Consider the following 72,089-nt stretch of genomic DNA (forward strand, 5'->3'; position numbering starts at 1 on the left):
TTGGGGGTGATTTGTGAAGCGGTGCCGAGAAAAAAGGGGGGTCCCAAAACGTGTTTTCCCCATGCAATTTTTAGCCACAGTTACAGCTCAAACGGCTGAACGGAATTACACCAAATTTGGCAGAGAGGTAGTCCTCATTTCCGACTTGTGCCTTTTGCATATCTGGTGTCAATCTGTTCAGTAGTTTCTTTGAAAATTATGGTTAAAGTCATTTATATATCTATATATCTATGGGCGCAGAGGATCCACGGATTGTGCTAGAATTGGCCTAGTAGGATAAGCGCACCATCCCGATCACGCGCTCAATTCTAATTGGCTGTCAAGCGGTTGTAAACATTCGAAATCTGGAACTGTTGGCAGCCATTTTGTGCCTCGGTAGAAGCGAGGCTGAGGAAGTCATTGAAATATGTGTGCAACATGTGAAAAGGGGGCAGGGTAGATACACCCTGACTCCCTAGGCCTGCTCAGGGGGTCACATAAGGACCCGTAGGGACAAAAAAGTAAGATAGTATTTTTCTTTTTAAAAAAAAATTGCAGGATGCGCGTAGGATCAGCGCATTTCGCCGCCGAAAAAAAAGAATCTTGTATTTTTTAGATATACATCAAGCTTATGTGTATAGATGTTGGGTGGCTCTGAAAAGAGCGCTTGTGCTTATTGAAAGATTTTAGTACTTACAAGTAAGTACCGATGCAGAGTCTAAAGTTCATGAGAATGACTCTGTTCCCTCTGTAAAATGTACAGCATCTCTCCTATAGATACCTTGCATAATGAAACGCAGATGTTTGTGGTATATCGACACCATTCTATAGTCTCGGAGAAAAGTAGAAAGAGGTTTATTCACATTTTTTCCTAGTTTTCTCAATCTGTAGACAAAATAGATTGGAGTAGTTCCATTTCTGCCATTGGCATATGTTAGAATAGACAAAGGGAGTTTGGGGAAAAAGTTAAATGAAAACAGAAAAGAAATGATTGGTTGTTTGACAACATTCTACACAGAAAACTAGGGTGCATGTTTCTGTTTTTTAAAAGCATGACTCCTATTGGTTATCAGAACGTGATTGAAAATAACATTACATAGGATAAGGTAGTATATTGAGAAGTCGAGCACACTTGCTGTTTTTTTTAACAACATCGTGGGATGAACTTTTGCGTTCTTCGGGAGCCAGTATTGCTTTTTTGCATGGGTAGATGATAATTTGTATATGGAAATGCAATCTGCTTTGGATTTTGAAAGTGAGTATAGATTTCACTGCTCTGTCTTTCAAAATGCAAACTATGTTTGCTATGGGAGGGCGGGAGTCGTGAGCGTTCCGCTCTGTCAAAGCAAACAGCCGTATACCGGGGGTAGGCACCCCGGGACACTGCAGGAGCCGGTCATAGTAGTTTCAAGGGCCCTCAAGGGCACCAGGCGGAGGGCCACGCAGTCTGCCTCCCGTAATACATAAATTCCCAGGGGGTGGTGATTCCCGGAGCTTGAGGGGGGTCGTTGAGGCCCACATACTTGTAATTTTGTAGGAGGGGGGGGTTGGATGTAAAGGTGCCAGGGGATTGTAAATCTGGTACACAGTGTTTTGTTTTAATTTGCTTTCCTTTCTGTCACGTAGAGGATCCAGGGTAAATATAACAGTTTCTGTACAGCCAGTAACATTTAACCCTACCCCCAAATGGCTTTCTGCCTGTTACTATAGTAACAGTTCATGGAACACTTACGTGAGCACAGAGTTTATAAGTTCACCACACTATGTTGCTAATGGTGTTGTACTTTTTATTCTTTTGAATTGGAACCGTAAGTTGTAGCTATACACTCTGGTAAAGATCTGGTGATGAGCTAGCCTCAGTTTAATACTTCAAATTATAAATATCATTTCTATTGTGGACTGTTACCCCCACAAAAAAAAGACGTATGTATATTTTTTATTAACTTTTATTAAAACAATAAATAACTGGAAATATAACTAAAAGAATAACAATACAATAAATAACTAGAACCATAACTAACAAAACAATATAACAAACAATATATAATTTGGAGTCCAATAGAAGTACTGTAGTTAATCTGCAAAACAAAAATGAAAATTAGTGCTTAAAATTAGATCGATGTGAGTAAATGAGGTCACACATTACAAGTCAAAGTAACACTTGACGATATTTTCTATTTTTTTAATGTGTGCAGTGTACCTGATAGATTTCACTTATCTAATAGGCTTGCATTCAAACGGTGTCTGCATAGAAGTGCCTACTGCGTCATATTTATATTACAGATGAACAGGTCTTTAAAATGATTCACAGATGAGATACAATTAGGTGAGAGATGAAGTCATTATGCAGGACAATATTTTTTAGGGCTTATTTACAAAACACTTGTGCCACTTTCTGTGTTACTTTTCTCATGTTCAAAGTGACGCAAAAGTGGCGCAAGGGGTTTGTAAATAAGTTCTTTTATTTCTAATGCATTTGTTTGGAGGTGTTGTATATCTAGGCCGCTCTGCTTACCTTGTGTAAACACTGTGGCCAACAGAGTTCACAACTTGAACTCCACTCTGGTTGGTTTCTTGCCGGATATGCAAAACTGCTTTCAAGAGGAAACCCCGATAAATAGTACTGGTGTGGAACTGCAAGTATGCAGAAGGACTTGCAGACTAAGAATCCGGTCAACTTTGGAAGGGAAGAGTTAAGGATATTGAGAGAGGCTCCTTCTGTTTCATGAGAAGGCTCAAGCACCAGTAGAGCAACACTGTCAACATCTACTGCCCAGCCTAATATTCATCCCCAATTTGGAACCCGTTAAGAGAAAAAGTAAGAAGGTTGGGAGCTTTGTATGCCATCCTAAAACCTAATCATCCATTAGATATATAGAGATCCACCCTGTATCAGACTCATTCGTAGAAGTGTGAATTGGACATTATCTGACACCAAAAACCCCTCAAGTACTTATATCTGTTACTTTTTAACCTCGTCGACTACTCATATTGAGAGTATTTACCTTAACGTTGTCCGTTAAAAATTTGTGAATCTCCATGGCTTCAGACAACTAGTAAATGCCATATTTGAGACATCGGTGTAATCAGCTGGAACAGGAGCATATACTTTTCTTCAACCTCGGCAATTTGCTGCTGATTTATGTAACATTCCGCAAAGTGAACAAAGAGTTAAAAATGTATATGTTGTACATATGTCCAAGATTAATTTAAATGTACATAAAAACATTTGTTCTCAATAGGATTGGGGATGAAAAGCAATCATCAGAGGTTATATTTGGCAAGCAAAATAGGAAATAGCATTGCATTATACAAATGTTAGGCCAAGATTGGTCACTCACTTCATTTACAAACTTCTGGCCTTGATTTGATAGAACCCTTTTTGGTCTTCCATGATCTAGAAATTGAGAAATAAACATCGAGAAAAATTGAAAGACACGTCTTCAAATAAAAAAATTCAAAACAACATTTTCACTTTGTATCTCAAGTCCAGGCTGAAAACATGTAACGAGCATTTAAATGAGAAACATATGGGTTTCAGAAACAAATGTGTATAAGACTATCACAATGGAGATTTACATTTTCTAAAAAATATTTATAGCAGCAAGATAAATTATAACACACATTGTTCAATTTCAAATCACATATTTGGCAAATAAAATCGCGAGGACATGTTTTTATTGGTTTTCTTGCTACCAGAATGCCCACTAATTCTACCAAAACATGAGAACAGCACAGTTATCTGTCTGCAAACACATGAAAAACACAAATGCTTATCTCAGAATGCTTTTCAATCATGAAATGTTAAAGTAAAACCTGATAACTCCATTAGGTCCATTGCAATTTTCGGCTGATAGCATATGGAGAGCAGTCAGTGGATCTAGTAAGTCGAGTGCTTGACTACCATCTGGTATAGTGCATGGGCAGGAATAAACACCTTGTGGCGACCACTACGTCCTACGGTTGAGATATCTGTATAATGAGATAGAACAGAGGACAAAAAAAAGTTTAAGGTTATTAAAAAACTTGGAGAGCGTGCTAAAATACAACATTGGCTAATTGATTACATGTGCAGTGCATGGGGAGGAAGTAGCACGTGGCGCACTACTTAAAAAAATTAAAGGCGGCAGGATTAAGTGATTTGTCCAGAAACATTGCCTACCAAGGTAAAATATTGGAGCTATAAGAGCTGGAAACCATGCTAAAATACACCATAGCCGAAAACATTACTTTTGCAATGCATGGGGCATGTGACGCACTACTTACACGAGAAAACCTACATCGCATTAGGTTGAACAGCACGTAGCACACTGTTGCGGGAACGGCCACGTGGCGCTTGGCAAATTAAAGAAACATGGCAGGATTGAGTGATTTGCACAGAACTAAGGATAGCATAAAAAAATTGAATATGGATACTCTGCTGTCTGCTGAGAAGTCATCAGTGATGTCACTGACCATGTCATGAATGATGTAATATGTGACATCATCAGCAGTGTATTGCGGGCGTGTGAGTTATAGTTAGTACAACTAACTATAACGAGGGAATTTCATTGGATTTGTAAGAGTGAAATGTCCAATTAACTATAACACCCCTGAAACCTGTGACTTTTTCAGTGAATATATATTTATATATATGTATATATGTATATATAAGTATGTATATATATATATATATATATATATATATATCCACACGAAAAAGTTGCACCTTTTGAGAGAAGCCGCACAGCCAGAGGTAAGGGTTCAGCGCTTTTATTTTGGTGAAAAACAGCAGCTTACAAGTCAGGGCACTGTCTTCCTTCTTAGAATGCCCAACGCGTTTCGTGCTCGTTCAGCACTTGATCACGGGCCACCTTCTCATAAGCATTCACAGAGTCAATAGTCAGCACCTGTTGTGCGCAGATACGCTCGCCTCAGTGGGCGTGGCAGCCCCAGCTGCCTGATGGTCTATGTAGTGCTGGGCCGGTATTCCTCAAGTGAGTGGCTCGTAGAATGCCCAATCTCAGAAAAATTAAAACCCCAGTGGGATGAAGCACAATGTCCTGCACCTTGCTGGCTGCATCTTAATGTTCCCACTCGTGCTCCTCTAGCCCTTTAATGCTGTCGTCAGTTTGGCGGCAGCAAAGATCCGCAAAGCGGCGGGGCCTCTCTCGCGACCAGGCTAGCCGCTAACAAATCCACACGAAAAAGTTGCACCTTTTGAGAGAAGCCGCACAGCCAGAGGTAAGGGTTCAGCGCTTTTATTTTGGTGAAAAACAGCAGCTTACAAGTCAGGGCACTGTCTTCCTTCTTAGAATGCCCAACGCGTTTCGTGCTCGTTCAGCACTTGATCACGGGCCACCTTCTCATAAGCATTCACAGAGTCAATAGTCAGCACCTGTTGTGCGCAGATACGCTCGCCTCAGTGGGCGTGGCAGCCCCAGCTGCCTGATGGTCTATGTAGTGCTGGGCCGGTATTCCTCAAGTGAGTGGCTCGTAGAATGCCCAATCTCAGAAAAATTAAAACCCCAGTGGGATGAAGCACAATGTCCTGCACCTTGCTGGCTGCATCTTAATGTTCCCACTCGCGCTCCTCTAGCCCTTTAATGCTGTCGTCAGTTTGGCGGCAGCAAAGATCCGCAAAGCGGCGGGGCCTCTCTCGCGACCAGGCTAGCCGCTAACAAATCCACACGAAAAAGTTGCACCTTTTGAGAGAAGCCGCACAGCCAGAGGTAAGGGTTCAGCGCTTTTATTTTGGTGAAAAACAGCAGCTTACAAGTCAGGGCACTGTCTTCCTTCTTAGAATGCCCAACGCGTTTCGTGCTCGTTCAGCACTTGATCACGGGCCACCTTCTCATAAGCATTCACAGAGTCAATAGTCAGCACCTGTTGTGCGCAGATACGCTCGCCTCAGTGGGCGTGGCAGCCCCAGCTGCCTGATGGTCTATGTAGTGCTGGGCCGGTATTCCTCAAGTGAGTGGCTCGTAGAATGCCCAATCTCAGAAAAATTAAAACCCCAGTGGGATGAAGCACAATGTCCTGCACCTTGCTGGCTGCATCTTAATGTTCCCACTCGCGCTCCTCTAGCCCTTTAATGCTGTCGTCAGTTTGGCGGCAGCAAAGATCCGCAAAGCGGCGGGGCCTCTCTCGCGACCAGGCTAGCCGCTAACAAATCCACACGAAAAAGTTGCACCTTTTGAGAGAAGCCGCACAGCCAGAGGTAAGGGTTCAGCGCTTTTATTTTGGTGAAAAACAGCAGCTTACAAGTCAGGGCACTGTCTTCCTTCTTAGAATGCCCAACGCGTTTCGTGCTCGTTCAGCACTTGATCACGGGCCACCTTCTCATAAGCATTCACAGAGTCAATAGTCAGCACCTGTTGTGCGCAGATACGCTCGCCTCAGTGGGCGTGGCAGCCCCAGCTGCCTGATGGTCTATGTAGTGCTGGGCCGGTATTCCTCAAGTGAGTGGCTCGTAGAATGCCCAATCTCAGAAAAATTAAAACCCCAGTGGGATGAAGCACAATGTCCTGCACCTTGCTGGCTGCATCTTAATGTTCCCACTCGCGCTCCTCTAGCCCTTTAATGCTGTCGTCAGTTTGGCGGCAGCAAAGATCCGCAAAGCGGCGGGGCCTCTCTCGCGACCAGGCTAGCCGCTAACAAATCCACACGAAAAAGTTGCACCTTTTGAGAGAAGCCGCACAGCCAGAGGTAAGGGTTCAGCGCTTTTATTTTGGTGAAAAACAGCAGCTTACAAGTCAGGGCACTGTCTTCCTTCTTAGAATGCCCAACGCGTTTCGTGCTCGTTCAGCACTTGATCACGGGCCACCTTCTCATAAGCATTCACAGAGTCAATAGTCAGCACCTGTTGTGCGCAGATACGCTCGCCTCAGTGGGCGTGGCAGCCCCAGCTGCCTGATGGTCTATGTAGTGCTGGGCCGGTATTCCTCAAGTGAGTGGCTCGTAGAATGCCCAATCTCAGAAAAATTAAAACCCCAGTGGGATGAAGCACAATGTCCTGCACCTTGCTGGCTGCATCTTAATGTTCCCACTCGCGCTCCTCTAGCCCTTTAATGCTGTCGTCAGTTTGGCGGCAGCAAAGATCCGCAAAGCGGCGGGGCCTCTCTCGCGACCAGGCTAGCCGCTAACAAATCCACACGAAAAAGTTGCACCTTTTGAGAGAAGCCGCACAGCCAGAGGTAAGGGTTCAGCGCTTTTATTTTGGTGAAAAACAGCAGCTTACAAGTCAGGGCACTGTCTTCCTTCTTAGAATGCCCAACGCGTTTCGTGCTCGTTCAGCACTTGATCACGGGCCACCTTCTCATAAGCATTCACAGAGTCAATAGTCAGCACCTGTTGTGCGCAGATACGCTCGCCTCAGTGGGCGTGGCAGCCCCAGCTGCCTGATGGTCTATGTAGTGCTGGGCCGGTATTCCTCAAGTGAGTGGCTCGTAGAATGCCCAATCTCAGAAAAATTAAAACCCCAGTGGGATGAAGCACAATGTCCTGCACCTTGCTGGCTGCATCTTAATGTTCCCACTCGCGCTCCTCTAGCCCTTTAATGCTGTCGTCAGTTTGGCGGCAGCAAAGATCCGCAAAGCGGCGGGGCCTCTCTCGCGACCAGGCTAGCCGCTAACAAATCCACACGAAAAAGTTGCACCTTTTGAGAGAAGCCGCACAGCCAGAGGTAAGGGTTCAGCGCTTTTATTTTGGTGAAAAACAGCAGCTTACAAGTCAGGGCACTGTCTTCCTTCTTAGAATGCCCAACGCGTTTCGTGCTCGTTCAGCACTTGATCACGGGCCACCTTCTCATAAGCATTCACAGAGTCAATAGTCAGCACCTGTTGTGCGCAGATACGCTCGCCTCAGTGGTCGCCAGTAGGTAGTTATAGTTAGGACCTAGTTTCCATAGGAAATCCGCAACATTCTATTGGGAATAACTTTGGCCCTGGTGGACGAATGTTTGCGAATTTCTCAAAGAAGATGGCTAGGTCCGCTGCGCTCATTCTGTGAAAGTTTTGGGGGGATTGGTGAAGTGGGGGCTGAGATAAAAGGGGGGTCCCAAAACGTGTTTTTCCCATGTTATTTTCCATAGGACGTTTAGACACGGCTACAGCTCGAACGGCTGAATGGATTTATAAGAAATTTGGTAGAAAGGTAGAGTGTGGGTCGCAGATCACGCTTTTGTGTAAATGGTGTAAATCCGTTCAGTAGTTGCTGAGAAAATTAAAGTTGAAATCAGTTATATATCTGTAAGCGAGCACGGGTGCGTGCACCTATGCGGGTGTGCGCGAGCGGCATTGTGATTTGCTGTTTAACGTCTGTCAACATTCGATTCGGAGGAAATCAGGAAGTGTTGTCCGCCATTTTGTTAGTGCGAGTGAATATATAATATAGAACAAAGGGTTAGTGCATGGAAAGGGGAGAAGGTAGAGATTGTCTGGCTGGGTAGGTTTTCTAAGGGGGTACAGTATGGACCCTGAACGCGAAAAGACCATTTTTTTTGGGAGAAAACATTTGCGGGGTGCATGCATTCGGTCGCGCACCCCTATTTACAAGACTGTGAAAAACTATAGTGGTGAGAATGGAAAGGGAGCAGGGTGGAGAGTGTTCGATTTCGTAGGTTTCTTGAGGGGTTTATTAAGGATGACGAAAGTCTAAAAGTAGCTTTTTTTCGCAAATAAGTTACGAGGTGCGCGCACTCGGTCGCGCACGGCGATCAAAAAACATAAAGAAAGATGGAGATAAATTACAAGTCTGAGTGTTTAGATCTAAGGTGGCTCTTAAAAGAGCCCTTGTGTTAATTGAGTTTTTGCTGAACTTATAAGTAAGTTCCGATGCAGAGTCTCATGTTACAGAGGAAAATTCTATTTCCCTCATCCGTGAAATGAACACCATCTCTCCGATAGATGCCTTCCATGTTGAAACGTAGGTTGTTGTTGTATATAGAACCCATGTTATATTCTCTGAGGAAAGCAGAAACAAATTTATTTACATGTTTCCTTGCTTTCTCAATCTGTGGACAACGTTCATTGGACCAATTCCATTTTTGTCTTTGGCATATATTTGAATACACCAAGACAGTTCGAGGAAAAAGTGTCATCAATTGATGAAAGGTGTCTTTTAGAAGCAATTCTAGACCTACACCTGTTAATGTGCCTAGATCATTCCCACCACAGTGCACAATTATCAGGTTAGGTTCAGGGAGATGCGTAAAAGTTTTCACCAATGGTATCAATTGGTGACATCTTAATCCTCTTTGGCCAATCCACGTAATCTGCACATTTGGTAAATCAAGGTTAGAAATTTGTCTGTTTGCAGCAAATTTTTCACTCCAGTGAATATAACTGTGTCCTACAAGCCAAACCTTCATTTTCAAGGTAGATGCAGTAGTACTCCGATGGGTTCTGGAAGTGGAATGGAGAGTAGATGGTGAAAGTCACGATAAAAAAAGTGTGTGAGGATTGGTGTTAATGAAAAACTGAACATGATTGGTTAATTGATATACTTCAAGATTGAAGACTACGCTGTATGTTATAGTTTTATTACAAACAAATCTTCTATTGGTCGTGGAAAAAAAAGAAATGTAAAACAAGAGTGGATAGGCAGGTGTGTTTGGAGGGAAATTATCCTTTTTGCTTGGATTTAGAACGTTGAGATATGAACTTTTGACCTGTGCCTTCAGCCAGGTGCAGATTGAGCTGTTACCATGGTAACAGCCAGAGAAGGCAGAGGGTGAAGGGTGACCGTTATGTGACTTTGAAAATATTGAAAGGATAACCAACTGAAATGTTAATTTGAATATGAAATTGTGCGGGAACAAATATGATTGGTTGAAGAGACATATATGAGTTTGTATTGACAGAAAATCTATGCCATTATTCTTTGGTTGCAGTGATAGAAGTATTATTGAGAGCTGCGTCAAACGGCTATCGTTTTACAACTATCATTGTTCTACATCTGATAAAGCATTGGTAAAGGTGAGTGTATAACTGTTTGTTTTATGATGTACCGTTAAATGTGGTTTGATCACTATATTTGATTATGTGAGTTACTGTGTCTAAGGAAGCAGATTTTTGACTTTGATACAGTTTGATATGTTTTCAACTAATGTTCCATTTTATTACATCAATGTTTTGGAACATTGTTTCTTTGTAATTATTAGTTTAAAATTACGATTAATTAATTTGATTAAGGATAGTGGAGTTCAGTTATGTTTTGAAGTTACGAGCTACTGTTAGGTCTATGAATTAAATGTTACTTAGAGACGGGTCTGCAACGAAATTTGGGGGGGGAAGGACGATAAAAAAAGATTTTTTGTAGGGGGACATGAACGTGTAATCAGTAGATAGAGTAAAGGTGGAGGGGTTGTTACAATGGGTAAAACAAGAGCAAGGCCTAATTAATATTGAAATGGATCTTTATAGAGATGTGAAACGTTCAGGTGCGGCTCTGTGTGTATCTGGGATGTGTGTTATCTTGGGCTTCCACAGCAGACGTGAAAGGGGGGGGAGGGGCTGAAGTTCTGTTAAGTTAATGGGGGTTGTGCGCCGTTTCCTCATTTTCTTTCAAGTCTGAATTATAGTTTTGAATGTATTTGTGGAAAACGGAATAAATAGAAAATAAAATGTAATGAAATAGACAGAAATGAATAAACATTTGGGAGCGTTTGCACATAATTTGTAAAGTTGGTTACAGATTAAAAAAAAAGGAATTGGTAGAGTACAGGTAATGCAGGTAGAGAGAAAAATAGTTGATTGGTAATGCTTTAGGTATGTTAAACTTTAAGTTTGAGGAAAAAATTACAGTGTGGTTTGCGGCCGAGGGATGCAGTGGTGGGGGTGGGGTGAGAAGGAGAGGTGTCCCAGTACAATCAAATGAAAAATTGTGACCATGAGGTTGTAGACAGGTTTGTGGAGTATATGCCTTTTATAAATTGATGTAGAGCAAATATATATAGTGGTTTCTGTGTACCACAGAGTGACTCCATTTTCATCTCACTCCTGCTTTCTACATTAGTTGCTTTGTGTTATGTTAGTGTGTGTATGTGTGTGTGTGTGCATTCAGTCTGAGCTGAGGAAGTTTATTCTGCAGGCAGACACAGTTTTTATAGTGGAGATGAAAGGGTGATAAGTACTGAAATAGGATATAGCGTGTGCTCTGTGGAAGCGAGGGAGCAGTGATTAATACTCTGAGTGAAGCACAACTGCGGCGGAGTTTTGTTACAGTAATAAATAATTTTTTTGCCAGAGGTACGATTGAAGCTATAGTTCACAACTCGTAAAGAAAGGGTTGACTGACCGTCGCAGGCCAGCGGGTTGAAGTATGAAAAATTCAGGTTGACATAAGAAAACATGAATTGAGTGCAGCTGAGATTACGTTAGTATAAATTATTTCAGTTGTGAATATGGGTTAAAAGTGGGAACGTATATATTTCAAATTTTTATTCAAAGATGAAGTGTATTGAGAGAAAGTTTTTAATTTAATACAAGTAAACATAATCTAAAGAAAATAGTGGGTATAGTTACTAGTTCATAGAACACAAGTGATGGAAATGTAGTATGAAGAAAAATGAATATCGTTTAAAAAACATTGTACAGCCCCGCAATGAAATATATTTAATTATATTGCATGCAAGAAGGTGTGTTTTGATTTTAAGTTCAGTAATCATATATGAAAATAGTAATGGTTAAACATCACTTCATTAACAGTTAGTTTTCAGCATACGAAGCAGTAACAAGCTTGTTGTATGGTATTGTGAATGGAAATGAAAAACGCGCCAAAAGAGAGAATTTGGCTCGAGGTGCATGTATGTTATCTGCAGGGACGTTCGAAAATCAGTATTCAGAACAACTATTGTATTGATATAATTTTTTGAAAGGTTTCAGTACACAATGTCTCATACAGGTTGATAAGCAAGGGTAATATCAGGGTAATAATAAACTTTTTATTTATGAATCAAAAATCTTTCAATAGGCATAAATTAAAAGCAGCACATATGTGTGAGGCGGAAATAAGGAGTAGAAAGGGAGAATGGTGATAAAGCATAAAAAATCATTGAAACTATACACATTTCTCAGGGCACATTTAACCATATTTTACGCAGCCTTGGTTCGAGAATATTTTAAATCAGAAAAGATAACATAAGGTAGTGATTTGTTGATAATTAGAGCATCATGAAATGTTCTGAAGAAAATCGAGGAGGTGTGGAAAAAAAATTAACTCCACATAACTTAAAAAATTCACACCAGCAGGAAATTACAATGTCCAATGTTAGTAAAGCCAATAGGTCAGTTTATATAAAATATAATAAGAAAATAAAAATAAGAAAAATTAGGAAAGGAAAAAACAGTCAAGATGTCAATGGTTTGCAGAACAGCTATCCTTCCATTGAATAGGCAAAGTAAGTGGCAACTGCTTCTAAAAGAAAGTCATTGTTATCATCCGAAAACAAGTCAGCCATCCAGTTGAAAAGAGGAAATGAACATACATGGTCATTAATCACCGGAGCCTCTAGTAGCATCAGAGGAGAACTCGGTGAATTTTCAATGTAGCTGTGTGCCAAGAAATCTTGCGCCGCTGCAAATATATTCCAATGACCCAGAACTCCATGTATCGCTGCAAAGGCCATAATCCCTCCGTCGGAACAAAGCTGTTCATGATCAAGTAACGGATTCATGAGATGATTGTAATTCACTTCAGGAGGTACTGAGTTGCAGAGACATAAGTCCAGGGCCCACATGAAATCACAGCTCAGGCAATGAAATACAGGCTGCACACAGGTGAAATAGGTAAATCGAAACGATAATCCATATGATGCACTCAAAGTCGCGAGTGGCAGAATGCCATACTGGTCAAGCATCCTGTGGCAAAATAGTTCTAAGTATTCCAGCTCGTTTCCGAAGGCGGGACGGACCTCCATTTTGTAATAACGAAAATAGGAATGGAAAGGTTGCAGCTGCTGGTAATAGATGAGGATGTCCAGAAAGATAGATCAGAGAGTATGGAGTGAGAGTAGCTGAATGCCTCTAAATGATTTGGTGCAAAAAAAGCAGCAAACCATTGCTTAGTAGTTGTAAAAAAAAAAGTGCAGCTGGGAAGTGGAGGAGCGTTAAAGATTATGAGAGTCACCTTAGAAAATTGTAAAGGAAGATCACTATTTAATAAGATATGCAGTTTTCTGCGACTGTTAGCTAAGTGAATGAGATATGTTTGTGAACAGATGCTCGGGTAGCTTGATTTTGGGACAATAAGGCTGTTGTTCAAGTCTTGGGATGGAACTTTGAGTTCAAGGCCGTATTTCGCGGCCAGATGCAAACATGAAGGTTCCCATGCGTGGGTGGATGAAGTTCATTTTTACAGAGAAACATTTGCAGAGTGCCTATTTCAGACTAAAGCTTGTCGTTTATTAAAAAGTCATAGTAATTAACATTGCTTGAAAATAAATAATTACTGCTGAGTGTTATGGTAAAATTAGGCATTATAGGAGATACGGGTGTACCTTTGCAGACACATGCAACATTACAGCGCTTCATGTTAAACAAGTTATGCAATTGGTAGTGCCTGGATGTGAACGATTATGTGCGGCATTGATATTTTTGACACTGTGGGCCTCATTTATGAAAATTTTGCACCATAGATGCGTTACTTTTTCCCATGTTAAAAGTGACACACCGGCGGCGCAAGGGCTTCATAAATAAGGCTCTGTGTACTTATGACTAGTGGAAAAGTGACGCAATGAAATGATGTTAGGTGAGTGTTGTGTAGTTACGGAACGGAAAACCTTTAAAGAGAGTTACATTTAGTATGGAATAGTTTTTATTTTTTTCCCAAACTAACGTATGAGAATATTGTTACAGTGTTAGCGGATCTGTTAGTGAAGTTTGATAAAGATTAGTGAAATAAGTAAATGATGGTGTATTTAATATGTGCAGCTAATAATCTGTGAGAAAAGGTAATAGTCCACAGTCTTGTAAATAGGGGTGCGTGATCCAATGCGCGCACCACGTAACTTTTTACGGAGAAAAAAAAAAGTTTCATTCACGTTCAGGGTCTATACTGGACTTCCTGAGAAAACGTACTGGGTTACATAATCTGACCCTTTTGTCCTTTTCATGATTTAACCGTTTGATCAGTATAATATATTCACTCGCAGTTACAAAATGGCGGCCAACACTTTCTGATTTCCACTGATTCTAATGTTAACAGATGTTTAACAGCAAATGAGAATTCTATAAACTGTATATTTTTGTAATTTTAAACAATAGGCAAAAAAAGTAAACTTAAAGATCAGAAACGATCTTCAAGTGTCGTCTGCATTTGCACCATTACATTTTACTTATAAAGCATGTGAATCACAGTCTTGTAAATAGGGATGCGCGATTGAGTGCGCGCACCCCGTAACTTTTTTCTGGAAAAAAAATGTTGTTCTGGCGTTCTGGGTCTATATGCACTCCCTGAGAAAACGTACTCGCTTAGATAATGTGTACCTTTTTCTCTTTCCATGTTCTCACTGTTTGTTCGGTAGAATATATGCAGTCGTATTAACAAAATGGCGGCAACACTTCCTTATTTCCTCCGAATGGAATGTTGACAGAGGTTGAGCAGCTAATTATAATAAATGCTATACATAACGGCTGCAATGCATGTATATTGTTAAAAAGTCAGCGATATTCATGCAATACCGAGGTAATGCTCTTAGCCATGTTATCTAGGTCCCATTGGATAACATGACTAAAAATTGCTCAGGGCAGATGTTAGCTTTTGGAGATATTCGGTTACATAATCTGTACCTTTTGTCCTTTTCATGTTTTAACCCTTTGATCAGTATAATATATTCACTCGCAGTTACAAAATGGCGGCCAACACTTTCTGATTTCCACTGATTCTAATGTTAACAGATGTTTAACAGCAAATGAGAATTCTATAAACTGTATATTTTTGTAATTTTAAACAATAGGTAAAATAAGTACACTTAAAGATCTGAAACGATCTTCAAGTGTCGTCTGCATTTGCACCATTAAATTTTACTTATAAAGCATGTGAATCACAGTCTTGTAAATAGGGATGCGCGATCGAGTGCGCGCACCCCGTAACTTTTTTCTGGAAAAAAAATGTTGTTCTGGCGTTCAGGGTCTATAGTGCACTCCCTGAGAAAACGTACTCGCTTAGATAATGTGTACCTTTTTCTCTTTCCATGTTCTGACCGTTTGTTCGGTAGAATATATGCAGTCGTATTAACAAAATGGGGGCAACACTTCCTTATTTCCTCTGAATGGAATGTTGACAGAGGTTGAGCAGCTAATTATAATAAATGCTATACATAACGGCTGCAATGCATGTATATTGTTAAAAAGTCAGCGATATTCATGCAATACCTAGGTAATGCTCTTAGCCATGTTATCTAGGTTCCATTGGATAACATGACTAAAAACTGCTCAGGGCAGATGTTAGCTTTTGGAGATATTCACGCTTAGCGCGAATATTTTCAAAATTGGTAATAGGCGATAGTGATGTTAGTGACTGTTTCCAGTTGCTATCATCTTGCCACGCCCACTTTAGGATATCATTAGTGATAATTATTACTGACATGCAAAGTGGTGCAGTAGATGGTTGCTATCTGCCACTAGCTGTCGCTAACTGGTGTTAGCGACAGCTACGTAATAGGGAGATAATTTTATCTTCGATTTGTTGGCTCTTGAAGGCAAAAAAGTGGAGATAAATTCCCTTAATAATATGCCCAATGTGGGGGAATTCAGAAAGTGTTGAGCGCCATTATGTTAAAAAACTCCCTGCATATAATGTATATGTATTTACGTAATAAATATAGAAAGTAAGGTTGTGTAGTAGTGCATATCAAAAATATTGCATGTAGTATCCTGGTAATGTATGGTAGATTATATTGTATATAATGATTGAGTTAAAAAAAAATTAAGGGGGAAAAATGTGATAAATAAATGTGGTTCACAAAGACATCTTGGGCCTCATTTATGAAGGCCTTGCGCCGCCGGTGCGTCACTTTTAACATGGGAAAAAGTGACGCACCGGTGGCGCAAGGATTTCATAAATAAGGCCCCTTAAACTTAGGCTTTACGATATATATTGGATAGAAAATTAGGGAATGTATATGGTAGGCATGATATTTGGTAAAATGGGTGTATGTTGTGTAATACATATGTGTGTATTATGTTAACTAAAATTCAGTTGTGTTTTTTTTTAAAGAGTGTTTGGTGCTGAAAAGCAACAACCTGAGGTTGAACGTGAGAGTATAGAAACAGAAAATCCTTTTTTACAGGTGAGTTGATAAATTTAAAATGATAATTTATTTTTGAGAAGATTATCATAATATGCATGTTTTTAAAAAAAAAATTAACACTGCTTCTCTTATACATGAGGGTTTTAATTTGTACTTTAAACATGTCTGAACATGCTTGTAGTACATATGTATTTTGAAATATGGTTTTATTGTTAATTGTTAGAATCTTTTGATGGGCCGGGTTCATGTGTTATTTTGTATACAGTTTGGGTTCATCTATTCTTTGACTGTAAGAGTTTGCTGTTTACCTTGGTTAATTTTTGCTAAGTCATCATTATCTCTCAACTTTATGCTGTATCATTTGTGTACAGTAATTTTTGAGAAATTATAGAGGTATATTATGACATGGCTGTTGGCGTGATGGACATTTTGGATGCATTTTTGTGACAGTACTATCTATTTGCATTCTATTATATGCATTTGCACAGGTGTATTATGATGAGGTCAGTCGGACGCCATCAAGGGAGTAATGGTAGGGCAGGGAGGGAGGGAGGGGGAGGTGTAGGGTAGAGAGATCTAAAATATGGTATATAGATAAATGTAGGAGGGGGACCAAAAACTTACCGAATTCTGCCGCCACCGCCACGAGAGTCAGAGGGCAGCCAGCACCTTACAGCAGCAGCAGCCAGCCACCGCCAAGAGTCCCAGAACACCGGACTCCGCGCCGCCGCTCCGGGAGACCACAAATCCCGGCAGGCCTCGCGGCGGCGCGTCTGCAGTGACGCGGGTCGCGCTGCGTGGGGGCGCCAGAGCCCTTCAAAGGAAGGAGAGCCTCGGCTGAGCGGGGGGACCAAAAACTTACCGAATTCTGCCGCCACCGCCACGAGAGTCAGAGGGCAGCCAGCACCTTACAGCAGCAGCAGCCAGCCACCGCCAAGAGTCCCAGAACACCGGACTCCGCGCCGCCGCTCCGGGAGACCACAAATCCCGGCAGGCCTCGCGGCGGCGCGTCTGCAGTGACGCGGGTCGCGCTGCGTGGGGGCGCCAGAGCCCTTCAAAGGAAGGAGAGCCCCGCATCGCGGGACGCGAGCGGGACGCCCAGGGCGAAGCCCGGGCAAAGGGCGGGCCCTCTGAGGCCCTCAGAGGTCACCAGTGGTCGGGCGGGCCACCCCACCAACATCGTCAATAAGGTTAGTCTCCAAATAGGTTGTCTACAATGGCTGATTGTACCGCTACAAGTAATAATGTTGATATCCTTACCCAGGACGCAGAGTCCCCTGTAATACTGCTAACGTCGTTTGAGGCATTGATAGACACTGCATTCAACGAGATTGTTGAGACTGAAAGGAGATTTTCAATGGGTCCGACGAGCATTAACCAACTACATGCCACCAGCAGTCTCAATGGTAATGGCAATACCCATATAACTCCTGAAATAATTGTTGTAAAACCCTCACATCCTGTTGTTGAAGTACCAATTGTCTTAGACGATGATGACACTGTCACATACATAGCACCAGAAGTGACTCCTGGCCATGCCCCAGTAATAACATCTACAGAGGCTGCTAACAAGGTATCCGATAAAGTTGCAGCCAAGAGAAAGAGGGGCCCTGCTAAAATAACCTACAACAAACGGAAGCAGCCACCAAGGACTGTTAACCAACCAACCCCACAAAGTATGTGGAATAAGGGGAAGAGACAAAAGTTGGTCCAGCATATAGTACCCACACAGGATCAACCGCATCTGGGTGATATGGTCGTTATAAATAACGAGGGGCCAAATTATATATCTATCTCCACCCAGACTGAGCCCCCCCACGGAATTGACAAATCCAGTCACTATTCCAAGTCAGAGGGGAACCTTATTGAGACTATTGTCGATACAATTTTTAAAAATTTGGAAGGTCAAATGATCAAACAATTTAATAATATTTTTAAAAGACTTGATAAATTGGAGAATATAATTAAAAACGAGGATGCAAAGAGAAAAGGTATAGCGAACTTGGACAAAATGAGAGTAGAACGTCTGCTAAAAGACCTTGAATCCACTACTCGTGTCCTTACTATAGGTGACCATGGCAACACCAGGACAGTGGAACAACAAGCTATTATCAATCCAGTACAGTCTGTTACACCAAAGGTGTTTAAAAGTAAGGGCATAACAGGCAGTAATCCGTCTGCTTGTCAAACAAACATCCCCTTACCCCCATGTAACCCTACACATGGACATGTCACTTCGTCCAAATCCTCTGTTTCCGCTAATGATGCAAGCGGATCATCAATTAATTCTATTAGAAAGAGTAACGCAGCGAAGCAGACCACCTTAGCACAGAAGGGTCCTGTCAATCACAGCCAGCACGATAAAAAGATCATGCATGAGGACAATAGGCCTATCAAACATCAAGGCCCGGCCCTACATCTTCCACCTGAGGCTTGTCCGTATGTTTTAGTTCTGGCTGGAATCCCACCGCTTAAGGAAGGTCAAGGAGAATCATGGGTTCAACTCCACAATAAGTGTATAGACTGGTTAACAAAGCACAAGGGAGTGGGTTATGACATTACAAAAGAAATCATAACCACACGGCGAGTAACCTGGGTCGGTCCCCTTTACAAAAACATCAATGGGGACTGTATCGTAATTAACTTTAGAAACCCGGGCACTGCAAAATATCTGTTGAACTACAATCCTGGTCGTCATGGCCCGTCTACTGTGGTGACCCCACTACCCTTAAAATATTTTTACCGTCCTCCCCACAAGTTGATGCAACCCCCCCCAGTTTTTCCCTTACAGAATAGGTTTGGAATATTCCAGGACCTGGACTCTTTGGATTGACTGCCCACTGAAATCACCAAACCACTTTTCGTATGTCTTGAGGCAGCACAGTTAGAGGAATTATCCTCAGAATCGACCCTGTTAACACTGGAGATCTCTCCACCCAGTCCACTAAGCGTTCAACAAGGCTATGTTATACCTAAATCCGCCCCAAGTACTAACCAGGGTCCCTGTTTGAGGAATAATAAAAACAATAACCTAACAATTTTCAGTTGGAACATTGCGGGCCTGAAGTCCAAGATGGGAATTCCTTCATGGAGGGATTGCGTCAATCGTTATGACATATTGATGTTCCAAGAAACTTGGTGTGTTGAGGACCTATTGTTTGAGGGGTATAGTTGCCATAACAGGACTGCTCTGGTCCCTTTGGCTGGTCGCCCTAGTGGTGGATTGTCCATTTGGATAAAAATTTCTGCTGAAGCTAAAATTGACGAACTACAAACAAATTGTCCTAGTTTCATGGCACTCTCGTATACCCAGAGGATAAAACTGTGTTTAATCAATTTCTATAACAACGATTTCTTGTCCCAACCTAACCCAAATTTTATTCTCTTATTTGATTTTATTAATGTAATCATGGATGGACAGGTATATGGGAAATTTGATGGCATATGTTTAGGGGGAGATTTTAATGCACATGTACATTCAAGAAATCCCCCATGCAAAAGAGGTATAGAACTGTTAGATTTTCTTGCTACTAGTGAACTTGTTAATTGCATGGAGCATGCAGGTATGGAAAACCATGCATCCCCATTCCCCACCTTTATTGGTCACGGGGGTGGTACAACGATTGATTATGTTTTTGTTTCACACGCCGTTGCAAAGGCATTATTAAGGGCAGAAGTAGTGTGTGAAATTTACAGTGATCATTACCCAATTGCCATCCATTTATCAATACCGAAGGGTAAGTGTCCAGGACGTGAAATAGGCGCAAGGGGTCTGGAAGTCTCGACAGATAAGTTGAGGGTAATCTGGAAGGGAGCAGACAATAAGGGAATCCTGGCAGGAGTATGTAAAAAATATCCAACTTTGATTAAAGATTGTCTCACCACAGAGGACCATGGGATCAACGTGGTTAAAGCGTTTTCTGAACTCTGCACCGTAATTAAAGGCGAAATTTCCAGACCAGCCTCTAGTAAGGCTGAGGAAACGCCCAGATGGTTCGATGCCCCATGCTCAAAAGCGAACAGGATGCTAAGAGCTGCCTTAAAAGCTGAACCGAGGGACATACTGCGGGTAAGGCTGCTCAGAGCAGAGTATAAGCTTGCTTTACGCACCAGATCAAACGATTTACTGAAAACCCACTGGGATTCCCTGGCACGATCTGCTGACCTAAAAGATACCACTGGGTTTTGGAAGGAGGTAAAGGAAATAAGATCTATCGGTTCAAATTTGACCGAAATTAACTGTAACATTACTGGTCCGACCTGGGTTGCACATTTTGGTAAAATCTACGCAACACCAGATAACACTCCTTTGCTGCTACCCCCTCCACACCCAATGTCTATTTCCACACTTGAGGTATTTGATGCTATTTTAGAAAGCGCCGGGAATAAAGCGCCCGGATCCGATGGGCTCTCCATAGACCAATTAAAATGTGAGCCAGATTTTTGGGCTCCATTGCTATGCAATGTTTTTAACAATTTAACTGAAGGAGAGATTCCGGAAACATGGTCACGTAGCATTATTGTTCCCATTTTTAAAAAGGGCGACAGGCTGGATCCTGGGTGTTACCGCCCAATCTCTTTAATAGATAACACCTTAAAAGTTTTGGGACGGATCTTATTTAAAAGGATAAGAACTTGGACTGATGAGAATAACATCCTACATCCTAGCCAGTTTGGGTTCCGCAGTAGTGTCGGAACGGTGGAACAATGCTTGAATCTGAACCTGATCATGGGAAAATATAATATTGCAAAGAAATCCCCTTTATATTTTGGTTTTATGGACTTGAGCTCGGCTTTTGATTTTGTTAACCGCTCCCGGCTTTGGTCTACCCTTCTTGAATACGGTTTAGATGACCATCTGGTACATTTTTTAGCCTTTTTACACCGTGATCTTAAAGCTTGTGTACGTGTGAATCAAATGGGTGAAGTTTCTGATGATATTAGCATTGGTAGGGGGGTGAGACAAGGGTGTGTGCTGGCCCCTCTCCTATTTATTTTGTACATTAATAAACTAAGCGGCACTTTGAGCACCCTAACTAGTGATGTGCCTTACATTAATGGAGCCCCTATACCCACCCTTCTTTACGCAGATGACGCGGTCCTGATGGGCCGCACTCCGAAGGCACTGCGTATTTTAATTTCAGGGTTTGTCCTTTTTATGGCCGATTTAGGCTTAACAACTAATTTTAAAAAATCATTGATTATGAGCTGTGGCCCAAAAAACCACAAAATTCCCCAGATTACTTCAGGGTCAAATGTATTAAAAAGCACCAGCACTTTTCCCTATCTAGGGCTCCTATTTTCAAATAGTGGTACGTGGCATGCACATGTCTCTTATGCCAGGAATAAGTTGGGCAAGGCCATTAATTGTGTAACCTCCTTGAGACAACCCAACCAAGCTGATGTGATAGCTCCCCTGGTTAAGATATATCAAACCCAATGTATGCCAACCGGCACTTACGGCGCTGAGGTTTGGGGTTATACCAAGTGTTCCTCTATTCAAATAGAAGAAAATAGATTCTGTCGTAAGGTATTGGGGGGGGTTATTTGTTCTCCAAACTATGTATGTCATAACGAACTAAATATTCCTTACATAGAGGACTTTGTGAGATCAAGACCAGCATTGTTCTGGATAAAGATATGGAACAACACGGCTGCTACATTGACCCGTGACATTATTTTGGATTGTCTAAAGTGTGATAGGGGACACCATATTCCATGGCTGAAATCAGTAAAAGAGTGCCTTGCAAGTGTGGGTTTGGCTTCCCTGTTTACATCACCACACCTAATAAATCGCTCCCATAAGACCATCATTTTAAGGGCATTGCATGATTTATATAGTGAAGAACGGGACAGAAAGAACCAGACTAAATGCACGGTTGCAAAATATTTGGCCTACTGTGAACCACACATTAAAAAACCTGGCCCACCGTATAGATATTTGCGTTTGCATCTTGGTAGATGGGTAAGGGGTTTACTGTTTCGTTTCCGAGAGGGGAGTATAGTTAATCTACTGAACTTCCCTCTGGGATACAATAAACATCTCGAAACCTTAAACTGCCCCTGTAACCCTGATATGAAGCAAAGTCTTATGCATTTCCTGTTCTTCTGTGTTTTTTATAAAAAACTCACTGTACATTATCTTATGCCCTATTGTAAGAAAAATGAATTGACTAATTTTAAATTGGCATTCCGGTCTTTCCAGGTATTGGGATCAGATGAAGTTATTTTTAGGATGAGCTGTTTTCTCAAAGCTGCTGTCAGATCGAGAGTCACCCTTAATATTGATGCATAATTATCGCACACTGCACTTTCTATTTTGCACTTTTTGGATAAAAATTTTTAAATCTACTTCTCTTTATCTTTTGTAATTATGTGTAAATAGATAATATTATAACAATGTGATGTCCGTCCTTTTTTAACAAAGGTTTTAAAATAGTGTTTTTAAACAGTGCTTTTTAAACAATATTATAAGATATTCTCTTCTCTTAACAATTTTTTAATCTATCATTAGGGAGGGACAAATTTGGTATAGTTGTGAAATTGTAATGGATTTTGATTTGATTGTGCTCGTTTTTCCTCGTACTATTCTCCAATTGTAACTATTGAAATGAATGTTTTTAAAATGTTTTGTGTTTGTACTTTTATGGATGTTTTTTTATTCCGAATAAAGATCTTTTGACTTGACTTGACTTGATAAATGTAGGAAAGTATATATTTTAATTAATAATATAATTTTTTCAGTGTACACAGCATCGCATTTTGGAATGTAGTGCACACTGTAAAATTCATTCAAATAATTAAATTATGTATTTACTACAAATTATCTGTATCCTGGTTTTTAGGTCCCTCCAGCAAAGATCTTCCCCTCCTTGTCTCCCTGTCGCACCATAATTGTCTCCACGAGTTGCGGCTCATTCTGGTTTCATATGACTATGATGAAATGTTTTACATTACATGAAATTTACATGATGAGTATGCTGTTAAAGGTAAAAGCAACTGCCTCTGTGGGAAGTAGCAATCGGTTTAGTGAATGTTTAATTGGTATATTGTGAGTTATTCCTTTAGTTTGCATACAGTTTGAATCACAGTTTATAGTGGTGAAGTTAGAAAATAGATCTCTACAATAAAATTAGAAAGTGTATAAATAGTTCTACAGCACGAAATGCAGAAAGAAAATTTCACAGTGAAATGTGTTTTTATAGCACAACTTTAATTAAAAAAATTAAATAGGAAACTGTTAATGTCTAGGATGGAAGCATCTGTTTAAAAAAAAAATAAAGAGGAAGGTCTTATAATATTCAATGTAGTTAATGTCTTTAAAAGTATGAAAGAGTATGTAGTTAAAAGATTACTCAAGGTAATCATTCGTTAACTAATAATAAAAAAATATAATTTAGTCTTTATATTTTTTTAAAAGGAGACAGAAGATAGAAAATTAATAAAAACATGGAAGATTACAGTGAAAACGAGAATATCAATTTTGAAATGGCAAAAGAAGTCCTAGAAGAATTAATTGAAGGAGTATTTGAGGATGAAATTTTATTTGAAAATGAGGACTTTTTGGACAGCACTTTTGATAGTGCATACTTAGAGATGGTGGAAGAAGAGAATTTGAAAGAGCAAAATCGTAATGAATTATCAGATGAAATTATGCTAAATGTGATTCTGGAATATGAATTATGAAATGAATTAAAAAAAAATTGATAAAAAAAATGGAAAATATTATTGTTGTACCGTTAATCAGTATTCTCTTTTTTAAGAATGAAAGTAAAAGTTGTGATAAGGTGGATAAAAGATTAAAGTTATAAAAATAAAAAACATTAGAAACATCGACAATGCTTGAAAGTTAGAATAGTACTTATATGTCTCAAAAATTACAGTCATACAATACATGTGTAAGGATAACATAGATATGGAGTGTCACAAATTTAGAAACAATATTCACTATAGGATTTCCTACTCTGACCAGAGACTGTTTCTTTGTCTTTATTCAAGTTATAAAATCAAGCATTGGTTATAATTTGTATGGTATATGGTAGTAGGGGTCTATAATATTTTTTAACTTTTTTCTAAACAGGTTATCATTAATATCAGAAACATCAATCAGTATGCCGACGAGAAATGAAAAAAGAAAGCTGTATAAAAAGACATACCATTTGAAGAGAAAAGAGGAACAAGATTTACGTAATCAACAAAGGACGGAGAAAAACAAGAGTGCTCCTGGTAAGAGCAGTAAGGAATTTTTAAAAAAATTATGTCAGAGGAAAAGTCGATTGGATAATATTGCAAAGGAAAAACAGTTTTCAGGATCTACAAGGAGAAATGGACGAAAAAAGAAATCTGTGTTGGAAAAGAGTGGTGAGGAAAATATGTACAGTAAAAGACGTACAAATCAGTTTGCGGAAATAAGGAAACGTATGTTTCATAAGAGAGTTGTTATGAATTTATTACAAAAGGAAAACGTTTCTAAAAGGAAATCTGCTTTTTATAAGAAAAAAAAATATATAGAGGAAGTTGTGGATGATGCGTTCGAGACGAAAAAAAAATTGTTTATTTTAGTGCTTAAAAGAATAAACACACTAAATAAGGCAATCAGAGTTTTAAAAGCTAAGAGTAAATGGAAGAGACACATAAATAGAACTAATTTTTGTAAAAATCTTTTCTGGTAAATGGATGCATACTTCAAATTCTGAGCCATTTTTTAATGAAGAGAGTTACTTTCAAAGTAATGATTTGTTGCATGCAGTTGACACCAGTGGTCGAGCGTATGAAGTGAAGGATGGCTGTCCTATTGAGAAAGAGAAAATTGAGGTCAGAAATACAGAAGGGGAAATAGGTGGAGAAGTTTTACAGGGACGTGTTCATGCTCCTGTTTATAGTTGGAATTGTAGCAGTATTTGCAGTGTGCGACAGGATTCAATTGATTTCTTTCGCAATTTCTTACGTAAGTACACTAAGGAAAGTTTAAAAAAAAAATTGTACTGTTGCAAGAATTAGATCGTTGCAGAGTGAGAGAAAAAATAGGTTTGTCAGGACATTCTTTGGCTTGTCTTTCAAAAAAAGTATGCCAGACTGCTTTTCATCACTTTAGGATGTTAGCAGTGCATCATACCAAAATGAGAAAATTAGTCAGAAATATGTATTATGCAAAAAGTCCAGCACTTAAACTTAAAGAGTTAAATACTGCTCTTCTGCATGGATGTGTATTAGATGTGAAGAGTATTTGTGCAGAAATTGAGGTAAGTTATTTTGGTCGAGATGAAGAGAATGTAGAAACTGATATAGTTATAGAAGGAAATGTGTTAGAAAATGTTGGACATTTTAATACTGAAGAATTTGAACAGGAAATAACAAAATTTAAGGTCATTGCAGGTGAAAAACCAAATTTAACTTGTGTGTGTTGTCGATGCATTCATTACAAAAGTCAAACTAGGTTAGTTGATTTGTATTTAAAAAGTGAAGATGAAGATAATACTCAGTGGAGAGAGTTTGCAACTTATTTGCTGGTAGAAAACTATTTTGATTTGGGTTTTGAACAACGTATTTGTAAATATTGTTATAATAAATTGAATGAAAATAAAATGCCTGCTAGAGCTGTTCATAATAATCTTGAGTTGATAAATATTCCATCAGAACTGAAGGATTTAAATACTTATGAGACTATTTTGATTCAATGTGTACATCCTTTTCAGGCTATTGTTCGTATGGAGCCTAAGACTGGGAAATTAAATCCTACAGATTTACAAAGAGGATTAAAGGGTAGAGTTGTATATTTGCCACTTGATTTAAAAAAAAATATAGAGACAATTGGTATTGAAAATGTAGAAGAGGAACCTCTTGTTATTCTAGTTAATGGTGTACCTACAAAGAGTAAGAAAATCTGGCAAGAATTAGTGGATGTTAGAAAAGTGAAGAAGGCAACGTTGTATTTAGTTAAAAATAATAAATACTATAAAAATGTGTATGTAGAACAAGAAGATGTAAGTGATGAAGAGAATAATGATTTGTCTATTGGACAAATTGAAAGAGTCGACATGTCTAGAAGTGAAGAAATTTATGAACATTACAGTGTTCATCCACTGCATTCCAAAGAAGCAATGGGGAATGCAATTGAGTTATTTCAGATGAAAAAGCAGAAGGAAGTCCTATTAGTGTGTGGGAAAAAAGTTTGGAAGGTCGTTGTTTCCCACACTTATTCCCAACAGGTGAAGGTGCGCGATATGATGATCGACCTATGCAGATTCCTGCATCTGAGTACCGGACAACAAGGTTATATGCAGAAGATCCCAGATTTCGTCAATGTATTCCATACTTGTTTCATCTTCTCTTTGAAAGTGACTTATCGGGTCTTTCTTATGCAGTAAACCATGTCTTAAAAAGTGGAGTGCATCTGCATAATGTTTCAGCAAAGGATTTCATGGAAAAAGTGCAACAGAAAGATAGTGTTTTGGATTCTCATCTAATTAATTTAATGGCATGTCAGCGTGGTACTAATGAATATTGGTACCGTCGTCATGGAGATTTAAAATGCATGCTACGAAACTTGGGAGCACGAACATGGTTTGTAACTCTAAGCTGTGCAGAGTACGCCTGGGAAGATTTACTTGAATATCTTCGAGAGGCGAATGTAAATATTGAAAATATAAACTAAAAGACACCAGGAGAATTGTGTTCGTTGGATCCGGTTAATGTTTGCCGATATTTTAATCATCGATTTGAAGCAATGATGTTGTTTCTTACAAACAAGAAGAATCCACCGCTTGGTGAGGCTTTGGATTTCTTCTGGAGAAAAGAGTATCAAGCTAGAGGTGCTCCACATACTCATATGTTACTATGGATCAAGGATGCTCCCAAATTTGGAAAAGACTCCAATGAAACTGTACTGTCTTTTATTGAGGAATATGCCACTTGTGACATACCTAACAGTACAAGTGATAAAGACTTAAGAGCAAAAGTGTTACGGTTTCAACGACATCGTTGTGGAAAATATTGTCTGCGAAAATTCAAAACAAAGGATAAGTTCTATACAAAATGTCGTTTTGGATTTGCACGACCAGTGCTTTCAAAAGGAAGAGTGAATAATTTGATGTCATCTTTGCGACATAACATCACTAGAAGATCACCCAAAAATACTTATAATTTAAGAAGAGGAGAAGAGTCCAAATATATAAATGACTACAACCCTGTCATTTTGTCCATGTGGAATGCTAACATGGATATACAATATGTTGCGGACAACTCTATTGCTGTGGCTCGATATGTAACGTCTTACATCACAAAATCTGAAAAGACGGAACTGAAGGAGATGTGGGAAGATATTTCTCATGAAAAGAGCCTAAGCAAGAAATTGTATACATACAGTTTGAAGATGTTATCACATCGAGAAATTGGAGCATATGAATGCTGTGATCGATTATCATCAGCAAGTCTTTATGCGAAATCTCGAAGTATCCTGTGGGTGAGTTTAGGTCTAGCAGGAACACGAAACCGTGTTTTGAAAACTGTGCAAGAAATTGAATATTTAGCACAGAAAGAACCAAACAGTACAGACATTTTGAAAACAAATATGTTGGATACATACTATCCAAACAGAAGTACTGTGCTAGAAAATATTTGTCTGTATGAAATTCTTGAAAAATACCCTTTTAAAAGGAATGTTAGAGAGAATGTAGAAAAAGGTATGTACGCTGTAATTGGACAGGAAGGATGTCTGGTGAAACAAACAAAAGAACATTTGATTAATCACCGAAAACTGAGTTGCGAAAATCCAGACAAAAGAGAATTTTACTATTTAGCTCTTTTGCAACTCTTTAAACCATGGCGTACCGAAGAGGAACTACTTGGAGAGTTTATAAGTTATGAAGATTCTTTTAATGCATCTAAAAGTAGTATAGAATGTCCTGCTTTTAGTAATTATCTGAAAATGTTGAACGACGAAATAGAGCAAGAAGCAACAATTGCAGCGGAGATTGCTAGAGAAAGTTCACAAGATACCCAAAGTTCAGCATCGTTGAGTCAGGATCCACTGGGAGAACCAATTATCCGAAATGAAGCAGCCACTGCCATGGATGAGGTGGAAAGAGTAATGGAGCAAGCTCAAGAGGAAATAATAAACTTAGAAGAATTGGAGAAGGAATTTAATCTTGAGCAAAGACAAATATATGTGGAAGTGACAGAGCACATTGAGCATGGTTTTCGTCATGAGAACAAAGAATGCTCATGTATGTCATTTCAACCTATTCGACTATATGTAAGTGGAGAAGCTGGTACAGGGAAAAGTTTTCTTATAAAAGGAATTACTGCATATCTACAGCAAAAAACTCAGTCACCATTGTCTTGTGTTGTGACAGCTCCAACTGGATTGGCAGCACATAATATTAAAGGTATTACTTTACATCGTTTATTGATGCTGCCAGTTGAACATGAAAACAAATTACAATATCACAAGCTATCTGGAGATGCTTGTTATGAAGTTTCAAGAGTTCTGAAAGAAATGAAACTTCTTATTATTGATGAGGTAAGCATGGTATCCAATTTAATGCTTGCTTTTGTACATTTAAGAATGCAGCAGATACTTACAACTGACTATGATGTTTTATTTGGAGGGAAACATGTCATAGTTTTTGGAGATCTACTGCAACTAACTCCTGTAAAAGGACAATCTGTATTTGAAACTGTGACACATGAAGACACCAGAAAGTGCCTTGGCAGTATTGGAAATGTAAATATATGGTCACATTTCAAATATACTGAACTGATTCAAAATATGCGTCAGGCAAAGGATACTAAATATGGAGAGATTCTTCAAGATATAAGGATTGGAAGACTAACTGAAGATGCAAAAGAAGCTCTACAAACTCGATTAATATGTAAGTTGTTTCCCAATGAAGATAATGTACCTGAGAAAATATATAGTAAAGAGGTAAAAGATAAGTCAGTTATATGCTTGATGCCAACTCTAAGAGAATGCTCAGTTTTCAATGAGAAAATTTTGAAGTTGGAAAATCAAGAAATTAAGAAACTGGACGCAAAAGATAAAATAGAGTATGAAGGAAGTACTATTGTTTTGTCTGATAAATTAAAGTTAAAATTGGATAGTCTACAGACATCTATATCTAAAACTGCTGGTTTAGAGAAGAATCTGTATGTATGTTTAAATTGTCGGATTATTTTACGGAGAAATTTACTTGTAGAAAGAGGTCTGGTGAATGGAGCAATGGGTAATGTTGTTAGTTTTGTAAATTACCCAAATAGAGATGAGATTGAATTTTTACGAATAAAATTTGATGAAATTGAGGAAGTTCAAGTAATCAGTCGCTGCTCAAGTCGTTTTTTACTTGTAAAAGACTTGTATGTCCGTCGGAAACAATTTCCAATTTGTTTGGCATATGCAGTGACTATTCACAAATCGCAAGGTTTAAGTGTAGATTGTGCTTTGGTAAATATTGGAAATAGTGTATTCAAAGAGGGTATGGGATATGTTGCTTTATCACAAGTTAGAACTTTATCTGGGCTTTATCTAATTGATTTTGATGAGACAAAGATCAGTGCAGATTTAAAATGTGTACAGGAGTATAATAGGTTAAGAAGAGAGTACACTCCACATTTACCTCAATATCCTTTAATTAAAAAGAGTATAGTTGGTCAGAAAAGGAGAAATGAGAAACAATGTAGTGAAGTATTAGAGAAACGAAGAAAAAAAGATGAGACTGTCATTGATAAGAGTCAGAAAAACGTTAGTTCTACAGAGATTGTTGGATTTAAATTTGAAAATAGGTCTGGTGTCAACTGCTATGCAAATGTAGTGGTTAATGTGTGTTTTTTTCTAAAAAAGTTAGAGGAACAGATTAGAGAAAATCAGGAGCGAACATTTTGTTGTTCTTTAAATTCTGTGTTTGAGAAATGTACTAGTGGTAATAGTGAAGTAGCAAGTGTTTCAGAAGTAAGGAATGTTTTAGACATATGTATGTGCAGAACTAAATTAATTTTCCCAGAATATTCAGCAAGATTGTCAGGAATTTATTATGTATATGCTTACAGTTTTGGAAGAAGAAGGTGTAGGTATTGATAGTCTATTTGGCCATTCTTATAAATGGGAACATATTTGTGATAATTGCTCATTTACAAGTAGTACTGACATACACACAGAAAGATTTATATATTTAACATTACCAGATTCTAAAACAGTGTCCTTTAATAAACTAGTTAAAGATGCATATCAGAACATGGTCTGTTCTCAATGTAATTCAGAAATGTTATCTACCTTATTTATCCATAGATATGGACAGTATGTTATTTTAATGCTTCAACGATGCAGAGCTGATGGAAGTAAATTGTCAACTTTAATTAAACATTATGTGGCTTCTCAAATATCTATTTCTAGAAGAACTTTTGTAACTGTAGCAATTATTTTTCATGAAGGGTCATCTATATCATCAGGACATTACATAGCTTATTTGGAGAGTCCAACTGGTTGGACGCTGTGCAATGATAGTCAATTAAGTTTTAAGAAATGTTTGCCTTCTGACTTAAGAAATTCTTATCTGATATTTTTGCAACCAAAATTTCAGTGAAATTACTTGGTTGAGTCAGAATAATACTGTAAAGATATAAAAATGTGTTCTTTAGAAATATGATGTGATTAAGGGTGTTGAAATATGGAAATGAGACTATTATGTGCCAAAGTGATAGCATCAGGTAAGGTTTCCTTAATGTTTCTGGTACAGGACATGTTGGAATTAACTTATACTATTTGGCAACACGGAAAACAATGAGATATGGAAATGTTGACTTACGATAAATGTATTTACAGTATACTTACTTGGAAGTTTGAGGAGAGGTACTCAAAAAAAAAAGAATTAACTCATACCATTTGGCCTTGCGGAAATGTATGAGATATCTAAATGTGGAATACAGATAAATGTTTCTAGAACATACTTACTCGCGAGTTTGTTGACAGGTACTCAAAAAAATGAGGACTTATCTTATAGTATTTGGCCATGTGGAAAAAAATGAGATATCAAAATGTTGATTTGAGATGAATGTTTTAAGAACATAGTTGCACGGTTATTTGTGGAGCGGTATTTAAAAGTAACTGGTATACTTTAGTTAGTTTATAATTGTGGAATATGTGGTGTGCTTACTCAAGAAATTGCGAATTAGAGAAAAACATTTAAGACATGTTTTTTTCTAGGTATTTATAGTATGTATAGAGATCTTTTATGTTTTTTTTAAATACAATCATTTTGATTGTGTTTTTTTTTCCCCGCTGTTACATGATGATTACTATTGAAATCACTGTTTATAGTGAAAATCAATTTATCTGAAGACAGCAAAAATAAACCAGTAAATATGTTGTTTAAGATATTTTGTTATATTGGATTTAGAAGTATGTATTATAACAGATTTCTTTATTGTCTTCCACAGATATTATATTTTTAAGGTAAGAACAACTAATCATATCTGAAAGTTTCGTGTACCTATCTCTTACTCTAATTTTTTTCATCCTCTTCCTATGATAATGGTGTTTAGATATGGTTATTTTCTTTAACTCATGCTTTTACTTTTACATCTTTTTTGTTAGTATTCTATTCAGTCTTTCGTAGTCTTCAGTTTCTTACTTACGTTGCTTTACAGAGAGTCACTTTCATTGATCTTTTATTGGCTTTGTTTCCTGAATCTTAATTTCTTTGTCTTACTGTACCTTACAATTTGTTCCCTTACTCTGCTTTCTTTATTTATGAACAATTTCCAATCTAAAATCTATAGTTTAGTTTTCTCACCCTACTTTATTCTTGTTTATATGTCTCTCTTATACTCCATGTCTGTTTGTATTTTATTCATCTTCTGTTACTCTACCTTTTTGACTCTTTTTCTCTTAGTGTTGGTTCTTTATTTTATCTATCTCTTTAAGATATTTAGGTACTCTTAGTCTGTTTATTTCAGAGACTATTTGTTTTGTGTATTATCACTGATCATACTCTCATTTTGGCTGTCACTTTACTTTCCTTTAGACTGTCATTGTTTGAGTGCTTTTATTTCTTTCAAAATATTCTGTCTTGGTCTCTTTCTGTCCCTCAGTCTTCTTTTCTTTCACTTTCTGTTTCAATCACTTCTACTTTGTTTTGTTTAAAGAAATAACACTATAACCATATTTTTACTTTTCTTTCACAGATACCATGTTTTTAAAAAATTTCAATATTTTCTTTATTACTACTTCTTAGGTAAGTATAAATAATAAAAATACTTTTTACACCCTGTGTTATTTCTTTGAGTATCCTGGTCATATTAGTGTTGTGTTTTATATAAACATTTCCATGGAGGATTGGCTGCACGGTCAGAAGGAGTGTCTAAAAAAGTTAATGTAAGAAGTCAACAACATTTCAGTCAGTCAGTTCACTAATGCGGATGTGTGAAAATATTGCAGGTAAATGATATGTGTTGCAGAACTTTTCAGCAAATTATCAAGGGAGTTTTATTCTGCATTTTTTATTTTAAAAGGCAAGATAGTGGAGATACAATTGTCTTATTAGTATGTAGCTGATGCTAACAGCAGTTAGTGAGAACTAATGGTAGATAATGAGTATATTGGGATTTGCTTTGTTTGTCTGTGAAATTTAATATAATTGACATACTAAGTTAATATTGCAAGATGTAAGTGACTGCAAACAGTTGCTAACTTTACTATCTGTTTTTACCCACTTTGGAACATATGTGTGCTATATTTGAAAATGATCAAAATGAAATAGTTGCACCTGAGCAAAAAAAGTGGTCCACATTCAAGAGGCGTGGTCCATATTTAATGGGTGTGGTCCACGTTCAAGGGGCGTGCCCTTTCATGAAACATGATTTGCACATACAAAGCATGAAAGTGGGAGGACACTGTTCTTCTATAGGACACAGGGCCAAGGTGCTAATGGGAACATGCTGAGCAACTAAAAAAAATAGGAAGGCCCCTTTCTGTCTCAAAATTATTTCAGCCGTTCAGCACAGGAGCAGTGGAAAAGCAGAATAGCCGCTGCTATTACTAACCTACTTAGTCCTTCCCAGGCCTTAAGCTTAGGAGCACTTGAAGAGAGGTAAGGCCCTGCAATTAGGTAATTAATCAGTCCTACAGGCCTCGGGAAAATGTCCTAGCAGGGGAGCACAAAACACAGCCAGGTAGGCAGGGGAAGGTTGAGGTGAAGCTGGTGCATGGGAAATGACATCCCAGTGTGTTCTGGCAGATTAAGTGTTTACCATTTACTGTAGTATTATCCTTGTACCTGTGTATGGTACTCTTTTGTTACATGCACACTTCACTTTTTGTTGGTATCACACTGTATGCTACCTTTTACTTTTGTTTACTTTAGATACTTGCTGCATGAGCTGCATGGGCCCCAGGGGGGCTGAGGTGAAAATGGCTCAAAGGCCTGAGAAACACCTAGTCCCCAGGGAGGTCGATTCTTGGAAACAATCACCCCTCCCCAGCCCAGCCTTAGCTGCATTGCTTGGTAGGGCAGGGGTGTTCAGCCGCACAGAGAGGCTGCTTTTATTTTCGCTGTCTGTCTCCGTGTACTCTGTGGGTCGGCTTTTTTTTTCTCCCCTTTCCAAGTGCACTCTGTGTGGACTGGGGCAGGGGACAAAAAAACGGCCCACCGAGGGCAATGAGGCACTGGCCTTTCGGGCCATGCCTTAATGTCCGCCTTGGTAATCCGCCCCTGACTTTCAGCACTTTTTTAAAAAAGAAAGGAGTCTTTTTAAAGGAGGTGTTGGATGTTATTCTGTAGGCAGATTAAAGCACCTAAACTACAAATATGCGTGTAGTATAGTGTGGTGGTCGAGTGGAGGTATGTTGTATGTCTTACTGCATGCAGATATGTAGTTTAGCAAATACCTTCACACAAATAACAAGCAAAGACTATTGCCTTTGAGATTGGGGGCTACTTTCTTTATCTACTTAAGCAGTAACCATGGTATTGTTGAATATGTTAATACAAAGACTGCTGTTTAAAGTTGATGAGATAATGAAAGAACGTTAATGAGATTTAATAATTAACTTTTACAAACTTTTTTAAAGAAACTGTTTCATAATAAGCCTTGATGGTAGTTTTACTTTTTTTTTTAAAAACAATGTCTTCTGTTTATTGAGGCAGAAAGCTCCTTTGAGAATTGCAATGCGTGGGACGGGTGCTCCTGCTGCAGTATAATTCAAGGCCGTTTCAGGATGGACTGTCAGCGTTATCACAGGGGAGGAGCGCGCAGCTTTCTGAGATGGATACAGTTACACATAACCGGGTAGTGACGTATGTGGAATTTACAGACGGTTAGGCATCCTAGTGTGCGCCGTGCTTTTGGCACCTCATTATGGCGGACTGGGGAGCCGCGGTGTACAGTTTGGAAATCACTAGTTTTAGAATTAAACTTTGATAATTGTATCACTCCTAAGCGTTATAGATCCCTGCTGGTCTACGAAAAATTATTGGAAGTAAGCCAACATAGTGATAATTTTTGCTAGTTGTATGTGGTAAGTAGATTGCTAAAGGCAAAAAACGGGACATAAAATGAAAATAGAAGAAGGACTATGATTTCACTTCTAGTGATGAGAGTGCATGTTAGTAGAGAATTATAAAAGAGGCAGTCTTAACGTAATTTGAATACATATGTGATAGTACCCCTGTAACAGTCTGCGGCACTTAAAATTACCGCGTGAAAATTAGCGTTGTTTTTATGCACTAATGTGTGCTTTGTAAATACGAGAGGGGGTTGATTTAGTTTTATTTTCCACACCTCCACGTTAACGCTGCCAAACGCTTCATCACAGCTGCCCGTGGCACTCGTACGATAAACAAGTTTATTTAAACTGTTTTCCTAACAGGAGCCGTGTACGAGATAGTATTTTCGCCTTTAAACAGGTTTTGCTTGTAGTTTAACATACACCTACTATGCATGTCATTAACTGTCTGTGCTGCACAAATGCAAAGTGCTTTTACCGCAGGCGGTGTTTTCATGTTCTCATAAAGATGTTCAAGAATATTTACAAAGATTGAAAAGAGTTTAACGCTGCATTGAACGGCAGGAAGTTGCCGATATAGGGGCGAAAACGGCGTCCATAATATGCTTCATAAATTGCAGTCGAACGTCATGTTAGATATAAAGACATATAACATACGTTTTAATTTGAATTTTGAACAAGATAGGGGCATATTATAATGGACAGTCGATACATTTTCACCACTTTTATCGACAGGAAATTGGCGATAAAGCGGCTATAATGGGTTTCATAATTTGCCCTATGGAAATCCTATCAAAGCCCATGTTAGATGCAAAAACATGTAATATGGGCTACGCTAGGAATTTCATACAGCATATTATCAAGTCCATTATCGCCGGTTTATCGTCAGTTTCCTGTCGATAGAAACGGGGATATTGTATCGTCCATCCTTGATAATATGGCTCATATTATGAAGGCGATTATTGGCGCTTTTTTAACAGCGTTATGCCGATTAAAGCGAAGTGAAATTATCACATCTTCTTCATAATATGTCCCAAGTATTGCCGCAATCTTAAATTATTGTTCCTAAAATGCGGCAATAATTTAGCTTATGAATAGAGCTCTTTTTGGTACGAGGTAGTTCTGAAAAGAACTGTTTTTTGTTTTTTTTTAAGTTTTTCATTCTTTAAAATTTGTGAAACAGGAACCACATTTTTGAACTGTAAAACAGGAACATTTGAAGTTGTTAAAAAATTAGATGCATTCGAACATTTTATGCTGATTAAATCTTCTTTCAATAAGAATGAGGCTTTGCTCCCCGTACACAATTAATCCTTTGCACTTGTTGCATTTTATATGCACTTTCTTTAAAAATGGTTTCAACTCCATCTGTTCAGTCGATGGAGATGTAGGTTGTCTGGTTGATGAAGTACTGGCCTGAGATGGTGGCAGTTCTGTGGCCTGAGCTCTTGTCGCTGCCTGTGCATATTGAACAGGGTGGACTTGGCTCATATGCCTCTTCATAGTATGAATTGAAAAAGAATATTTTTTGGTTGGATTTCCTCTGGACAGTACGGAGCCACAAATTGTGCACGTTACTTTCGGAGCATTTACTTTTTTTTGACCTTCTGGAAAGGTAAAAAATTGCCAAATAAAAGATTCCTTTTTTTTTTTTAAAGGAAGATAACCATTTCCTTCAGATTCCGAAGAAGAATTGCCTGCGGCTGCCATTTCAGCAAAGTGTCCGGAAATATGAAAAAGGTTGTTCTCCCTTCAGCGCCAAATAGATAGTGAGGGAAGTTGGTGGTTTCTGGAAAATCACGAAATAGAAACTACTATGAACCAATAGGAAGTGTTCTTTTCAAGTCACATGATTTGACATGCGCGTATTAGGACGTATACGCGGTGACGGAATCCGGACACGTACGTGAATTAGAAGTATCGGTCTAATTTAATGAAGTTTTAAAATGTGAAAAGGAGGAAAGGTATACATTCTCAAATATTAAATACCTTCATATGGGGTCACAAGAACAATGCCGATAAAATATGAAACTTTTTTTATTGTTTCAATACACCGGGGTGTGCGCACTCTGTCGCGCACCTCGGATCGTTTTTTAACATCTGACAGGTCTGTAAACGGTGAAATGAACGTAAGGTAAAGACTTTGTAAAGCTTTTGAGACTTGCAAGGACTTCATAAGCAATTCTGACAGTGAAGAAAACTTGTAATAGTATGAAAGCATTTCTCGAAAATCTATAATAAAACAATAGAATACATTAAAAAAATATTTTATATTTCGCAATTAATAAAAGCTAAGAAATATAATGAAAAAATATAACTTATAAACAGTTTATAGTTAAGGAGTAGCCTTTAAAAAACCTATGAAATTCACTGAAAAAACCATAGGTTTTACACACGTTATAGTTAGGAAGTGGCATTTAAAAAACCTATGAAATTCACTGAAAAATCCATAGGTTTTACACACGTTATAGTTAGGAAGTAGCATTTAAAAAACCTATGAAATTCACTGAAAAATCCATAGGTTTTACACACGTTATAGTTAGGAATTAGCATTTAAAAAACCTATGAAATTCACCGAAAAAACCATAGGTTTTACACCAGTTATAGTTAGCTGGAAGTTTTACTCGTATAAAACCATTGAAATTCCCACGTTATAGTTAGTTGGACTCACTATAACTTGCGCGTGCAATGCACTGCTGATGACGTCACATATTACATCACTCATGACATGGTCAGTGATATCACTCATGACATCACTGATGACACCATCCTTGTGACAGAGTGACAGACCTCCTTTCACTGTAATGTAACCCTTGAAACACATATTCAAAAATAGAAACTAAAATTTTCAGAAAAATGGAGATACCTATACCAGTTACAACAACCAATTCAATAATTCCACCATCTATATATACATCCACTCATTCACCAACAGTTCTATATAGTCACTCATACATATACTCACTCATCATATGTAGTGATACACCTATACATCCTGTTACACACTGACAGGCATCCAAAAGTTACTCACACACATACTCACACATGCAAATAAACTATTGAATATCTATTCATTTGCATATATAGCTATACACACACTACCACTTTACTTCTAAGGAAACTTACACATACTTACTCTCTTAAACAATCACTTATTGAAACACATACTAATTTAAACAGGAACTCTTAGAATCCCTCACTCTCACATATACTCACTTATATACATCAATATTCACATATACTAGATTAAAACATATGTAGTTACTGATAAAGACACTAGTGAGACAGTCATTCACTCACTAACACACACATATACACACTCATCCACCCATACAGTCCTGCACATATGCTGTCTTCAAAACACATACAAAGAGAGAGTCAGTAATTCATGCATATATGTGCTAAGTAATACCCCCACCAAACCATACAAACACTCATACTAATACTAAGAAAAACATCTAATAACCCATATACATACACATGTACCTACTCACCAACCCATGCAGCCACTTATACAGAAAGTGAAACAATAATACATATATTTAAATATTTAAACATTACTCACTAATATTTATTTTTCAGAAAGACACACATTCACTGGATGGTGTCATCAGTGATGTCATGAGTGATGTCACTGACCATGTCATGAGTGATGTAATATGTGACGTCATCAGCAGTGCATTGCACGCGCAAGTTATAGTGAGTCCAACTAACTATAACGTGGGAATTTCAATGGTTTTATGCGAGTAAAACTTCCAGCTAACTATAACTGGTGTAAAACCTATGGTTTTTTCGGTGAATATATATATATATATATATATATATATATATTCACTGAAAAAAACGTAGGTTTTACACACGTTATAGTTAGGAATTTGCATTTAAAAAACCATTGAAATTCACTGAAAAAAACGTAGGTTTTACACACGTTATAGTTAGGAAGTAGCATTTACAAAACCTTTGAAATTCACTGGAAAAACCGTAGGTTTGACACATGTTATAGTTAGCTAGACATTTCACTCATATAAAACATTATTCAGTTCAGCTAACTATAACTCGTGCGCCCGCAATGCACTGCTGATGACGTCACATATTACATCACTCATGACATGGTCAGTGACATCACTCATGACATGATGACATCTCAAATGACATCACTGATGACATCACTGATGAAATCATCCAGTGAATGGGTGTTTTTCTGAAAATTAAATATGTTTTATATATGTATATCTGAAGGTTGATGGAAGAAGAAATGGGTATATCTATACTACTATTATAAAGAGAGAACTTTGAACCTTTGAGGCGGGTAAACTCAGGAACCACAGCACCAATCAAAACACCCGATACATCGTTGTAATTGTCAGGGTCTGCAGATGGACATAGACTATATAAAAAAATAAAATATACGTTTTTAAAAATATTTACGATTAAAAAAAAAAGTAGTCCCTTGGAAGTAGCGCCGGCCGCAGATTGCTCTGAAAGCTGTCAAGGAGCTAGCAGTGAAATGGATGCAAATAAACTTGCTGATCAGAACTTCGTGTGGCTTTGCTTTAATTTGGGGCTTCCTGTTTAGACTATATGGATATCGGCTGTTTGCCCAGTCGAGAAGCGAGGCCCACCTTACGAAGGGTTCGTGCAGGCTCTGAGAAGGGGCTTGCAAAGACGGAACGAAGACAAGAGCAGCTCCAATGCAGGTGGTGCTGCCTTGAGCACGAATTCACTGCTGCAAAGCGCAATCTGAGGGCTTACAGCGCTTTACTTTACTCCACTTGGTGAATACTTGGTTCAAATTGCAAGGACTGTTGATTGGCCCCACTGTGGGAAGAGGGCCAGCGTACTACAAGGCACAGAAGGCTTTGCGATTTAGCCACGCCCACTGTGGCAGGTGCCAGTGATTATATGAGCAGACGCGGCCAAAAACTGCTCTTCCAGCCCTTCGTGAACAATGCCTCTGAAGAAAGGATTATTTCCTGGAACGCGTCAGGCTTTACATGTTCAAAGATTGCTCTGAAAGCTATCAAGGAGCGAGCAGTAAAATGGATGCAAATAAACATGCTGATCTGAACTTCTTTTGGCTTTGCTTTAATTTGGGGCATCCTGTTTAGACTTTATATATATATATATTCACTGAAAAAACCATAGGTTATACACCATATATAGTTAGGAATTAGCATTTAAAAAACCTTATTTTACTCACACAAAACCATTGAAATTCCATATATAGTTAGTTGCACTAACTATATATCGCGCACCCGCAATCCACTGCTGATCATGTCACATATTACATCATTCATGACATGGTCAGTGACATCACTGATGACATCACTGATGACATCTCAAATGACATCACTGATGACATCACTGATGACAACATCCAGTGACTGTATTTTTCTGTAAAGTTAAAATATGTCTTGAGTGGATGTATAAGTGTCTGGATGAAGGATTTAGTAGGTGCATGACTGACTGTATGAGTGAGTGATTAAATGTGTCTCACTGAATGCATGGGTTAGTGACTAAACTGTCTTAATTTGTGCATCATTATGTCTGTTGTTCTGTAAACTGCTGCATGTGTTGATCATTAGCTATACGAGAGGCTATATGTGTTATTAATTGGTTGCCCAAGTATTTCTATGGGAGATTGAGTTTGTGTGGGGGTGGCTGGAAGGTGTGTGACTCTATGCATAGATGTGTGAGCAGTTTATTCACTAGGTGTATGAGTTCAAGAGTGCATGTGGAAACAGCTACATGGGCAGTTGACTGTGTGCATGAGTGTATTGATGAGTGAATGGATATCTCAATGCTACATGTCCTAGTAAGTACATATGTAAAACACAGTACATGTGAGAGTTGGCATATATAAATAACTGTGCATGAGAGCCACTGAATGAGTGAGTGGTTGTATCGATCATTGTGAACTTGTATCAGGGATTGTATAAGAGAGTAAATATGTGTTAGTATATTTTCAATAAGTAAGGTGTGTTTAACTGTATAGTTGAAGAAATGGAGGTGAGATTGTTTCTTTGCATGACTGACTGGGTGTGTGAGTAACTCCATGGATGAGTGGCAGTGTGTGAGTGTCTGTATACACTGAGTGTATCTAAGGTTATATTAGAGTCTGAAGAGGTTTATCGTATTAGCACAAGAATGATGTCAAATGAGATGTCATCAGTGATGTCATCAGTGATGTCATTTGAGATGTCATCAGTGATGTCATCAGTGATGTCACTGACCATGTCATGAATGATGTAATATGTGACATGATCAGCAGTGGATTGCGGGTGCGCGATATATAGTTAGTGCAACTAACTATATATGGAATTTCAATGGTTTTGTGTGAGTAAAATAAGGTTTTTTAAATGCTAATTCCTAACTATATATGGTGTATAACCTATGGTTTTTTCAGTGAATTTTCAAGGTTTTGTAAATGCTAATTCCAACTATATATGGTCTATAACCTATGGTTTTTTCAGTGAATTTCAATGGTTTTTTAATAGCAAATATCATAAGCTGTCGAATGTCAAGTACGTGGTAAGTAAAAACATTTTCGTGTTTATGCACACTGATCTGCTTTGAATACTGCCCCCAACCCCTCATTTCTATTAGGAGTACTCTCTCTTTGCAGATAGTGAAGGGTAGTTAACGCAGCCCTTTGCCCCCTTTGTAATACGTCGTGCCTGCTTCTCTCTCCATTTGATTGATTGTTCTCTTTGGTTCATTCTCTATTTACAAACAAGCACAGAGTCGCAATACTCTGTTTAGTCTTTGCAGATAGCGAAAAATCGTGTAAAAAAACAAAAGGAATCGAGCAAAATCAGTAGGCCACTAATGGGATCTCTTTTTGACCTCGCTAAAATAGAAACATTAGGAACAAACTGTTGAAAATAGCAATGCGTATGTACATAAGCGGCGTTCATTTGTGTTCACAGTACCCCTTGTTGATTGTTTCAATCGAGCATTGAATTGTTCGAAGTTAATTCTCTTAAGGATCTTCTCTACCTGCAAACGAGGAAGAATAGGAATATTCTCTCTCCCTTTGCAGATAGTGAAGGGTAGGTAACGCGAGCCTTTAACACGTCGTACCTATTTCATTCCTCATTGATTGATTGATTGTCCGAACATTGACTGTTTGGGAATTAGTTCTTTTTGGAGGTATTCCCTGTTTGCAAATAAACGTAGGAAAATCTTTGCAAGTAGTGAAAGGGTACGTAATGCGGACCTTTCACCCCCGTTGTAATCTGTCATGCCTATCTACTCCCCACTGATTGATGCACCTTTTTCACCCGGACCATTTACTAGAGATACGTCATCTGGCCCGACCAGAGAGCACCCCTAGTGAAAAGGACATATGCAATAATAACGAAGTGATCACTGTATCCTGTTAACAGAAACTTTACCATGAAACAACCTGGAAAGAAAAAAATAGGAAAACGAAAATCAGTAGGCCACTGATGAACATGAACTTTTATTAAACAACAAACAAAGAAACGATAACATAACGTAATGATAAAACCTATTAATGTCCTAGAAACAAGAAAACGTTAAAGTATGCCAGTGGTGAGAGACCAGAAAAACAGTCCGAGAAACCAAATCACCCCTCGCTGTCCCAACTCATGCACTCTGAAAAGTTCAAAGTTTTGAGGAGTGCTTGTAACATTGTCTGAAGCCTATTTGCAATTGCTTCATCTTCACTATTCTTAAAGTAAGTGGGGGCTGTTGTGATGCGGTGCCACCCTGAACCGCTTGACGGAGGCCCCCGAGGGACGGTGTCATGTCGCGGACTCGGAGGGGGCGCTTGGCTCCGGCCCCCTCCCCAAGTCGTGTTGCCCTGGTGTGGCCTGAGATCGCCCCCGACATAGGTGGCCGGCTCCCGGGGTCAAGCGGAACTTTTTTCCTTTTGGTGACTCTTCCATTCTTCACCTTGTCGCACAATCCGTTTCACCTAAAGACACGCTGTAGTGGGGCACCCCTTTTCCGTTTCATTTGCCATTCAGCCCGCTTTTGCTACACTGTGCCTCTTCCGCTATTCAGCTGTTTACCGCCCGCTCTTTCGACTACAGCGTCTCGCTCACCATGTACTTGAGTTGCTCCCGCTCTTGCGGCGCAGCGATAGGCGGCTGCCACAGGACTCTCAAAATGGCGGCCATCTCTTCAGATTTGGGCGTGGTCCACTAAAATGGGCCTGCGACACCTTGGAACTCGGACGCTTGTCTGCTAGAGCTTGGGCTCCATTCTCGAAAGCGTCCCCTCATCCTTGAAGATTCTACAAAAGTCTTGGGGGCCCCCGACTCCCGCAGGCTTCTGGTGGGGAGCGCCTAGCATGATTGCTCGTGGAATGGCCACGACGGAGCTACGAAATGGTGGTGCTCTCATGCTAATGCCAGCTTCAGTCTGAAACATCCAGAAACACTGTAGACTACCAATTTGATCAGTTCCGGTAGCGCTCCAACGTGACCCGGTAGAGAAGAACTTGCCCTCCCCTCTTTGACTGATGGTTCTTGTTGCCTGTCCCTTCTGTTGTCATTTAACAGAACTATTTAGCCTGCTGAAAGGGGTTGTGTGCCGTCCGCTGGTTGGTGGAGACATTTTGACTATATTCTGGACCTGCGTTGTCGCGTAATGCGTCATATGACGCGCCGCGTTAGAAAGTTTAATAAATTATGAAACACAATAAACAATCCTTAAAAAATAAAAAAAAATAAAAAAAAATCAACAAAACCAACAATCAATTAACATACAGTATTTGAAAAGTCTATCATTCATTTTTCATTGCAGTACGCTGCCCAGAAAGCTTCCCGGTTCCCGGACCGGGCGCTACCCACGCAAAAAAACAAAAAAAAAATTATTTTTTTTGCCCCGCGGGGCCCTTTTAAAGCCTCCACATTAAACCTAGGGGGTCAGGGAGGATCTACTATGCCCCCTTATGGTTATTTGCCCCTTTGTTTTGGCCTCCTCTTGTCTCTCGATCCTACCGAGAGACAAGATGGCGGCCGCTACGGACTTTTTGGAATGTTGACAGACGCCAGAGAACCAATCAGCTTCGCTTCACAAAGCTCCGTTGCGCGAAAAGTACGCGTCCTGCGCCGCTGCCCGGTCCGCTGTTACAGATATATATCTTTTTTTAAACGTTAATTTCTCAAAATCCACTGGAGCACATATATTGAGACCTACAAAAGGCACATCGGGCTACCAGTCCCTACAATTTTGCCAAGTTTCATGCAAATCTATTCAGCCGTTCGGGCTAAAAGTGAGGCTAACCGCCCTATGGAAAAATCAATGTTAAAAACACGTTTTGGGACCCCCCTTTTTTCTCGGCCCCCCTTTGACGAAACCCCCCCAAATTTTCAGGGGCTGCTCAGAAACAAAATGTGCCATTTTCCTGAAAATTTCAGCCAATTCCGTCCACAAACGCCAAAGTTATTAGACATAGAATTTTCAAAAAACCCATAGGGAAAAAATCCTAACTATATATACCTACTGGCGACCGCCAGTAGGTAATATATATATATATTACCTACTGGCGGTCGCCAGTAGGTATATATAGTTAGGATTTTTTCCCTATGGGATTTTTGAAAATTCTATGTCTAATAACTTTGGCGTTTGTGGACGGAATTGGCTGAAATTTTCTGGAAAATGGAACATTTTGTTTCTGAGCAGCCCCTGGAAATTTGGGGGGGGTTCGTCCAGGGGGGGTCGAGAAAAAAGGGGGGTCCCAAAACGTGTTTTTAACATTGAGTTTTCCATAGGGCGGTTGGCCTCACTTTTAGCCCGAACGGCTGAATGGATTTGCATGAAACTTGGCAAAATTGTAGGGACTGGTAGCCCGATGTGCCTTTTGTAGGTCTCAATATATGTGCTCCAGTGGATTTTGAGAAATTAACGTTTAAAAAAAGATATATATCTGTAACAGCGGACCGGTCCGCGCCCCGGTTCGCGGACCGGGGCGCGTACCGGAACTTCGCGTAGCGAAGCTGATTGGCTCTCCGGTGTCTGTCAACATTCTAAACAGTCCGTAGCGGCCGCCATCTTGTCTCTCGGTAGGATTGAGAGACAAGAGGAGGCCAAAACAAAGGGGGAAATGACCATAAGGGGGCATAGTAGATCCTCCCTGACCCCCTAGGTTTAATGTGGAGGCTTTAAAAGGGCCCCGCGGGGCAAAAAAAAATATATTTTTTTTGGTTTTTTTGCGTGGGTAGCGCCCGGTACGCGAACCGGGAAGCGTTCTGGGCAGCGTACTACAATGAAAAAAGAATGAGAGACTTTTCAAATGCAGTATGTTAATTGATTGTTGGTTTTGTTGATTATTTTTTATTTTCTTTATTTTTTAAGCATTTTTTTTTATTGTGATTGTGTTTCATAATTTATTAAACTTTCTAACATTTCATTGTCAGAAATTTCATAATTATCATGGAATATACATTGTAGTCTCTGAGGGTGTAAAATGTCCTCATTTGCAAGGAGGTTATCTACTGCTTGTACACATTGCAGTAGTTCATTGTCCCAAGTTTCATCGAAAAATTCAATGTCAATTTGATCAATTGTATCAATCAATTCTTGGCTGCTCTCTTGCAGGTCCATTTCAAAAGAAACTTGGTTTTCGCCTTCCATTTTGCCTGAAATTTGGATTAAAAAAATATATATTAGTAGAGATAGGGCAATGTTGGGAATAATTTTAGATAGGCATTTTTTATCAGTGAATTTATCTTTGGGCAGTGTATAGTATCAGAGTGGAAGTAGGAATTTAAAAAAGTGTATGTGATTTAACGTAAGTAAATTCATAATTATACAAGAGAAGCCTAACTCCATCCATAACTATAACAGAGAAGTCTCTCTAAATCTATAACTACTACAGAGGGATAGTATATATCTATCAGAAAAAGTTTACCATATTAACTTATAGTGCACAATATACTTCAGTTTTAAAAATAAAAACTTACCTTTAGAAAGAAGTTGAAGGAATTTGTGAAAATACTATTGAAATGTACAGCAAGAAGTAGTAGTCAAAATGGCTGTGTTTTCTTCTCTTCCTTTATATATATTCAGGTATATAACCAATGAAATGTCAGGTAAAAAAAGTAGAAAATGAAAGTAACATTTTCATTGGTTGTCAATTCCAACACTTCAGATGTGTTTTGTGAAGTAATTTACCTCAGGGTATTTAGAGAGGTCTACAGGCTAAATGACTAAATGGAATTCCAATCAAATTTGTGAAAATGGTAGGGATTGGTATGTAGTATGAGCTAATCTATATTTGGTGAAATTGTCTCCAGTGGCTTTTCTGTGAACTACTTTCCCACCTTTTTTGATGGTGCGCTTCCCAGGGAGCGACCCGGTACGCGAACCGGTGAGCGCCCCGGTACGCGAACCTTAAGCGTAACGGGAGTCCACCATTTTGTGTTTCGGTCGAATTAAGATACAAGATGGAGGGAAAATAATGTTCAGAATAGGTAGAAGGGGGCACGGTAGACTTATCTTGACCCCCTAGGTTTTGTGAGGGTGGCTGAGGAGGCCCATATGTGCGAAAAAAAACATTTTTTTTAAAAATTTCGCGAGGTTAGCTCCCGGTTCGCGTACCGGGTAGCGCCCCAGGGAGCGTACTTTGTTGAAAATTAGTGAAAAATGTTAGAGTAAAATAATAATTGTGAGTGATCAGATGTAGGGTAGCTCTGAGAAGAGCTTTTGGGTTTATGGTACATTTAGGTACTTATAAGTAGGTACCAATGCACATTCTTAAATTCAGAGTGAAAATTCTGTTGCCCTCATCTGAGAAGTGAACTCCATCTCCTCTGTAGATATCTTGCATGTAGTAACGCAAGTTATTGTTGTACAGGGAGCCCATTCCATGGTCTCTCATGTAAGCTGAAACAGATTTGTTTACATGCTTCCTCGACTTCTCAATTTGTGGACAAAATTGGTTCGACCACCTCCATTTCTGTCTTTGGCATATATTTGAATATACCAAGGCAGTCTGAGGAAAAAGTGCCATTAATTGCTCAAAGGTGTCCTTTAAAAGCATTTCCAGACCTACACCAGTCAAAGTGCCCAAGTCATTACCTCCACAGTGCACAATTAACAGGTCAGGTTTGGGCAAATGCATAAAGGTTTTCACCAATGGTATCAATTGGTGACATTTTAATCCTCTGTGGCCAAACCACTTAATTTCCACATCTTGTAAATTGAGGTTAGGTAATTTCCTGTTTTCAACGTACCTTTGAGCCCAGTGAATATAACTATGTCCAACAATCCAGACAGAAAACATGGTGAGAGAAGGTTCTCCTGCAGTCAGATGAAGTGTGGCAATGAAATGGCAGTTGAAAAAATGAGAGTTTAAAATGAAAAAAACTGTGGAGTTTCTGTGTTCATGAAGCAGTAACAGTGATTGGTGGATTTTGATTGCTGAAAACAGAAAGTTAGGGTGCACGGATGTGTTCTTTGAAAGATGTATTTTGAATGGTCAATAAAAAATCATTAAATGAAAGAATGCACTGGATATGCAGGTGCACTGAGAGTTCAGAGTTCAATTGCAACAAAGTTGTGTGAACTTGCAAACACCAGAAGTCTTCCAAGAGGTGGTTGCCATGCAGAAAAGGCATGAAATGGCAGAGGGGGGAAGGGTTTTCATTTGAAAAAAAGTGAGGGAAGAGTTTTGATTGGGTGACATGAGAGATATGTGTGAAGAATTACAGCATTTCTGTGCTTTTGATAGCTGCAGACTCTGGAGTGCATACCTTTTGCTCTGCTGAAGACAAATTGGTGTGTTTCTGAGACTGTTTTCAAACTCAAAGTATTTGCTAAGGTGAGAAAATATTTCTTTAATTTAGATAGAGAATAGTGTGCTTTAAGGAGAAAATTATGAATTATGTGGCGCAAATTGCTTGTAAATATGATCCCACATGTGCATGGAAAATTTAGATTTTGAATGTTTGTGTTACATAGCCATGTTAAAAGTGATACAAACATGCTGCAAAGGCAATCAAAAAACGCTTTTATGTGTCTTAAGGACATTTTAAGTAATTTTCCCATGTGCAGTGTTTTGAAATTATGATTTGAAAATCGTTTTTGGGGAAAAGGAATTGTTTTTAAATTTATGACAAGGACATAATGGTGTATGCTTCTTTATACGGCAATTGACTGTCCCTGATGTTATTTTTCCCATTTTAATGTAAGACCTTTCTCTGTGGCGCAAGTTGCTTGTAAATATGCTCCGACCTGTGCATGGGAAATTTAGATTTTAAATGTTTGTGTTACATAGCCATGTTAAAAGTGACCCAACCATGCTGGAAAGGCAATAAAAAAACACTTTCATGTGTCTTAAGGACATTTTAAGTAATTTCCCTGTGGGCAGTGTTTTCAAATTATGAATTGAAAATCGTTTTTGAGGTAAAGGAATGTTGTTAAAATTTATGTGCGCCATATGCCCACAAATTTCGTTTTCAGGGGTGCAGCAGGGTGTTCTTGAGACACCCCTGCACCTTTGGAAAAATTCCTAATTTGCGATGAGCTAATTGCTAATCGCAAATTGCACCTTCATTCCTATGGGCCTCCTGCTCCATGGAAATGAATGGGTAATTTGCAATTAGCAATTTGCTCATCGCAAATTAGGAATGGTAAAGAATCGCTATTTATTCCTTAAAATTCGCTATTTTGGAAATTCAAAATAGTTATATGATACATATGGCGGTTGATGTCTAACAAGATAAGAAGCTTAGGGATACATTTATGATGACTGGCGCAATGAAGTGGACATCACTTACTTCATTGGTAGAGCTTTACATGTATTATGTCCTCTGTATTCTTCATCAAGCGTAACTTTAATCTGCAATCCTGAGTAGGCCTCACCTTAAACAAACCTCTGGATAGGCCACACCTTATCGTCATCCTGAATTAATCATTTAAAATGCTAGGGACAGATTTATGATAGGTGTATGCCTCTTTTGCGCCACTTACAAAACACTGTCCACGGGGAAATGACTTAAAATGTCCTTAAGACACATGAATGTGTTTTTTTAAAGCGTTTGCAATTTTTTGGGGTGACTTTTAACATGGCTATGTGACTCAAACAGTCAAAATCTAAATTCACCATGCACAGGTGGGAGCATATTTACAAGGAATGTGCTCTATGGGGAAAGGTCTTATAATGTAATATGGGAAAAATGACATCAGAGACACTGAAATGCCTTATAGAGAAGCATACACCATTATGTCCTTGTCATAAATTTGCAAACCATTACTTTTCCCCAAAAACGATTTTCAAATCATAATTTGAAAACACTGCACATGTGGAAATTACTTAAAATGTCCTTAATTCTTAAATTTGCTATTCCTTATTTTGCGATTGCACTGAAGGATTTGCAAATTTTGCGATTCCTTAAATGCAATGTATCAAACAAAAAATATGTAAAAAATGATATTAAGGATTTGGAAACTACCACCAACTTCTAGTTTGTGGTAATTTGCGAATTCTTTTCAAAAAGCATTTTTTTCCCAAAAAACAAAAGGTGCCATATGACGCCTATACATGTCCTTAGGGCATGTATGTGTGCCATATGCCCCCAAATTTCTTTTTCAGGGGTGTAGCAGGGTGTTCTTGAGATACCCCTGCACGCTTGAAAAAATTCCTATTTTGTGATGAGCTAATTGCTAATCGCAAATTGCAACCTTCATTCCTATGAGCCTCCTAGCCCATGGAAGTGAATGGGTAACTTGCAATTAGCAATTTGCTCATTGCAAATTAGGAATGGTAAAGAATTGCTATTTATTCCTTAAAATTCGCTATTTAGGAAATGCAAAATAGTTTGATGGTACATATGGGGGTTCATCTGTAACAAGATAAGAAGCTTAGGGATACATTTATGATGACTGGCGCAATAAAGTGGACATTACTTACTTCATTGGTAGGCCTTTACATGTATTATCTCCTCTGTATTCTTCATCAAGCGTAACTTTAATCTGCAATCCTGAGTAGGCCTCACCTTAAACAAACCTTTGGATAGGCCACACCTTATTGTCATCCTGGATTAATCATTTAAAATGCTAGGGACAGATTTATGATAGGTGTATGCCTCTTTTGTGCCACTGTGCGTCACTTTTATGATGCAGCGGCGGTGCTAATTTGCAATTAGCAATTTGCTCATTGCAAATTAGAAATGGTAAAGAATTGCTATTTATTCCTTAAAATTTGCTATTTAGGAAATGCAAAATAGTTTGATGGTACATATGGTGGTTCATCTGTAACAAGATAAGAAGCTTAGGGATACATTTATGATGACTGGCGCAATAAAGTGCACATTACTTACTTCATTGGTAGGCCTTTACATGTATTATCTCCTCTATATTCTTCATCAAGCGTAACTTTAATCTGCAATCCTGAGTAGGCCTCACCTTAAACAAACCTTTGGATAGGCCACACCTTATTGTCATCCTGGATTAATCATTTAAAATGCTAGGGACAGATTTATGATAGGTGTATGCCTCTTTTGTGCCACTGTGCGTCACTTTTATGATGCAGCGGCGGTGCTAATTTGCAATTAGCAATTTGCTCATTGCAAATTAGGAATGGTAAAGAATTGCTATTTATTCCTTAAAATTCGCTATTTAGGAAATGCAAAATAGTTTCATGCTACATATGGCGGTTCATCTGTAACAAGATAAGAAGCTTAGGGATAGATTTATGATGACTGGTGCATCACCAGGGATGTGTCAGTCATCCTGCGCCGCTGTTCCGCCACCCATGGTGTGCTGCATTTAGAATGCGGGGCATCATGGGGTAAAAATGGCACAGATGCGTGACGTATCTGTGCTGTAAAGGTAGTGATTGCTGGAGTTGTATCGCAAGTGCGATGCAGCTCAAGCAAGGCTCAGGGGTGCCCCATCTCCACAATGTTGCGTCAAGACCTATGCCTGCTTAAAGCAGGCGAAGGGTTTTGACGAAGCTTTCTCCTATCTGATTGTAAATACGGCACACCATGGGTGGCAGAGTAGTGGTGCACGTTAACTGGTGCATGCCTGGGGATGTGCCATTTAACATAAATCTGCCCCTTTACATTTAAGTATGTGCAGGACACACAGAGTCGGTGAGGCTTATCCAAGGTTAAGAAGAGATGAGTCCTGTTCACTGAAAATTTAGACATAGTCTTCACCTGCTCAGCATTGCTGGACATGGCTAAATAATAGCTGCAAAATATTACTCTTGTTAAACAATTTTACTATTATAATCTCTGAGATTTGTCTCTTACTCTGCAACATCTCATTGTTGTTATCTTTCTTTAAAGATAAAGACAACCTCAACATGAGCGACAATCTGCAATCAGTTGATTTTGACCTCATCATTGAACTTGTAATTGAAACATCAGTGGATGTTGATCCCTTGGATGATTTAAATCCTGAGGATGAAGAAGAGCGTGATGAGGATGCAGATTTGTCCGAATTATATGACATAGGATGGGAAGCTGACCTGCTTGAGCCTATGGAAATATAAACATTTATTTTTAAAATTTATAATTAATAAAAAGTAAAAAGGTAAACCGTTTAATTTAAAAATAAAGACACCTTCAAAAGCAGGTTATGTGTAGTGTCTTCAATAAAATATTAAAATATGCTCATAAAATTAGATCAGATTCACATATAAAATAGCACAGGTAACATAAATATAAATGTCATTTCTTTTCTGCTATTTCTGTATTGTAAATTTGCAAGGACTAAAAAATCTTCTATTTAAAATGTCAAGTAGTGTGTTAAGTTTTTGATCACTGTTATTGTTTTACTGTTTGGTAATAATGGTTAATAACATTTTTTATTATATTTTACCACAGATTCAACTGCAGATCATTTCAAGATTTCACCATGCCAACAATAGAAAGACAGAGAAAGGCTGCAAAACGTCAAAGACAGCAGGTGAAACAAAATAAGCAGCAGTCCTCTAACAAAAAGATTTGTCAAGTCACGAAGAATGCACCGGGTAAGAGCACAAAATATTTCATAAGAAATATGTGTAGTAAAAAAAATATTACTACAGAAAATGTTTCAGTCCATAAAACGAGAAGGAATTCAAATGGAAAGGAAAGGCCAATGAAAAATGTTACTGCTAGAGCAAGAGATAACTCTGTGCATGATATTAGAAGGAAACAACAGTTTAGGGAGATTCGTAAACGAATGTTCCGCAACAGGATAATTGGCAATTTGTTAAAAAATATTAAGAAAGGTCAACAGAAACTGGTTTTTTATAAGAGAAAAGAAAAAGTTGAGAAAGTTATTGATCAGGCATTTGAAATTAAACGTAAGTTATTTATTTTGATAATCAATAGAATTAGGAAGCTAAACAAGGCAATTTATGATTTCAAAAGAAATAGTAGATGGAAGAGAATAGTTAATCGTAGTAATTTTTGTGAAGTTTTTTCTGGAGAATGGATGCATAGTTCAAGCTGTGAGGCATTTTTTAATGAGGAGAGTTATTTCCAGGATAATGATTTGGTGCATGCAGTTGACACCAGTGGTCGTGCTTATGAAGTGAAAGATGGTTGTCCAGTTGAAAAAGAAAAACTTGTGACAACAGAGGCAGAAGAGGTGTTAGGTAATGAGGTTTTAGGAAGACGTGCTAAGGGTCCTGTGTACACCTGGAAGTGTAGTAGTATTTGCAGTGTGCGACAGGATTCCATCAATTTGCTTTGTGATTTTGTACGGTCATTTAATAAGAAAAGTTTGAAGCAGAAAATGATGTTGTTGCAAGAATTAGATCCTTGCAGAGTGAGAGAAGTGACAGGTTTGCATGGTCATTCACTGGCTTGTCTTTCTAGGAGAGTATGCCAGAGTGTTTTTCATCATTTCAGGATGCTAGCAGTGCATCATAATAAAGTGAGGAAATTAGTTAGAATGTTGTATTATGCTAAGAGTCCAGCAATTATGCTTAAACAATTATGCGCTGCTCTTTTGCATGGTTCTGAAATAGATGTGAAGAATATATGTGAAGAAATTGAGTTTTGTTACTTTGGAAGTAAAGAGGAGAATGTTGAAATTGACCAAGAAGAAGCGGGTAATGTGGAAGATAGTGTACAGGTTTCCAGTACAGATAATTTCCAGAGGGAAATTTCGACGTTTCAGGTCAAATCAAGTGAGAGGCCAAATTTCACTTGTGTGTGTTGTCGACGCACTTATTATAAGAATCAGACTAAGTTAGCGGATTTATATGCAAAAAGTGAAAGGGAAAATAATAGTGAATGGAAGGATTTCGCAACATACTTGATGGTAGAAAATTGTTTTGATTTGGGATTGGATCAACGTGTGTGTACTTATTGTTGTAACAAATTAAATCAAAACCAGATGCCTGCTAGAGCAGTTCATAATAATCTGGAATTGATTGAGATTCTTTCTGAATTGAAGGATTTAAATACTTATGAATCTATTTTGATTCAAAGTATCCATCCCTTTCAGGCTATTGTAAGAATGGAGCCAAAGACAGGGAAATTGCCTCCATCAGATTTACAGAGAGGATTAAAGGGAAGAGTTGTTTATTTGCCTCTAGATTTGAAGAAAAACATTAACACAATTGGAGTAGAAAAAGTGGAAGAGGAACCTCTGGTTATCTTAGTTAATGGGGTTCCGACAAAGAATAAGAAAATATGGCAAGATTTAGTAGATGTTAGGAAAGTTAAAAAGGCAACATTGTATTTGAAAAAAAATAATAAATACTATAAGAATGTATATGTTGCAGAAGAGGAAGTAAGTGAGGAAGAGGATAGCGATTTGTGTGCTGGTCAAATTGAGAAAGTAGAACCCTCTACTAGTGAAGAAATATATGAACATTATAGTGTTCATCCTTTGCATTCCAAGGAAGTCATGGGGAATGCTATTGAGTTGTTTCAAATGAAACAAGCCAAAGGTAGTCCCATTAGTGTTTGGGAGGAAAGTTTGGAAGCTCGGTGTTTCCCACAGCTTTTTCCAACAGGTCAGGGAGGAAGATATGATGAGCGACCTCATCAAATTCCTGCTTCTGAATACCGGACTTTGCGATTGTATGCAGGAGATGCTAGGTTTCGACAATGCATTCCCTATTTGTTTCATCTCCTGTTTGAAAGCGATCTGTCTGGACTGTCATATGCAGTGAACCACATCTTGAAAAGTGGTATACACATGCAAAACATCTCGGCAAGTGACTTTATGGATAAAGTCAATGTCCAAGACAGTATTTTGGATTCTCACCTGATTAATCTCATGGCGTGTCAGCGTGGTACTAATGAGTACTGGTACCATCGTCATGGTGATTTAAAATGTATGTTGAGGAACTTAGGTACTCCCACATGGTTCCTCACTCTGAGCTGTGCCGAGTATGGCTGGGAAGACTTACTTGAATTTCTACGAGAGGCAAATGCTAACGTAGATAACATCGAATTCAAGACACCCGGAGAACTGTGCTCTTTGGATCCAGTCAATGTATGTAGGTACTTCAATCATAGATTTGAAGCTATGATGTCTTTCATCATGAAAAAGAAAAATCCACCTGTTGGAGAGGTGTTGGATTTCTTCTGGAGAAAGGAGTACCAAGCAAGAGGTGCTCCTCATATACATATGTTGCTGTGGATCAAGGATGCACCTAAATTTGGAACGGATCCAGAAGACTCAGTGATGAGTTTCATCCAACAGTATTCTACGTGTGCTGTTCCAAACGCAAAGGAGAAGAAAAGCCTAAGAGAAAAAGTTCTGCGTTTCCAAAGCCATCGATGTGGAAAGTACTGCCGTCGTAAATTCCGAAACAAGGACAAGTTCTACACTAAATGTCGTTTCGGCTTTCCACGACCGGTGATTTCTAAAGGAAGAGTAAACAGTTTGATGTCTTCGCTGCGACACAATGTCATGAAGAAATCACCTAAAAACACTTACAATTTGAAGAGGAACGAAGAGTCCAAGTACATCAACGACTACAACCCGGTGATTTTGTCCATGTGGAATGCTAACATGGATATACAGTTTGTGGCTGATAACTGTATGGCTGTGGCTCGGTATGTGACGTCTTACATCACCAAAAAAGAGAAGACAGAATTGAAGGATATGTGGGAGGACATTTCCCATGAAAAGAGCCTCAGCAAGAAGTTGTACAGTTTCAGTCTGAAGATGTTGTCGCATCGAGAAATCGGAGCGTACGAATGTTCTGACCGGTTGTCTTCAGCAAGTCTCTATGCCAAGTCCAGGAGTATCGTTTGGGCGAGTCTTGGTCTTGCAGCAACGCGTAATCGAGTTCTCAAACCTGTGCGGGAAATTGAGTATTTGGCGGAAAAGGAGCCAAACAGTACCGACATTTTGAAGACAAACATGTTGGATACATATTATCCAAATCGAAGCAGTCACCTCGAGAATGTTTGTCTGTATGAGGTTCTGCAAAATTACATATTCAAGAGGAACATCAAAGAAGATACTGAGAAAAGAGTGTATGCTGTAATAGGAAGTGAGGGATGTCTGGTCAAGCAAAGAAAATGCCACTTGGTAAACCATCGAAAATTGAGTGGCGAATCTCCTGAAAAAAAGGAGTTTTTCTATTTAGCACTTTTGCAACTTTTCAAGCCTTGGCGTGCAGAAGAGGAACTGCTTGGAGATTTCCTCTGTTACGAAGACTCTTTCAATGCCGCCAAGGAGACCATAGAATGTCCTGCTTTTCCCAAATATGTAGAAATGTTGAATGTGGAAATTGAGCAGGAAGCAACGATTGCAGCCGAGATTGCCAGAGACAGTTCTCAGGACAGTCAGAGTTCTGCTTCATTGAGTCAGGATCCACTAGGAGGACCTGTTATTGAAAATGAAGCTGCCACTGCTATGAATGAAGTGGAAAGAGCCATGGCACATGCTCAAGAGGATGCGGTTAACTTAGAAGAGTTGGAAAGACAACTCAACGTTGAGCAGAGGAAAATATATGACGAAGTTACCATGCAAATTGATCATGGATTAAGTCATGATAAGAAAGAGTGCTCATGTACGTCGTTGAAGCCTGTCCGACTGTACGTGAGTGGAGAAGCGGGAACTGGAAAAAGTTTCCTCATTAAAGCAATTTCATGCTATTTGCAGGAAAGGACAGAGTCATCGCTGTCTTGTGTTGTCACTGCTCCAACTGGACTGGCAGCACATAATATTAAAGGGATTACTTTACATCGTTTACTGATGCTGCCAGTGGAGCATGACAACAAATTACAATATCACAAGCTATCTGGAGATGCTTGTTTTGAAGTTTCAAGAATCTTGAGGAAAATGAAACTTCTTATCATTGACGAAGTAAGCATGGTTTCCAATGTCATGCTTGCCTTTGTGCATTTGAGGATGCAAGAAGTTCTCAAAACAGAGTATGATGTGTTATTTGGTGGCAAACACATCATTGTTTTCGGAGATCTTCTGCAGCTGACACCAGTGAAAGGGCAACCTGTGTTCAAAATGCTCACACATGAAGATACCAGGAAGTGCCTAGGCAGCATTGGCAACGTCAATATATGGTTAAACTTCAATTATGCTGAACTGCATGAAAATATGCGTCAGGCGAAGGATGAAGTTTACAAGACTATTCTACAAGATGTTAGAATTGGAAAAGTGACCGAGCATGGGAAAGAAGCTTTACATGCACGATTACTGTCAAATTTATATCCAGAACAAGATGTTGTGCCTGAGAATATTTTTCAGAAAATTACTGAGAAGAAATCTGGAATATGTTTGATGCCAACTCTTGCAGAATGTGCCAAATTTAACAACAAAATGTTGCATTTAGAAAAGCAAGAGATTGTGAAACTGGAAGCTATTGATAGAGTAGAGCATATGGGATCAACAATTATTTTGTCTGAGAATCTGAAAACAAAATTGGATTCATTAGAGAAGAGTATATCTAAAACTGCAGGTTTTGAAAAGACTCTGAATGTGTGCTTGAACTGCCGTATAATTTTAAGAAGGAATTTACATGTTGAAAGAGGTCTGGTAAATGGATCAATGGGTAATGTTGTTGATTTTGTGAAATACAGAAATAGAGATGGAATTGAATTTTTAAAAATTTAATTTGATGGCATTGAGGAAGTACAGCTAATTGCTCGTTGTTCTGCTAGATTTTTGCTTGTAAAAGACTTATATGTTCGCCGTAAGCAGTTTCCTGTTTGCTTGGCATATGCGGTGACAATTCATAAATCGCAAGGTTTAAGTGTAGACAGTGCATTGGTGAATATTGGCAGTTCTGTGTTCAAGGAGGGTATGGCATATGTGGCATTGTCACGAGTTAGAACTTTATCGGGATTGTACTTGATTGAGTGTGATGTCACAAACATTTGTGCGGATCTAGATTGTGTTAAGGAATACAATAGGTTAAGAAGAGAGTATGCGCCACATTTGCCTCAGTATCCTTTGTTTGAGAAACGTGTGGTAGGCCGGAAACGAAGAAATGAGAACAATACTGGGGAGGTTGTAGCAAAAAGACAAAAAGTCAATGAACCTAAAATTACAAGCAGAAACAAAAAGGATTCTGTTGAAGATGTTGTTGGTTTTCAGTTTGAAAACAGTTCTGGTGTCAACTGCTATGCTAATGTAGTGGTTAATGTTTTGTTTTCTCTAAAAAATGTAAAAGAAGAGATTGTGGTCAATTCTGATCAAAGATTTTGCAGTTTGTTAAATTCTGTGTTAGAGAAATGTACCACTGATAGAAGAAACATAGAAAGTGTGTCTGAAATTCGAAATCTGTTAGACAGATGTTCAGGCCAAACACAATTCTCTCAAAATATTCAGCAAGATTGTCAGGAGTTTTTAATGTATATGCTTGATGTATTACATGCTGAAGGTGTAGATGTAGATCAGCTGTTTGGGCTTTCTTATCAATGGCAGCATGACTGCGAGAACTGTATGGTATCAAGTACTACTAGTGTAGACTCAGAAAGATTTATATATTTAACTTTGCCAGACAGTAAATCAGTTTCCTTTAATAAGCTAGTAAAAGCAGCTGATCACAACATGGAGTGTAGCCAATGTAAATCTGAAATGATGTCCACATTATTTATACGAACATATGGCCAGTATGTCATTTTAATGTTCCAACGATGTAGGCCTGATGGAACAAAATTGACAACTTTAATTAAAAATTTTGTAGCTTCGCAGTTGTCAATATCAGGAAGGACTTTTGTAACTGCAGCAATTATATATCATGATGGCCCTTCAATAACATCAGGACATTACACAGCTTATTTAAAGTCTAGAAATGGCTGGTCATTCTGCAATGATTCTGTTTTAATTTTCAAAAAAAAATTGCCGTATGACCTTAAAAACTCTTACCTGGTGATTTTAAAACCAAAATTTTAGGGAAATAATCTCGGGATGTGCTCTGTGGAATTTCAAGAAGTTCTAATGGCTCCTACACAATTTGGCCTTGAGGATAAGTGTATTTCAGAGACATAACTTCTAACCATAGGACTGGACGTCATGGAGAAATATGTGCACTTTGAATGAGTTCAGAAAAACTGTTTCTTTTTATAAGCTAATTGAAGCAGCCAATCAAAACATGGAGTAGAGGGAATGTAAGTCTGCAATGCTGTCTACTGTTTTACATTGCTTTGTGATTAAAAGTGATGTAGAGAATTAAATAATGGTAGTAGTCATAGAGGTAGTGTAAGTCTGCTTCATAGTAAGCAGTATCAGTGTCATAGGAAATGTAGAACATGACTGAGCAAGAAGGGGAAGATATTACTATTCCAGGATTGTGAAAATGATCTTCAACATTTTAATTCTGAAAGTTGCAGAAATGCCAAATGACGGGATTGGCTTACAAGAAATCCAAGAGTTATAAATGGCTCTGACCAGATTTGGCCTTGTGGAAACTTGTGGTAGAGAGCAAGAAGTCATTTATTGCATGTAACGTGTTTTTAAAAACGATGGAGATTTTCTTTCAGAAAGTGGCGGGCTGAAAGTAATAACAGCACAAAAGAGTGTAAGCTGTTCATAGGACATCCTTGGACGTCATGGAAAGTAAGTTAACTTTAAGGAGTTCTGAATTTTCATTTCTTATGTTGTATGGGTTTTTTAAACACAATCATTTTGATTGTGTTTTTTTTTCCCCGCTGTTATATGATGAATACCTTCAAGTCACTGTTTTTAGTGAATTTTGATACATTCTGAGAACAGCAAAAATAAACCATTTAACATGTATAATTAATTCTGTACTGTTTGCATTTATGATGTATATGTAGAACTGTGTAGGAGGCATGGAGAAGCTGAGGCTTCTGTAAGTGTCAAAGTTGTTGCATGCAGTGCTGCACTTCTGCGTACTCTTTCATATGATAGACTACATCTGCACAATGAGATACCTAAGCAAAGGAAACACAAGTGATGTGATTGTGAAATGAGCAAAATAAATTGCACGTATTTCATTTACATCACCTGTGTTTCCTATCATTACGAATCACATTGTGCAGATCAAGTTTAGGTCTGTCCAGGGAAACATAGGAGGTTTGAACTTTGTTGAAGAGTGCAGTGGACATGACTCACTTCATTGGTAGACCTTCACATGTATTATCTCCTCTGTACTCTTCAACAAGTGTAAATCTCATCTGCAACCCTGAGTAGGCCTCACCTGAAACAAACCTCTGGATAGTAGACATCTTATTGGCATCCTGAAGCAATTATTTAAAATTTTAGTGTCTTGCGACACTTTTCTGAAACAACAGCAATGCAAAAGATGCACCATGTTTTAAGATAGGCCTCACTTCATCTGCATCAAGATACTGTTAGTTTAAAATGTATATCTTTAGGACTGTGTAGGGGGCCTGGAGAAGCAGAAGCTTCTGTAAGTGTCAAAGTTGTTGAAAAACTGTTTGTCCTTCAATCTTTTCCCTTGTCTTTTCTAATTTTTAAATACATGTTTTAATATTTTTCAAATGTTTGTTCTCTCTTTCACAGATTGAAAGTATAAAAACAAAAAGTGAGTAAGTTAATGACAATTATAAGGTAAATGTTTTGTACTCTTTTCGTTACATTTCTATCACATTCACCTACTAGTAGTTTGACAGCTTCATTTCTTTAACCCTCAGTTTCCTGCCTTTGCTACTTCCCTCATTCCTTTCTCTATTACCTACTTACTCAACTCCTTCCACTCTTTTTCTCAGTCCCTCTCTTCTCATAGTTCCTCACTCTTGTTCACTCACTGCGTCTCTATTACTCTTAGTGTCTTTGACTGATCACTCTATCACTACTTGTTCATAATGCTTTCTCTGTGTAGTTGAAGCACACTAAGGGGAATATTATGAACACAGCCAATAAAATTATTGCTCTTTTTATTGGCAGAAAACTGGTGCAAAAGTGGTTTTAGTGGCAGTTTTCTGCCACAAAAGCAGCTTTAGCGACACATTTCTGCCAATAAAAGCTGCAAAACTTTTATTGCCTATGTTGATGATATGGCTCTATGTTACTTACATTTCTTTGCTGTTTCAATTAATCTTTTTCTGTTATTTTTTGTTTTCTGTTTTCTATTTTTTCTCTCTGTTATTCCTCATGTTTTAATCTTATTTTGAACATTCACTCACATTCTCCAAGAAACTCTTCTTTGTTAATGTTATACTCTCTTTTTTTTTCTTTCACTTCGTTATCTATTTTGTTTTTCACAATTATACCCTCTTCTGTCTTTTCTTCGGTAAATAGATCTATTAAACAGTATCTCTTCTTTACTCCCTATAGCTGTCTTTCTTTTAACATCACTCTCTGTTTCCTTTCCTTATACTTACACTTTTTTTTTTTTTTTTTTTTTTTGGGTTAGCTCCCGGTCCGCGTACCGGGAAGCTAACCCGGAAGCGAACCAAAAGAAATAGAGTTTGCCAGAGTGCTAAACATTCTAGCAATTTTTTTGGAAAGGGAAGGTAGTTCTGAAAAGAACTTTTTTTTTATATTTTTGTTGTTTTATATTTTTTTTTAATTTTATGAACATTTTTTGTTTTTTTTGTATTTTTTGAACGATTTTATATTTTTTTTGGTTTTTTTGGGGGGGGGGGAAACAACAAAAAACAGGCGTTGAAAAGGGCTCAACAGGAGCAAAAAAAATTACTGGGGGCGGTTAGGGCAATCATGGTGTTCATACGCCAGGTTTATAGCATTGATGCTCATGTTGCCACAAGCTAATAATGCACGACAGGGCATACATAAGTGAATCATGTGCCCAAAATTTTCTTGAATATTTGGCACAGTTTCCCGTGCCTCTTCTGGTGTTAAAGAAACCGGTATTGTTGGTCTGGCCACAGGAGTTGGTCTTGGATTGTCGTGCATATCCCTTAATTCCGCCCGGCTGTAATTTAGGGGATGTTTCCTCGTCATGTGCCTGTGCATTGTATGATTTCCAAAGCTATATTTTTTGTCCGTCCCTCTGGACAATTGTTCCTTGCATATCAGGCAGGTGACATACCTCGCGTTGACTTTTTTTTGGCCACGAGGTATTGAAAAAACCTGCCAGATGAAACTGGCTTTCTTTCTGGAAACCCGGGGCAACTCTTCTAAAAATTGTGGTTCTTCTCCCTCCTCATCCATTTCTTCCTCTTCCTCCTCAGTGTTGGTCAGGACCTGGGGAGGTGGTCCTCTCTTCCCATGAGGAGGTGGTGGTGGTGGTGGGGGTCCACCAGCTGAAGCTACCAATGAAGCCATTTTCCAACAAGCAAAATAGGTCTTCCTCTCACAATGATGAAAGTCAGAGTGAGGAAAGAAGGAGGGGTTTTCATCATTTGGGAAAAAACAATACTTCTCAACCAATGAAAAGTGTTATTTTTAAGTCACCTGACCTAGCCTTCCATCATTATGAAACCAAAAGTGAAATGAACCAATGAAAAGTTTTATTAACAAGTCACATGACCTCTCACGCTCATGTTACGCGCTGCGGAACGCTCCCCGGTTAGCTTCCGGGTCGCTAAGCTTCGCGCCCCGGTCCGCGCCCCGGGACACTTCCGGGTGCGCTAACGCGATACGTCACAAGACGCATTTCGCGGCAACGCGATACGTCGCGCTTTCGCGCCGCGGATCGCTTCCGGGGAGCTGCGTTTCGCGCCTCGGTCCGCGCCCCGGGGCACTTCCGGGTGCGCTAACGCAGTACGTCATAAGATGCATTACGCGGCAACGCGATACCGTCACTATGTTGATTTCTTACCGGGTCGCGGAATTAAATTGAGCTAACGGGAAGCTTCCCGGTTCGCGGACCGGGAGCGAAACAAAAAAAATATTTAAAAAAAATTATTAATAAACATATAAAATATATTTTTGGATTTAAAGAAGAATACATTTTACAGCTATAGATATTAGCTTTTAAAAAACCAATGAAATTCACTGAAAAAAACATAGGTTATAGACCATATATAGTTAGGAATTAGCATTTACAAAACCTTGAAAATTCACTGAAAAAACCATAGGTTATAGACCATATATAGTTAGGAATTAGCATTTAAAAAACCTTATTTTACTCACACAAAACCATTGAAATTCCATATATAGTTAGTTGTACTAACTATATATCGCGCACCCGCAATCCACTGCTGATCATGTCACATATTACATCATTCATGACATGGTCAGTGACATCACTGATGACATCACTGATGACATCTCAAATGACATCACTGATGACATCACTGATGACATCTCAAATGACATCACTGATGACATCTCAAATGACATCACTGATGACATCACTGATGACATCTCATTTGACATTACTGATCACATCACTGATGACATCATTCATGTGATAATACGATGAACCTCTTCAGACTCTAATATAACCTTAGATACAATCAGTGTAAACAGACACTCATAGACTGTCACTCATCCATGGAGTTACTCAGACACTTAGTCAGTCATACAAAGAATCAATCACACCTCCATTTCCTCAACTATACAGTTATACACACCTTACTTATTCAAACATATACTAAAACATATTTACTCACTTATACAATCCTGGATACAAGTTCACAATGATCCATACAGCCACTCACACATTCACTGGCTCTTATGCACAGTAATTTATATATGTCAACTCTCACATGTACTGTATTTTACATATGTACTTACTTTAACATGTAGCACTGAGATATCCATTCACTCACCAATACACTCATGCACACAGTCAACTGCCCATACAGCTGTTTCCACATGCACTTTTGAACCCATACATCTAGTCAATCAACTGCTCACACATCTATGCAGAGAGTCATACACCTCCCAGCCACCCACACACACACTCAGTCTCCCATACAAATGCTTGGGCAACCAATCAATAACCCATATAGTTAATCATATAGCTACTGATCAACACATGCAGCAGTTTACAGAACAACAGACATAATGATGCACAAATTAAGACAGTTTAGTCACTAACCCATGCACTCAGTGAGACACATTTAATCAGTCACTCATACAGTCAGTCATGCCCCTACTAAATCCTTCATCCAGACACTTATACATCCACTCAAGACATATTTTAACTTTACAGAAAAATACAGTCACTGGATGTTGTCATCAGTGATGTCATCAGTGATGTCATTTGAGATGTCATCAGTGATGTCATCAGTGATGTCATTTGAGATGTCATCAGTGATGTCATCAGTGATGTCATTTGAGATGTCATCAGTGATGTCATCAGTGATGTCACTGACCATGTCATGAATGATGTAATATGTGACATGATCAGCAGTGGATTGCGGGTGCGCGATATATAGTTAGTACAACTAACTATATATGGAATTTCAATGGTTTTGTGTGAGTAAAATAAGGTTTTTTAAATGCTAATTCCTAACTATATATGGTCTATAACCTATGGTTTTTTCAGTGAATTTTCAAGGTTTTGTAAATGCTAATTCCTAACTATATATGGTCTATAACCTATGGTTTTTTCAGTGAATATATATATATATATATCTATACTACTATTATAAAGAGAGAACTTTGAACCTTTGAGGCGGGTAAACTCAGGAACCACAGCACCAATCCAAACACCCGATATATCGTTGTAATTGTCAGAGTCTGCAGATGGACATAGGCTATATAAAAAAATAAAATATACGTTCTTTAAAATATTTATGATTAAAAAAAACAGTAGTCCCTTGGAAGTAGCGCCGGCCGCGACGTGCGTGCCGACATCAGGAGCGCGGGGAGGAGTGGCGTACAGGAGCATGAGGAGGAGCGGCGGACATGAGAGCGGGGAGGAGCGGCGGACAGGCGGGGAGGAGCGGTGAGGAGCGGCGGACAGGCGGTGAGGAGCGGCGGACAGGTGGGGATGAACGGCGGCTGAGGTAGGTGAAGCGGCCCGTGTGCGGCTCATTGGGGGCCTTGAAAGTGGCGGGTGCGCTCCGGGGGACCCACGGACAATGTCGGGGCGGGCGGGGGCCCTGAAGCCTGAGACAACGTCGGGGCGGGCGGGGGCCCAGAAGCCTGATTGCTCCCGGACAACGTCGGGACGGGCTGATAGTAAGTGTATAAATGGCTGCTTTTTTGGTGAAAAATAGATTGTATACCTGACTGATTAAGTGTATCTTAATGAATACATGGGTTAGTGAGTAATGTTTAAATATATACATTTCTGTATCAGTCTCTCACTTTCTGTATAAGTGGCTGCTTGTGTTGGTGAGTAGCTATATGAGTGATACATGAGTGTCTATATAGGTTATTGTTTGTTTGATTATCAGTAGGAGTGTATGAGTGCCCTGCTCAGGACTTCGAGCGGTGATGAGAACGAGGGGGGCCTGAGCCACCGTTGTTATTGGCAGCACTACAGCGCTGGTTATAATTCATTTCCACCCACCTGGGTCAAGACATTGAAACGGGCTACAGAAGGCACCCACTGGGGTCTAACAGAACAATGGAGTTTGGCAGGAAACGACGAGCACCAGAATGCCGTCCTGCTACAGCCTATGAGGGCGGGGCTCACTAATTCAAATAAATATGTGCTCGCAATCAATGCCGTCTGTTTCCCGTTTGTGCAGCCAGTGATCAAGGGCATCAGAGAGCCCGAAACACGTATGGCACCGAAAGTGAAGTGATTGTGCCAGACTAGGTGCTGTTACCGGTGGCTGGTGTGCGGTAACCCCTTCGTGAGTGGCACTCCTACGAGGGCAACCTTTTGGGACATATATATATATATATATATATATATACATTCACTAAAAAAACATAGGTTTCAGGCCTTATATAGTTCGGAATTAGCATTTAAAAAACCTTTAAAATTCACTCAAAAAACTATAAGTTTTAGCGGTGTTATAGTTAGCTGGACATTTCACTCATACAAAACCATTGAAATTGCTCTTATATAGTTAGTTGTACTAACTATATTTCGCGCACCCGTAATCCACTGCTGATGATGTCACATATTACATCATTCATGACATGGTCAGTGACATCACTGATGACATCTCAAATGACATCACTGATGACATCACTGATGACATCATCCAGTGAATGTGGTTTACCTCGTTATTTAAATATGCATTATATATATAGCAATTTGTATTGAAGAATGAGTGGATATAAAATAAATATTTGGATGGAGGATTTAGTAGCAGTGTAATTGACTGTTTACTTGACCAATTTATAGTGTCTCACTAAATATAGTGGATACTGACTAAACTGTTTGAATATCTGTATCACTTTGTCAGTTGTTGTGTAAACTGGTTCTCCAGTTGGTTACTAGCTATGTGAAAGTCTATATTAGTTATTGATTAGTTAACCAAGTATTTGTATGGGAGAGTGAATGTGTGTGTGTGACTGCCCAAAGATGTGTGAATAGTTGATTCACTAGATATATGAAGTTAAAACTACATGTTCTAACAGTTGTTTGGGTGAGTGAATATCTTTATGGGTGTGGTGATGAGCAAATATATTTCTCAATGGTACATGTCCAACAAACTAGAAAAATAAAAGGTAGTGTATGTGTCAGTTGTTGTATATAAATAAGTATACATAAGACTCAATGATTGTGTGAGTGACTGTATGGATAACTGTATACTTGTAATAATGATTTTATAATTCACTAAGTATGACTTACTATCTAAATGAATAGATGAAGTTGTGTTTTTATAAGTGTGTAGCTAAGTAAATATGTAAGTATGATCCATTGTTTGAATAAGTGAGTAGGATGACTTCATATGTGAATAGGATGTGTGCTGGTGTGTAATGTCGATTTAGGTGTATATAGTATTTTTGATAGTGTTCTATTGTTCATTGACAGCATGTATGAGTGAATCTACAGGTAAGTGATTAGATGTGTGTATACATCTATGAATCACTGAGTGGGTTTTTAGATACTTGTATTGCTGTAACAATGGATTCAAATATGATACTCTGTATTTTACAAAGAGTGATGAAAGATTTTACTAGTGTATGAAAAGGTGTATGTGATTGTCACGTGGATGATGTAATCAGTGATGTCATCAGTGATGTCATTTGAGATGTCATCAGTGATGTCACTGACCATGTCATGAATGATGTAATATGTGACATCATCAGCAGTGGATTGCGGGTGCGCGAAATATAGTTAGTACAACTAACTATATAGGAGCAATTTCAATGGTTTTGTATGAGTGAAATGTCCAGCTTACTATAACACCCCTAAAACGTATAGTTTTTTTAGTGAATTTTAAAGGTTTTTTAAATGCTAATTCCAAACTATATAAGGCCTGAAACCTATGGTTTTTTCAGTGAATTTCAAAGTTTTTTTAAATGCTAATTCCTAAGTATATAAGGACTGAAACCTATGTTTTTTTCAGTGAATTAGCAAGGTTTTTAAATGCTAATTCCTAACTATATAAGCCCTGAAACCTATGTTTTTTTCAGTGAATTTCAAAGGTTTTTTTATGCTAATTCCTAACTATATAAGACCTGAAAGCCCACCAGGAATCTCCAGTATGCACCAGGGGATCTCATTGCAGAGAGGTGTAATGAAGCCACACCCCTTTTTACACCTCTCTGCAACACAGCCCTCGTGCATGTTTGAAGAGGGGGAACTACTTCCCCTTGCATACTGGGGGTCCCTGGGGGCCAACTAGCCCACCAGAAGCCTCCAGTATGCGCCAGGGGGCTGCATTGCAGAGAGGTGTAATGAGGCCACACCCTTTATTACACCTCTCTGCAACGCAGGCCACTGGCGCGTTTGCAGAGGGGGGACTAATGTTATGTTATTATGTTATTAAAATATTTCTAGAGCGCACTATCACCGATTGGTTGCTTGGCGCTGTGATCAGCAGTAACATGAACATAGAGGGAGAGAATTATGAAAATGCTTGTCTGAATAGCCAGGTCTTCAAGGCTTTCCGGAAAGAGAGGAGGTCTTGACAATTCCGGGTCTCCACCGGGAGAGAGTTCCACAAGCAGGAAGCGAGGGTGGCAAACCTACGACCTCCTGCACGCTTTAGATTGAAAGAGGGCGACTGCAGGAGGTTCTGATGGAGTGAGCGTAAGTTGCGGGACGGGGTATATTTGGAAATCAAGTTGTTGATGAATGATGGACTTTTACAGTATAGGGATTTGAAGATTATGCAGCCCGTCTTGAAGGCACAGCGCTGGACTACAGGGAGCCAGTGTAGTTTCCTAAGGAGAGGGGTGGCTGCCTGGCGCCTAGGTTGGTTCAGAATCAGCCTTGCGGCATAGTTCTGTACCATCTGGAGTCGCTTAGCTAGGTAGTTGGGAAGACCTAGGTAGATGGCATTTGCGTAGTCCAGATGGGATAGTAGAGTAGAAATCACCACCTGGGTGATTGCCTCGGGTGTGAGCAGGCGGCGTACCTTCCGGATTTTCTTCAGTTGGAAGAAGCACTTGGAGACCACTTGACCAACTTGAGTATTAAGAGATAAGTCACGGTCCACAGTGACTCCAAGTGTTTTAGCTGACAAGGAGGGTGTAGGGGCTTGGCCTAGTTCGGAGGGCCAGTAGTGCGGGCCCCAATATTTGCCGCTTTCGCCCATCAGGACTAGCTCCGTTTTACCCGGATTTAATTTGAGCTGGTTCTGGTCCATCCAGGTTTTGATGAAGCTCATGGTAGCCTGGAAGTGCCGTATGGAGTCTTCGGTGTTGTCGATGGTAAAAAGCAGCTGTAAGTCGTCTGCATAGTTGAAGACTCTCACCTGATTGTCTCTTAAGGTCTGGATCAACGGAAGTATATACAGATTGAATAGGTGGGGAGACAGGGAGGAGCCCTGTGGCACTCCACAAGTGATAGCCTGTTTGGTGCCCATTAAGTCACCAAGGCGCAGAGTTTGGTTATGGTCAGTCAGGAAAGATCTCAGCCAATCTGCTGCAAGGTCCCTGACGCCAACTTGTTCGACACGGTCGACCAAGATGTTGTGGTCGACCGTGTCAAAAGCGGCCGAGAGGTCTAGGAGCACCAGGGCTTGTGGAGAGCGTCTGTCTGCACTATCGCGCAGGGTGTCCAGAACTGTCGTGACTACTGCTTCGGTAGAGTGAGCAGGCCGGAAGCCTGCCTGATGGGGGTCGAAGCAGGAGGATTCCTCGAGGAAATTAGATAGACATTTGGCCACGTGTGCTTCAAGGACTTTTGCCAAATAGGGCAGCAATGAGATCGGTCGAAAGTTGGCTTTGCAGGCTGGGTCTGCCCCTGGTTTTTTTAGAAGCGGAATGACTATAGCTTCTTTAAAAGCTGTGGGGACTAGTCCAAGAGTCAGGGATTTGTTCAAGAGTGTCAGGGCAGGGGCTGGATGAGTCAGGAAGCACTCTTTTAGGATGTGGGGCGGGCAACTATCTGAAGGGGCACCGGATTTTACTCTAGATAGTAATTCCCGAAGTTGGTCCTGGGTGATGGGTGGAAACCTGCTTAGTGTGTGGTGATTTGGCTTGATTGACATACCAGATGTAAGGGGGCACACTGGTCGAGGAATACTGGCTTTGATGTCCAGTATTTTGTCAATAAAGTAAACGTTAAGCGAGTCACATAAAGACTGGGTGGGGATGATCTTGGGTCGAACTGTGTCTAGATTTGTGAGTTCATTGAGGATGGAGAAGATGTCCTTGGACTTATTTGTGGATTCCAGAATTTTAGAGGAAAAGTAGGACGCTTTCGCCGCCAGGATTCCCCTTGCATACTGGGGGTACCTGGGTCATATCTGCCCAAACGCCGATATTCCGAACGATTGAAAATGACTTTTCTTGAGAAACATTTGGATTTGGATTATCATGTCCTGTACTTTGGAATTTTTGAAAGACTGACTTTGAGGATGCTATAAATTACTCACGTCTGCCCGAATTATGTTGGTAAAATTGATACCTAGTCACTTTGAATAAGAATGTACTTACGTCTCGTCTAACATTTGGAAGAAATATCTAGTTATATGACAACAGGATACCGACAAAACTTGAAGGAAATAAGAACGCCCTGAAGAAGTTCTGTTGTACAGAACGAAACGCGTCGGCTGGCTGTGGTACATAAACTTAAGGAAAATAAAAGCATTTGAATATACACCAAGATTCAGCGCTTCAATAAGGACTCTAAGTGATATGATTTGATTGGACTTATTGTGCAAGTGGTGCTGTGCCAAACTTTGGAATATTCTCCACTACTCTCTAATACTTACTCTCTACTACTCCACTACTCTCTAATACTCACTCTCTACTACTCACTCTCTACTACTCACTCTACTACTCACTCTCTACTACTCTCTACTATTCTCTCTCTCTGCTACTCACTCCCTACTACTCTCTACTACTCACTCTCTACTACTCACTCTCTACTACTCTCTACTACTCACTCTTTACTACTCTCTACTACTCACTCTCTACTGCTCTCTACTACTCACTCTACTACTTACTCTCTACTACTCTCTACTACTCACTCTCTGCTACTCTCTCTACTGCTCTCTACTACTCTCTACTACTCACTCTCTACTCTCTATTACTCACTCTCTACTCTCTACCTCTCTCTACTTCTCTCTCTACTAGTCTCTACCTCTCTACCTCTACCTCTCTAACTCTACCTCTCTACCTCTACACCTCTACCTCTCTACCTCTCTCTACACGCACACATATACACATATATATATGCATATATATGCATATGCATTTATATATATGTATGTATATTACCTACTGGCGGTCGCCAGTAGGTATATATAGTTAGGATTTTTTCTCTATGGGATTTTTGAAAATTCTATGTCGAATAACTTTGGCGTTTGTGGACGGAATTGGCTGAAATTTTCAGGAAAATGGCACATTTTGTTTCTGAGCAGCCCCTGAAAATTGGGGGGGGGGGTTCGTCCAGGGGGGGTCGAGAAAAAAGGGGGGTCCCAAAACGTGTTTTTAACATTGAGTTTTCCATAGGGCGGTTGGCCTCACTTTTAGCCCGAACGGCTGAATGGATTTGCACGAAACTTGGCAAAATTGTAGGGACTGGTAGCCCGATGTGCCTTTTGTGGGTCTCAATATATGTGCTCCAGTGGATTTTGAGAAATTAACATTTAAAAAAAGATATATATCTGTAACAGCGGACCGGGCAGCGCTCCGGTTCGCGGACTTTTCGCGCAACGGAGCTTTGTGAAGCGAAGCTGATTGGTTCTCCGGCGTCTGTCAAAATTCCAAACAGTCCGTAGCGGCCGCCATCTTGTCTCTCGGTAGGATCGAGAGACAAGAGGAGGCGAAAGCGAAGGGGCAAATGACCATAAGGGGGCATAGTAGATCCTCCCTGACCTCTCAGGTTTGATGTACCATTTTGCCAAGTTTGGTGTAATTCCGTTCAGCCATTCAGGCTGTAGACGTATCTAAATGTCAATAATCGAACGGCTGAATGGATTTGCACGAAACTTGGCAAAATATTAGGGACTGGTAGCCCGATGTGCCTTTGCTAGGTCTCAATATATGTGCTCCAGTGGATTTTGAGAAATTAACGTTCAAAAAAAGATATATATCTGTAACAGCGCTCCGCTTCGCGTACTTTTCGCGTTACGGAGCTTTGCGAAGCTGATTGGTTCTCCGGCGTCTGTCAACATTCCAAACAGTCCGTAGCGGCCGCCATCTTGTCTCTCGGTAGGATCGAGAGACAAGAGGAGGCCAAAGCGAAGGGGCAAATGACCATAAGGGGGCATAGTAGATCCTTCCTGACCTCTTAGGTTTGATGTACCATTTTGCCAAGTTTGGTGTAATTCCGTTCAGCCATTCAGGCTGTAGACGTATGTAAATGTCCTATGGAAAATTGCATGGGGAAAACACATTTGAAAGTGTTGAAATTTAGAACCAATTAAAATGTTACTTTGGTTTTGTATTTGTGTGTGATGAAAGTTAATTGGTTATGTATATATGTCAAATGAGAGGAAACCACAGCCATTTTGTGATACTACTGTCTGAGGTACATTTGTGAGGAATTTTTGGTGGTGAATTTCTGGTGTTTGATTTACACAGTACTAACACTTCTCCTACTTTTAAAAAGGTGAGTTGTTAATTTGTAAGGGGAACTATGTTGTACACTTGAAGATAATTTGAAAAATGTTTTCTGTTATTTATTTGCAGTTCTTCTGTTATACTAAATACTTGATAAAGTTAGTTTTATATTATGTATTACTAAAAACGATAAATGAAAGTGATTATTTTTTTCTGCAATTTACAGCAAGCAATTTCAAAATAAAATGGCTCACAATGAAGAGACCGTGGCAATTTCTTTTGAATTGTCCACTACATTGATTGAAATTGAGAGCACCAATAATGAAATATTGTCACAAGGAGGAGATGACGTGTATGATTTCATTAGATTGATTGAAATTGACAGCACCAATAATGAAATATTGTCACAAGGAGGAGATGACTTGAATGATTCCACTACATTGATTGAAATTGAGAGCACCAATAATGAAATATTGTCACGAGGAGATGACTTGAATGATGCCACTACATTGATTGAAATTGAGAGCACCAATAATGAAATATTGTCACGAGGAGATGACTTGAATGATTCCACTACATTGATTGAAATTGACAGCACCAATAATGAAATATTGTCACAAGGAGGAGATGACTTGAATGATTCCACTACATTGATTGAAATTGACAGCACCAATAATGAAATATTGTCACAAGGAGGAGATGACTTGAATGATTTTTTTGATCAATCTGTTGATGGCAAATTTATCGAATGTTTGGAGACCATAGAGTTACAAGAATCATCATTGCAGACTTTTCATGAGGAAATTGCTGATGAGGACATGTTACTAGTTCTTTCAAATTTAGAAAATTCTGAAGAATAAATTTATATTTAGAAATCAAAAATTGTTTGAGACATTATTCATTTTTATTTTTAATTTATGAGGTTGTAGCGAAGTGATTGTAGTATAAAATGAGACTTATAGTATAGAGTGCAACATTTTTATGTTACATGGTAAGTTTACTCATATTTACTTCCCTTCTGCCACTATATTATCTCCAATGTGT

Source organism: Lissotriton helveticus, chromosome 11 (assembly GCF_964261635.1).
Source record: "Lissotriton helveticus chromosome 11, aLisHel1.1, whole genome shotgun sequence".
NCBI classification, from domain to species: Eukaryota; Metazoa; Chordata; class Amphibia; order Caudata; family Salamandridae; genus Lissotriton; species Lissotriton helveticus.